General features: G+C 43.7%; 2 protein-coding genes across 3 annotated transcripts; both read right to left on the reverse strand.

Moving 5' to 3' along the window:
- Nucleotides 1-4960: 4960 nt before the first annotated feature.
- On the reverse strand, nt 4961-7294 carry LOC126177038 (cuticle protein 16.5-like). The gene is made up of 2 exons (XM_049924272.1): nt 7222-7294; nt 4961-5389 (listed from the first exon to the last, which is right to left on the reverse strand). Exons 1-2 carry the CDS (start codon nt 7231-7233, stop codon nt 4961-4963), a joined length of 441 nt encoding a protein of 146 aa, XP_049780229.1. The 5' UTR covers nt 7234-7294.
- Nucleotides 7295-28663: 21369 nt separating this feature from the next.
- Nucleotides 28664-50935, reverse strand: LOC126177032 (cuticle protein 38-like). 2 transcript variants are annotated; one of them, XM_049924264.1, is made up of 2 exons: nt 50869-50927; nt 28664-29228 (listed from the first exon to the last, which is right to left on the reverse strand). In XM_049924264.1, exons 1-2 carry the CDS (start codon nt 50878-50880, stop codon nt 28770-28772), a joined length of 471 nt encoding a protein of 156 aa, XP_049780221.1. In that variant the 5' UTR covers nt 50881-50927; the 3' UTR covers nt 28664-28769. The 2 variants fall into 2 exon arrangements, with proteins under 2 accessions (XP_049780221.1, XP_049780222.1); XM_049924265.1 differs by lacking the exon at nt 28664-29228 and adding an exon at nt 48657-49143 and having other exon boundaries at nt 50869-50935.
- Between the last annotated feature and the right edge of the window lie 21154 nt (nt 50936-72089).

A 72089-nucleotide genomic window follows, 5' to 3' on the forward strand; every position in this document is an offset into this window, starting at 1 on the left:
AATCAAGGCGGCTTGCGGAGTAACTCGTCAAGAAAGTATGTCCAGGCGCGTCGCCGTACCGAACTTCTCAAGTGTCGCTGAGCAACAGATCTCGGACGACAAGACGCTGTTCTTGACAGGTGTAATGGGGCACTTGATCCTTAGGGTGCAAGACACAATTAAAATCACCCCCAAGCAAGTAATGGTCGAAGCGTCCAAGAACCAAAGGGGCGATTTCTTTTCAATACAAGAGTGCCCTGTCACGTCTGCATGTGGAGCCTGACGGGGCGTATATGTTGACAATACGCGTACCATCACGGTGACGGCCATGCCTCTAGCGGTTGCAACGTATGTGATATCGGCCACTGGAATGCCTTCTCCCAGGTGGTCACCAGGAGAGGGATAAGTGTTATAATCCGTGACGTCTGAAAGTGTGGTCAAGTGTACTTCCTGTAGTAGTGCGATATTGACGTCCGACAGCCATATCATCTCTATCAGCAGTTGAAGTTTCACGGGTGAGCGAATGGTGTTATTGTTGATCGTCGCAACTCGATAGGTTTGGAACCGTACCCCGCCGTGGAGGGGAACTCCACCAGCAGAGGATGAAGAGGGGCGAGGCAACGACGATTCGTGCTGCACGCCACCTGACAGCATTATCAGCGGCGTAACGAAGTTTCCGTCTGGGGTAACTCTGTCTCCAGCGTGTGGCCCGTACCTTCGTCGACGACCTCACTCCACGCCATTGAAGGCGCTGTCGTTGTGATGATCGTGCGTTCCACTTCGGTCATGGGACGGAGGACGTCTCAGCTACCGTCGCAACCGTGGAGTCCATTGGTTCAGGAGCACCTGGGCGAGCCACCAGAGTAGGCCCGATGCAGCCAAAGTCGGCGTCATGTTGTCGTCATTCGTGTCGGCGTGCAGGTTCCCCGAGGTCTCGTCGGGTCGGACGGCCTCTGGAGCATCTCGTTCCGAGACCGTACGGCGCCTCCTCTTGCGCCTTTTAGGTGAACGTTGTTTGCGTGTTCGTCCCTCTGTGTCGCAAGGCGGAAGGGAGGAAGGCTATCACGGGAGCGTCAAGTGAAAGGCGTCCATATGATCGGGCTTGTGGGGATCGGAAGTCGTCGCTGTTGGTAGTGGCGCCGGAGTAGCGTCAGGCTGTGAGTGCGACGTTTCGACCCCGGTGATATGCGATGCACCAGGAAGGGTCACCGGTACATGGTCCGACTGGAGGCGTCTGGTGGGAGGAGAAAAGACCTCCGACGCCGTAGGTGATAGGTAAAACCGTCTTCAGAGCCGGAGGTGCCACGGTAGCGGCTGGCAATTGGGTAATTCGTCGCTTAAGGCACTCAGATCTGAGGTGGCCTTCTTTGCCGCATCCAGAACAGGTCTTGGGTTGGCCGTCGTACGTGACGACAGCGCGGTACCCGCTAATTTGCAGGTAAGATGGCACGTGGCGATGGAGATCGATGGTGATCTGTCGTACACCGTTAAGAGCGGGGTACGTTTGAAATTGCGCCCATCGTTCGGCAGTGTGACCGTGTACAGTGCCATAGGGGCGGAAAGCCGCGACAACGTCTTCCGCAGGGAGCTCGAAGGGGAGTTCGTAAACTCGTATGGTGCGCATTCCCAAGCCTTGGTAGTCGACAGTGACGGCACCAACATTTCAGTCGGCGTGGCAAAAGCGTAATCCGTGTTTGGTGTCACAAAGTACTCTTTCACACACCATGTCGTTGATGACTTTGACGTACAACGTACTTATTAATATGGACAAATGGATGCCCAAGATGTCGGAAGCTGGGATCTGAGTAACGTCATGTAGGAAGCATTCTACTTCCAAGGCTTTTGGTCGTGCGTAATCGTTGCAGAAGGTGTATCGTAGTGTGGATTTTCTAAAACGGTTGCCTGTGGTTCTAGTACACGTAAGAAATAAGTAAGTGACGGCCACTGAAATGCAAACAACAGCGAGCGCACGTGCTCCACAGACGGAAAACAAACAACACGTCTGCACTGCACGGTGGCAAATGCCGGACTGACTGAGCCATCCAGAGCACAGAGGATAGTGCGACTGCGGGGACTATCTCGCGGACGCCTCCCGTGAGACCCACATCCTCACCTTATATGTCCACACACTACATTCGTAGTGTCCCTACCCACCACACTCATTACTCGTGGAAGACATTCTTAACATGTCACGTAAGAGTCCCGGTAAAATGTGTGCATCCGCACATAAGAGGAAGGTCATGGTCATTATTTGCAGATATGTATACTTATATGGATATGGTGTCTCTTCTTTCGGACTTGTCCGAAGTCAACTTCCACTTTCGTCCACTTTAGTTAGTTCGTCAGGTCGTGACTTGTGTAGATAATTTCATTGTAATTAGGTACTGTGGTACCAGTGTGCTATGGAGAAGGGATGGACAAAATGCTCATCCCTCATTCAACCTCAAGTGCCCTCATTGTTTCAGCGATTATGTTTATGTGATTCACTTTTGTTTTCTTCTGATGGGTGGTTTGATGTTGAATGGCATGGAATGTTTCGCTTGCTCATATGTTAGTGAAAGCTTTCATAAAGCTGCCTGTGCAGTCCCAGGCTGTAGTTAACTTGAATTTTCTTCCATGGATAGTAAATCAGGAATGAGGGGTAACGATGTGTACAGTTGCACTGGTGTGGTAGGCCATGGTTGGTAGGAAATCCATTCCCCCGCCACTTACTGAAGGCGGACTGGTCGTTGGTGTCACTGTGTTTGCCATTGGGACGCTGGCATTCCAGATAGCTTTTGTATGTGCTCTACAAATTTTGCTGACAACGATGGTATTGGAGATGGAATATTTGGATTGAATCACGCACTAATACATTCCTCTCTAGGAAAGACGATGAGTAAATGAGGTTTTGGTAAGTTGGTTTTCTTTTGATTGCATTTACTTAGAAGTTTAAATTATTTACACTGTCGAGGGAGCGAAGACCTCAGTATACGACTAAAAGGGGTTTTAAACATTGTGACATACAGACAGCCAGAGATACAAACATATAGACAACATAGTGATCTTACAAGTGTTCCGTTTTTATTGACTGATGTACAAAACTCTAAGAGAGGTGTTTTATACCCGTAACCGAGTAATTGCAAAACTGCTCTTGGTGGAACAGGGTGAGGCGTAGCGCCGTATAACGTTCCTGCCTTGGAGGCGGTTATGTGGGAGATGTGTCTCAGAGCTGGATACCGACAAATGGTGTTGCGAGACTGGGCGCGCACGTAGTTTATGTATCAGCCGATAGAGGACAATATTGGGTAGGGGGACTGTGATTTTAGTTTAGACTGTGCCCACTACAGTGCACTAAAGTAATAGAATGTTTTTCATAAACTGTTCTAGTATTTTCATAAAGTGTTATTATGTCTTTTTGTGTATGTAAAATGTTATAAATGAGTTTTAGCACTATGAATGATGCGTGAGTGTGATTGAAGGTTAATATGAAGATAATTGTTTAACGAGTTGTGTAGTAGGACTTAGTGTGGGAACATTTCGAAGAAGTACGGATATGGACAAAGGGGATTTTTGTAAAATAGATTTGTAAAGTAAGTTTATGGAAAAGGGAAAGTTAATTTAGGTATAAATAACAATAGTAAATAACTTTATGCATAAGCAAAACTTCATCATGTTAGATAATTACGTCGGTGAAAAGTGCAGTCGTTAGGTTTACTATTTTGCGATTGGTTATTGATGAAAGGCGCGGATTGCAGCTGGAGAATGTTGTTTTGCTATTGGCTGTTAAGTAAACTGACGAATGGTAAAGCAGTATTCTTCGCGCGCCTTTCTCTGCTGATAGAGAAGACTTAGAGTATTCCAGAGAAGAGTGGGAGTCTAGCCATGAAACAGTTCGGACGTGTGTAGTAGTAGTTCCGATGGAAACGATAAGTTGCCCGATCTAGCAGTGTTTCATACATCAATAGTGTGGGAAAGTGACGGCATAATTATTCTAATGGACGTGTATAAATTTCGGAATTTTTGAGTGAAGTTTGTGACGAGGAAAGACATATATTCCGCGTAGCGTATTGAGCAGGTCGGTGGCTAAAAACTGTGACTTCATTTGGTACAGACAGACTTAATATTTGGCGAGCGTTCTCAATCAAAAACAATCAGTATTTTTGTAGCTATAACGTTACCTGGAAATGCAACACCATACACTTGCTAACGTGAGTGAAAGGGATTGTGAGTGACTGTGTTAAGACTAGCACGAGCTTGGCAGTAATACTTGTTCACCTAAGTTTCAGAATCTATTAATTAAGGACAAAATTCCCAACCTTGCATTTCGTGTGAGAACTTTCCTCCGAAACGTAGATTAGTGAGTTTAACTGCAGCCTGGTTCACGTCGAAGTACAGTAGGTTTCACTCGCCTTCCCTACTGATGATCTGCTGAGACAATGTTCACAGGTAGGTGCAGGTTCGTCGTAAAGGGACGGAAAGAACCGCACCGCCGCACGTGGTGCATCGGTTCCGGGAAACACTGAAGCCGTAGTATATAGTAGCCGCGGTCAAGAGAATGGTTAGGTTAAAATGTGATTCTGAACGGATGGTAAAAAGTAAACAAAATGTTTTTTGCTCTTCACTTACTTGGGTAGTCAGTGGGATCAGGGATTTCCCACAGTTCTCCCTCGTTAACCCTCGTAGGCAGCCTAGAGAGCAGCAAGAGCATCAGGAGCGGCCACCAAACCAGATGCGGCGAGGCAGCCTCAGTGGGGTAGGCGACCAGTGGGGAGACGGCGTTCAATTCACCGCCAGTAGTTTCATTTCGTGTGTATACTTGATTGGTAAATAAGGTATAAAACCGTGTATCGAAACAAGATAGTAGTAAATTTAATAAAAAAGGAGTTTATTTAGAAGAGATTTGTACAACAGGCAGCATTACAATAGCCTCTTGAGCAGCGAAGGTGTTGAACAACGGCACAGTCTGGCAGTTCTACAGAAAAGCCTTGGTTGTGACAGGTTAACCATGGTATGCAGCCTTGGCAGCCAGGAAGGCAGCCCCAGGTCCACCATAGACAGCTGGGGCGACAGCGGCGACTGCAGGGGCGGCCACCACGGCGGGGGCGGCGTAGGCGCCGTAGGCGGCGGCGGAGGCGGCGGCGAGGGCGGCGCCGTTGATGGCGGCGTCGCGCGCCCTCGTCTGGGCGACGGCGGCCAGGTGGGCGCCCCTGGCGGCGGCCACGTCAGGGGTGTCCAGGTTGTAGCCGCCAGGTCCGACGACGATGTTAGCCGGACCGTAGGCTGCGAGACCAGGGTGGATGCCGCCCACATAGACGGGAGCGGGCTGGACGGCGGCAGCGAGGCCTGCGGCGTAGGCGGGGGCGGCGACGCCCGCCCCCAGGAAGCCGGGCTTGGCCAGGGCCACGGCCACGACAGCACTCAGGACGATCTGAAATAGAAACATTATTGTTGTACAATGCAGAATCTACCAATTATTTTCATTCTACTTTAGATTTAAATCATCAGTTTATCCCTACTTGCAAGCTAAAAACTATACCTTCGCTAATAGCATAAAAACCAAAGTAAGTTACTATATGTTGTCACTTTTTACAAAAAGACGACATTTTTCTCAAACAGAGATGTCAGCAGTTTGCCCTAACTTGTTACGGTGCCGAGATTGCTCTGCTGATTCCTGCCATCCTGCTATGTGGTAACATTCTCATAAGTAGTGCAGTATTGGCATGTGAGAAGAGGTGTATAACTGCAGTGAGTGCTCAGTATTGTTTTCATAACTATTGTAACACTGCTACTATGTGTATAATTGCTGTAACTAGCCCAGGTGAGTGTTTCGAATATACTTTGTGTCTCCGCCCCCGTTAGCTGAGTGGTCAGCCACGCCAAGGTGCGCAAAGTTAAATATCTGGCCGGGGTACGAGATTTTCTCCGCTCAGGGACTGGGTGTTGTATTGTGTCACCATCATTTCATCCCCATATCCGACGCACAAGTCGCCCAATGTGGCGTCAAATGCCGTAAGTCTTTGGGCTCGGTGGCTGAACTATCCCGAGTGGGGGACTCCAGGCCCACAATGCCGTACGATCATTTCCATGCTTTTTGTAATCGTAAACGTTTTCTGCACAGTACACAGCTAATAAGTGTTATTTGCCAATTGTACATCACAGGAATAGCACACTATGAAAAGAGAGTAAGCAAATTTGATAAACTTGCGGTACCTATGTACAACATTTATCTCTTTACATTATCAATATCTTTATCACCTTTCGTCACAAGCTTTGTAAGAAAAGTGCAAACTGGAAGCAAGAAGGCTAGGTACTTTATATGCTGAATTGCTACTGATCCTATGTAAGATATCACTCCTTTGTGGAGTTTTATCCTAATATGCTTTCCCCCATTAATTTATCATACATTCCAATTTCATATTCTTCAATCTCCTACATTCTGAAAAATTCATGGTACTGGATATCCTTCAGCATCCTTGCTACAAGGTACTTGCAACTAAGACACTGACTCAAAAAACTGTATTCTTGCATTTAATGACAAATACTGTTCTAGTTGGACCATTTTGCAGAAAATCAGTCTCTGTACGTACAGCAACTATTCTGATAACACAAAACTTTTAAATAGTTTTTTTTTTTTTTACGAAGGTCTCTGTCAAACTGTGGTGGCCGAGCGGTTCTAGGCGCTAAAGTCTGGAACCGCGCGACCGCTACGGTCGCAGGTTTGTGATGTCCTTAGGTTAGTTAGCTTTAAGTAGTTCTAAGTTGTAGGGGACTGTTGACCTCAGACGTTTAGTCCCATAGTGCACAGAGCCATTTGAACCATTGTTTTCTCTGTCAAATTAGTTTCCCCGTTGCATTAGTAACATAACGACGCCTCTTTATTTACAGTAACATTGCAACTATTTCTGTTTCCTTTTGGATAACCTTATCGTCAAGGTTCTGGCTTTTCAGGGATGAAAAGTAAATGATCAGCCGTCTAAAGGTTTTATCATGTCAACCTTGGTGGGTTTAAATCACATAGACTCATGTAATTGCACGCAGTATCGATTCCATTGCGTTGTCAACGGTCTCTTCTGTAAATACTCTACATGATCCAGTGCAGCTGTACAGCTGATTACAGTACAAGACTACGTGAACTGCTAAAGCCGAGACTGTTTCGAAAATGTGGATTTATTTGTGAAAGTCAGGCAGGTCGTTAGCGCATTCCTCGACGCTGTTCTAGAAACTCCACTGTTACAATACACCACGGTGAACCGCACTCACCAGGCACTTCATGTTAGTTGTAGGGAGTTTCTAGGCTGCGTCTGCTGCTGTTGCTGCTGCTGCTGCTGCTGCTCCTGCTGGACTGTGCCGGCGTCTGCAGATGACCCGTATATATACCCAGGAGGTCGGCGGCAGAGGTTCGTGAAAGTAGTGCAGCCGACCTTCCGCTGCTCGGCCTGAACCACTGAATGACGCCCAAGCCGCTAGTTGCGTTATCGCATTCCTGGTGTGCCAGACAGCTTCATATACCGTACCTACGTTTATACCCGTATTCTCTACATATGAGAGACTCAGAAATATATTATGAAACCCCAAGAGTCTGACTTATCTTTGATATCAGTCGTTAATAGTAATCCAAGCATTTGGTGCAACACTTTCCGCCAGTATTCAGCTGCTAACAGTTTCAGCTATTGTACAGGACGAGCTAAGACGCTGCCAGATCGTGGGGTTCTGTTTCACATCCTGAGCATCCCCTGAAAAAATGGACTGACGTGCCAGTGATGAAGTACTAAATAAACGGGTGAGGGAAGACGTCTAACGAAGACCTATATCGGACGAAGGAGTACAATGGATAAAAAGGAAATTTCAAGACAAGGTGATGTCATTGACCAAGTACATAGTGAAAATGCTACAGACGTCGTTAGAACCATGGTAAGTGTAACACATTGTTGTTGGTGATTTTCTGAAGATTAAAAAACATACGAGAATTTCCTACATTAGGAAAAACTAGTTCGATTTACATTAAGAAAAAAAATATACGGAAAACATTTCTTGGAAATAAAATGAATCAAGTATCAGAAGTACCACTGCTACAGCTATATGAATAAAAAGAATGACCGTAAACAAACAGCAACTAGTATAGCAAAATACAAATTAGCTTTGGGGTCCAAGTGACCTGTACGGATAGTGACGTGTGTTAGGGTTCCGCTGCCGGATTCTTCACTAAGCCTGTTGAAATTATAAAGCCCAAACCAAATTTAACTATATAAATATTGCCAAATTACTATACCAGCCTTGCTTTTTATCAGTACTTCCAAATTTCCTACATGAACCTATTCACAAACTTTTAGCTTATCCTTGTTGTTTTAGTCTATCAGTAATTCATCCATTCATCATCTTCACCAAGATTTATGTCTCATTTGTGGGATATTTTCATATCCGGTTACATCTTCTTGATTCGTATTCTGGATAGTTCAGGTATTTAACGAGTTATTTTGACAGATGCAAAGGACAGAGGAAAAATAGGAAGCAGTGCAGAAAACTAAAGAAAGAAACAGCACTGCAACAGCTTAGGGTCGTATGCACACAACTGCACATATTCACTAAAGGGTAGTGAACCCCCTGGGGATTCCTTTCTCAAGAATGAACGCTTCTCTACTATGTCACCTGGTGATTATCACAATACTTAGTTCCTCCCGGCAGTAGTGAGCTTACCGTTTACCAATATCCATCACTCTGTTCGAGATATCCCATAGTCCCCCATATCAACCGATATCTCTTCTGATAATGCAAATTCTCTACCACCATTTAACCAACATTACTTCTTTTCCATATGATGTCTGTCTTTTATGATTTCCTAATCATTTCCTCACCATATTTATTCAAACTTTGCTTAAATCTCCTACCACAGTTTAGGTATGTCCGCCAAACTTTCATTATATCACTCTCTATCTATCGTTGAACCAGTACACATTCAGTAATTCTGTGGTAAGTTCTTTAAAATATTTGTACCTCTCTAGAGTATATGCCAATTTTAAGCTAAGACAACCTCTTCTAAACTTATTCTCTTTGAGCAGTCAAAAAATGGTTCAAATGGATCTGAGCACTACGGGACTCAACTTCTGAGGTCATCAGTCCCCTAGAACTTAGAACTACTTCAACCTAACTAACCTAAGGACATCACACACATCCATGCCCGAGGCAGAATTCGAACCTGCGACCGTAGCGGTCTCGCGGTTCCAGACTGTAGTGCCTAGAACCGCACGGCCACTCCGGCCGACTTGAGCAGACATATGTAACTGGACTCCTGACGGTATTTACAACAGAAGCTGAGATCAACAGCTATGTTGTCAGTGCTATTACCTTTCTGTCCCAACATAACTGAAGATTCTAAATTATTTGTGTCCCAAACCCTCTCTTGTTTTTCCAATTATATATTAATATCTTCAGCTGCTGACGGAGACAGATGAAAATGTGTGCCCTGGCAGGGAGTCTCCTGCTTAAATGCAGACGCTCTATCCATCTTTTTTTTTTACCAGGAACTGGATAAATCAACAAAATATCTTTATTGGTACAAGCTTAAATACAACAGAAATGCCATCCTTTCTGCGGAAGTAACAAGAGACATGACGCTCGAAGAAGGCGAGCAATTTGCTTTGATTAACAAGGTGTAGGGAAAATACAGTAATACTAATGTACAAAGGTGTGAAGCAATATACAGTAGAGTTAGGGGAATAACCAACGTGCTCTGGCATCGTGCATAAAAGAAAGGAGGCGCGTGTCGATGCGCCTACTCCACTACGGATAACGATATTGAAAGCAGCGGGGAGTGTCTCAGATGTCAGCAGGAGAGAGGAGGGGGGGGGGGGAGGGGCGGGAGTACTCTCGATGTGTGGCACCATCCAACTGAGCGGTGGTAACGTAAAGATCGCGTGTAGGTAATTGGCGAAAAAGGCACGGTGGCGCGGTCGGTGCTCAACTTCACTGTGGGCGGTTTGTAAGTACTGCCAGAAATTAAGGCGTGATTTTTCTCCATCATTATACATGTAGGTAATCATAAATCTCTTGACCCATGCAATAGCATGATTGTTGGTGGCAGGGAATTAAGTATCCTCAGGATGGATAAAAGTCCATAGGTCAATCGAATTCTGCGAAACGCGGAGGTAACACGCAACGAACTGTCGGCCAGGTTTCCAGACGTCGCTGGTGGCACCACAAGTCAGTTGGTGGGCATCGTCATCCATGAGGTGCCAAATGGAACAAAGAGGAGAGTCCGTCAGTCAGATGGCGTGAAGACAATATTTTGTGGCGAATTTTCCATTTGCGACGTGGTACCATGTTTCCCGGACGTTGGAGGGAAGAAAAGGTGGTGGATATGACGCCAAACAGTGGGTCACCTCTGGGACACATGTCCGAGTTCGATATTGTTGCTTGATATATAACGAAGGAGTGGGGTGTAAAAATCTTTAGGTCGTGGAGAATGCGTGGTCGGTAATTGTGTGTGACCATAACTGAAGTCGACGATGAAATCAGAAATGTGCGTCAGATGGTGCTTGATGTGTCCGACTGGTACTGGTGGCGTTCAGGCCGCGGGCACAAGAATTTCCAACAAGTTTCGCGTAAGGGAGGGGCCCCCGTGCCAGTGCTTGTGCATGGTGGACATGTACAAGGACGCCGCTTGGAGTCGAACATTGACAAGTCCGAGGCCTCCCGCTCGCGGGGGAAGGGTGAGCGTTTCGTAGCGGACCTTAAAGAGCGTAGCCTGAAGTCTTCGTCCAATAGTTGATGGCAGTGGGAGGACCTGTGAGGTGGACCATTCTGGACGCCACATGTTGATTGAGGTACTGGACACGTTGTAAAGAATCGAGTCGACGGAGGAGACTTTAACGCACTGCCGTGCGGATAATTTGGAGTGCACGCCGAAAATTGATGGCAGCGGATCGACGCACGGTGGAGGTGCAAATGATACCAAGGTGTCGTAGTTTTTGTACACGCGGGATAGGTGCTAAGTCGTCGTGTGAGAGGCCGCGCCCAATGGACATCGCCGTCGATTTAGCCACATTCATGTTACGGCCCCGTGCAGTTCCGTACGTTAATATCAAATCAAGCACCGTTTTCGTCTCCTTCCTTGAGCGGGCGGAGAGGAGGAGGTCGTCCGCATAGGCACGTCATCGAAAACTGTGCTGTCGCTAAGTGAGACCAGAAAGGTGGCTCGTCAGACCCCCGATGAGTAGATCGAGCTTTATGGCATAGAGTCGAAAAGAGGGCAACCTTGCCTTACGGGACCCCAGATCACCACTGGTCCCGCCTCACGGCCATTGACCTGAATCAGCGATTCTGCGGTGCCGTACAAGACATTGATAAAGGCTGGTGGAAAACCCACTCGACTCAATACAGGTAACAGTAAACGATGCTACAACTTATCGAATGCGCTGTCAAAATCAATGGCAACCATCCCGCCGCTGAGTATGCACGCCGCTGCCAGAGCAATTAAATCACGACATTCTCCTTTGGTGGTTTACATATTAACTGAGCCACCCGAAGTAGTCTGTTCCGGAGACAGAATGCTAGGCAGGACCTTGCGGCATCGCGTCGCCAGGAGGCATGTAAAAATTTTATAGTCTGCGTTAAGCAGAGTCAAGCAACGGTAATGGGCTGTCGTCACCACTGGTGTCGGTTTGTGGATGGGTATAATAATTCCCGTGACGGAGGACGGCGGTAAGGCGATCTCCATCGTCATAAGTTCATGAAACACCTTCGTCCACCGTGACGCCACTAGTGGGAGGAAAGATCGTTAAAATTCTATCGGCAATCCGTCGAAATCAGTTGACTTATTCAGAGCACCTTTGTTAATTGCATCGTTTACTTCGCCACGCGTAACTGGCTGTATCAACTCGTCCGCTTCGTCGCTGGCGGGGCTGTGAGTTACGTGTGGTAACACAGACTCCGCAGCGTGGTTGTTTTTAGTCTCCTCCTGGTACATCATGTGGTAGTGGTCTACAAAGGCATTGACGTTTTCGGCGTGGCAAGTGACTTGCTGCGCGTGACAGGTGTAGATCTCGGTGAAGAGTCGTTGTCGTCGATGTTTCCTATCGGATGCATGGTGAGATGTTCTGTTCCGCCGAATCTTGACATCGGGTTCACACCATCGCCCCCCTGCTGTCTATTGCGTGTCAACGTTACAATTTGCGCCTTAATCCTGCTGTGGGTGTCGGGGATAGGCGGTTGGGCATCCAGGCCGCGGAAACGGCGTAGAAATGGTCGGTAGTGTGCCGGGGCCACTTAGCTACTTCCTTGCCGTACGGAAACAAGGTAAGTCGAATGGCTGTTTTGGCACATTTCAGCCACAGGTCAAGGTCGTGTAGTACTTACATAAGCAACGTTCACAGGTGGCCCACGTCTCGATAACACGTTGAAGACATTCGGGACCATGAAGATGGGAGGTGTTTAGTTTCCACGGTGCACGACTACGCCAGACCACTTGCCGGGGGAGGAGAATGTTGCAGATGTGGGCACAGTGGTCCGAAAGGTTTTGCGCCTTAGATTGCAGGTGTAAGTTCGTGAGAGACGTAAATCCAATCAAGGTGGCTTGCGGAGTAACTCGTAAAGGAAGTATGTCCAGGTGCGTGGCCATGCCGAATGTCCCAAGTGTCGCGGAGCAACAGATCTCCGACGACAATACGCATTTCTTGACAGGTATTTTAGTGGGGCACTTGACCCTTAGGGTACAAGACACAATTAAAATCACCCCCAAGCAAGTAATGGTCGCAGCCTCCAAGAAACAATGGGGCGATTTCTTCTGAATAGAAGAGTGTCCTGTCGCGTCTGCGTGTGGAGCCTGACGGAGCGGATATGTTGACAATACGCGTACCCATGCCTCTAGCGGATGGAAGGTATGCGATATCGGCCGCTGGAATGCCTTCTCGGGCGTAGATGGCTACGCTGCGTCCAGGTATCACCAGGAGAAGGATAAGTGTTATATGCCACGACGTCTGAAAGTTTGGCCAAGTGTACTTCCTGTAGTAGTGCGATGTCGACGTCCGACACCCACATCATCTCTCGCAGCAGTTGAAGTTTCATGGGTGAGCTAATGGTGTTAGTGTTGATCGTCACTACTCGATAGGTTTGGAGCCGTACCCCGCCGTGGAGGGGAAATCCACCAGCGGAGGATGAAGAGGGGCGAGGCAACGACGATTCCTGCTGCACGCCACCTGACGGCATTATCAGCGGCGTAACGAAGCTTCCGTCTGGGGTAACTCTGTCTCCAGCGTGTGGTCCGGGCCTTCGTCGACGTCCTCACTCAACGCCATTGAAGGCGCTGTCGTTGTGATGGTCGTGCGTTCCACTTCGGTCGTGGGGGCGAAGGACGTCTGCCGCAGCAGTCGTAACACTGGAGGCCTTTTTTGGTTCAGGAGCACCTGGGCGAGCCACCAGAGTAGGCACCGACGCACCCAAAGTCGGCGTCATGTTGTCGTCATTCGTGTCGTCGTGCAGGTTCTCCGAGCCCTCGTCAGTTCGGACGGCCTCTGGAGCATCTCGTTCCTAGACCGTACGGCGCCTCCTCTTGCGCCTTTTAGGTGAACGTTGTTTGCGTGATCGTCCCTCTGTGTCGCAAGCAGGAAGGGAGTCGCGGCGCTTTGGGAGGAAGGCCGTGGCGGGAACGTCAAGTGCAGGGCGTCCATATGATCGGGTTTGTGGGGATCGGAGGTGGTCGCTGTTGGTAGTGGCGCAGGAGTAGCGTCAGGTTGTGAGCGCGACGTTTAGATCCCGGCGGCGGCGATATCCGTAGAAGCAGGAAGGGTCACTGGTACATGGTCCGACTGATGGCTGCCGGTGGGAGGAGAAGAGGGCTCCGATGCATGGGTGATCGATTAAACCATCGTCGAAGCCGGAGGTTGTAGTGGGACGCGAAATTGAAGCGTCACCCATCCACCAGTGTCAGCCCAGTTTGCAGGTGAATATAAGTTTAATTTTGTGTTTCTTCTTATGTATTTTTGTAATATTTGTAATGGTTGTGAATTGTCTAGAGTTTTGTATTTATTTTTTATGTTTCATGTACAGAGATGGCGGCGCATCGAACGGAGACAACATCTTCACTGCCGGGACCAGAGAGGAAATTGCTGGCCACTATACGTCGCGGGTCGACAGCTAAAGAGCAACAGAAGATCCTGAAACCGAGTTGTTGCGTCGTGCTTCTAAAAAATGGAAAAAAGTTAGAATTTGCAATTTTTGTACAACAATGACGTCATAGAAAGTTTAATCATATTGTAAATGTTCAGTCCTATCTTGTCAAGGCTCAGGTTCACGTCTATATGTAAGAAGGTAATAAACTAGTGGATACTGCTAAAGTTCAAATACGTGTTCCGAGAATTTATTTTTGAAGAATTATGTGAATGAATTATTAATTTATTTGAGAAGATTATTAATTGTGACAACGTTCATCGCGGGTTTGAATCTGGAAAGTTTATTCAATGTGGTTCTAATATCTGTTAAATCAGATAACTTGCATTAATATAATTTCTGAGAAGAAACAAACGACATCTCAATTGAAAAATGTTTCCGCAAACCAATTGGCCTGAGTGACGAAATGCTGCGCATACGTCTCAAATGATGATGTTTTAATTATAGTTTTGTTAAAGAACCATTCAAAGACAAATTTAAAAAAGGATTTAAATAATTTTGAAGTATGTTGTAACTGACGTAGGTGACGAAGTCTACACATGGTTATATGTCAAAAGAAAATCATTTATAAAAAAACTTACGTCCTTACACTACACCACGGCGACCTTAAAAACAGGACGTGTGTGCAACTAAGGCACACAGGTACGAAACAATTAAAACATCAAGAGACCTTCGGAAGTCAACACGAGTCTTCGTGGAGCCTTCACCAACCAGCGGCGACTTGGCGGGTGTGGGCAGCTGACGGAGCGCAGCCAAGCAGTACGGTCACGCAGTTATTCCACGAGAAGGCGCATCTGTTGGGCAGCAGCTGAACGCTGCAAACCCCGACAACCTTTTTCTCCCTAAACTAACAGGCCCAGTACGTCAGCTGGGGGGCGTTCCTCCGGCTGGTATTAGAGGTGTTGCTGAGGGCTTCGCCTGTCTACGGCGGTGCCGGGCGTGGTCGCAGCCAGTGACGTCTCCGGTGTTCGACTCGGCGTCCTGCCGGTTGCGGAAGCGGGGTTGCAGCATCTCAGCGGCTGCATAGACGGCTGTTACTTCTGCAGCCCATAGCAGCACACTGATCATCGAGAACTACAAACTAAAATACTAGTGTCCGGTGTGTCTGTTTTAAGTTGGAAGTGGAGTGTTGTACATAGGGAGGTTGCTTTAATAGGATTGTTGATTATCTTACAATAATGTCGGGAAGTGAAATGTCAGACGAAGAGCAATCTGTGTCCGATAGAAGCATGAGATCCCTTTTTAGGGCGATCGCTAAATTAAAACAATCTAACGGGGATTTTTTAGCTGAATTAAAACAGTCTAACGAAGAATCTACTGCTAGATTGAAAGAGGAACTAAAACAGGAATTAAAACAGTCTAACGAAGAATCTACTGCTAGATTAAAACAGTCTAACGAAGAATCTACGGCTAGATTAAAAGAGGAACTTAAAGGGGAGCTAACAAAATCGACAGACAGGTTACAGGAACAACTTAATGAAACCAGTCGAGAATTAAGTGATAAAATAGAGGCTTCAAAAGTTGAAACGCATGAAAAACTAGTAGGACTTAGTAAAAAGATTGCTGATAATTGTAAAAGGTTAGAAGAACATATCCAGGAATCGCGTGAGGAAGAAGCTCGCATGCGAAATGATATTACTGACTTAACCAAGAGACTAGATAATGTCAATGTCTTAGTTGTAAATGAAATAGAGAAAAATAACGATAAGTTACGAGATGAATTTTCTATGCAAACAGAAACTGTTCATAGAGAATTATTAGAATCTATTAAAGAGGTTTCTACCAAACCTGTAGAGATTTCTTCAAGAGATAATGTAGAATTAGAGATATTAACTCATTGAGTAGAAAAAGATCATACTGAAATAGAAAACATGAAATTTTTAATTACCGAAATATGCAGTAACCTTGAGACTTCCAAAGATAACAACATTGATGAAGGTGCAGAGCGTTCACATCGTGAACACAGTGAAGAATCGATATTAGCTAATCGCGTATCCGATACAGAAATGCGAATACAGGAAATTACTAAACGGTTATCGGAATTAGATAATAATGAAAACATATCAGGTAGTAGAAGTAATAACGTAATTAAAGACAAAAGTCGCATCGTGTTTGCTAACTCGGACGACAACAACACAAATAAAGAAATCACGGCAAGCAAATCCGACGCAACTCCGTATCTGCCATCTAAACAAAATCCAACTATGTCTCTCGCAGAATGTTGGGATGATATAACGACAAATTCCAATGTAGCAAGTCGATTTCCTGTATTCAAACCAGGAGGCGAACTTCACACTATAATCTTTATAAAAGCTTTTGAAACTTCATTATCTCCTAAATGGAGTAATGGAAAACGGATTCAATCTGTAATAGATTTAGAAGCAGAAGCTGCGGAATGGGCAGTACTGCATAGAACTGAATTTAGGGACTGGGATGATTTTGTTAAGCAGTTTAAACAAAATTATTGGTCAAGAGGAAAACAACAACACTTAACTTCAGAGTTGTTAGACCCTCCTCCATATTCTAAACGGTGGGGAGGTTATAGGAATTATTTCGAATGGCATTTAAACCGTGCTAAATTAATTGAAGAACCAAATATTGAAAGTCACCTAATACGAGTCCTAATTAGTAGGTTACCGTATTATATAAAGGAAAGAATGATAGAAAGGGAATGGTCACAACCTTGTGAATTATTAGGATATTTAGAACAGTTAGATATACTTAATACAGAACGGGAAGACGAGAAATATAGATTTGGTAGAAATGACAATCCTCTAAATAATAATAATTCAGAACCACGAAAATTTAACAACAACAATCATAGCCGGTTTTGTTATATAAAACGGCAATCTAAAGATAAAGAGAGCCAACAAAATCGTGGTAATAACTCTAAAATGCGAAGATTACACAATAACGATAATGAAATAAATCATCCTCAAGTAATTAATGAAGGTCAAGTTGTAGGTGACGTTATCATAGAAAGTTCGGAAAACTAGTAAAGTCCTTTAGTACGGGTCAACTAAAGGGAACTGTTAGTCAAAATTATACAAGACCCAATTGCAATTTATCATTAAGCTGCCAAATGGAAGGTGATTGGCAACAAGATTTACTTCAGGAAGACAATCAGGGAGAAAATAACTTATAAACCCGTTATTAAAGGTTATATTAAAGATACCGAAGTAAATATTATAATCGATTCGGGTAGCGAAGTAAGTATTTTATCTAAAGGATTATTTCAGCTTAAAAGAAAATATTGGAATTTCCCAACCTTACCTGTAACTGGGGTGAAAATTATAGGAGTTACTGGTAAAAGAAGTCAATATATTACTGAGGAAGTTTATTTAACTTTTGAAATTGCTAAACAATTAATTGCTCACTATGTACTTGTCGTAGCAAAGTTAAATGTGGCCATAATTTTAGGTACAGATTGGCTATGTAAATATAAAGCTATATTAGATTTTAAAGACTTTTCCTTAACCATCCATAAGGAGGCATGTGCTTTTAAAGTGAGGTTTTCTAATAATCAAGTACCTGAAAATTGCTACGAATCCTTACAGATTAAGTACAGACAGACCATAAACCTATTAACAGATTTTAGTGATCTTGAATATGAAGTATACCAATGTGAGGCTAGTAATAGTATCGAAACCGAAGTGAAAGAAAAATGTTATTCTACGAATTGTCTATCCGAACAAGAAAAGGAAGAGTTGGAATCTTTGTTGTTAGAATTTAGAGCAGTCTTCTCAGATGAACCGGGGAGAATTAAAGATTACGTTTGTAAACTTAAGATTAATGATCAAAAACCATTCTTTAAGAAACCTTATCCTGTTCCAGTACAATTCAAAGAACCGGTTAGTAGAGAAATAAGTAAGATGCTAGAACAAAATATTATCGAACGATCATGTAGTGCTTTTAACAGTCCTTTGTGGGTAGTTAAGAAAGCTACTGGTGGGGTACGACTGGTTCTGGATGCTCGTGAATTAAACAAAATTATAGAGCTGGAAAGAGACAGACCTATTCCTATGGAGGACGTACTTCTTAAGATTGCTGGTTCTCGTTATATGAGTACAATGGATTTAACTGCTGGCTACCATCAAGTAATATTACACCCGGATTCACGGCAATATACGGCTTTTCTTTTTGAAGGCAGATCATATCAGTTCCAAGTTTTACCTTTTGGACTTAATATATCAGTGTCAACTTTCATTAGGGCATTAGATTCTGCTTTGGGTCAGCAATTATTACAAAAGATTATTTTATATGTAGATGATATTTTTGTAGCCACTAAAACGTGGGAAGAACACGTAACGATATTACGGGAATTGTTTAACCATTTAATTGACAGAGGAATTATTTTAAAATTATCTAAGTCTTACTTCGGAAAGGAGGAAGTGAGATTTTTGGGGCATATAGTGGACAGTAAAGGTATTAGGCCAGACCCAGCGCGTATTGAAGCTATTGCTCGATGCCCGAGTCCTAGAAATCGGAAACAACTGAAATCATTCTTAGGAATGATAGGATTTCTGAGAAGATTTCTTCCAGGGCAGGATGTTGTTAATCCTAAATTACTGGATTTATTAAAAGAGAAATCAGTATGGCTATGGGAAAAAGAGGAAGAAGAAGTTTTTAATAAGATAAAAGGAGCGTTAACAGAAGCCAAAATGTTATACCATCCAGATTTCGATCAGGACTTTTGTATGTGTACGGATGCCTCTGATTATGGTGTGTCTTGCGTAATATTCCAAGGTGATCTGACCAATGAAAATGGATTATATCGGGCTATTGGATTCGCTAGTAGAACTTTAAATAAACATGAAAGAAATTATTTTGTAACCGAGAAGGAAGCTCTCGCAGTGGTATGGGGTTTTCAACGATTTAGAGGATTATTAATGGGAAGAAAAACAATTGCATATACTGATCATCAGGCTTTAACCTTTTTGAACAATTGTCGGTTACTTCACAGTAGATTGTTGCGTTGGGTATTATGCTTGCAAGAATTTCAGTATGAAATTGGGTATATAAAAGGAACTCAAAATGTAGTTTCGGATGCTTTGTCGAGACTTCCAGTAGGAATGGAAAATATTAACATTGCAGAAGAACCAGGAACAAATTACCATGTTTATTTCCTTTTAACTCAGGAGAACGAACGTAAGGTTAAACGGATAGTAACTGCTATTAGATGCAATCAAAGAAATGACGATCAATATAAGGACCTTATACAAAACCTTAATAATGGGGACGAAACAGTTAACACCCGGGGTGTGTGGTTATATTTCAACGACTTGTTGTATTGGAAAGCACAGAGGGAACACCAGAGATGGAAAATCTGCATTCCGAAAACTGTTGTGTACGATTTAATTACTTATATTCATGATGGTTACGGGCATTTTGGAATTCATAAATGTATTAAACATCTATTGAAGTATTATTATTTCAAAAATATGTCCCGTATTGTGAGAAGTATTATTAGGGCTTGTGAAACCTGTCAAAAGGTTAAAGTTAATAACAAATCTAAGCGTTATAAATTATATGCTGTAACTCCTCGAGGTCTGTGGGATCTACTGTCATTATATTATTTCGGCTCTCTGCCTCGTAGTTCAGGAGGATTTACTTATGTGTTTGCTGTAATGGAATGTTGTTCCAAACATGTGAAGCTATATACTTTGAAACGAGCGAATACAGCGAGCGTTATACGCTGTCTCACCCGAAATTACTTTGTTAACTGGGGCATTCCTGAACGACTTATGTCTGACAACGGTAGTGCCTTTATTAGTCAAAAGTTTAAAGATATGATAAAACAATGTGGAATCAAACATATCTTAATTTCGAAATATCACCCTCAAAGTAATTTAGTAGAAAGGGTCATGAAAGAATTAGGACGATTATGTAGAACTTATTGTGCACATAAACATACTCGGTGGGCCAAACTAATGCCTGAATTCGAAAAGATATTAAATGAATTGCCTCACCTAACGACGGGATTATCACCTATAGAAATTCTAGGCAAACGAATTATAGGTGAGCCTTTACTAGCTGCTCTACCTTGGCCACCAGTAAATGAGATCCAACAATGCATCCCAGACGAAAAAGTTTGCGGACAGATTGTTAAAAATGCTGAACAGAGAATTTAAAGTTATAATCAACAGGCTATAGAACCCTCATTTCAGGTAGGAGATCTTGTATTAGTACGATCTCATCCTAAAAGTTCGAAGATCAATAAGGAATGTAGAAAATTCTTCTTTATCTTTGAAGGTCCATATGTTGTACATAAGATTGTACATCCCAAAGCGTTACTTCTTATGGAACCTTCATCAGGTGTAATTAAAGGATTATATAGTGTCGATCAAATGAAACCCTCCATTCCTAAATAAGTTAATATTTAGTATATGTTACATACGGAAGAGCGTTCATAGTTTATTCATGTGAAGTTTTCGGGCTAGTTACGTGTTATTTCAAAGAAATAACAGAAAGCTTAAATAAGTTTTCTACAATAATCTACCGGTACTTCAAAAAGAGAAAGATAACCAAAAGGAGATTTATATAGAGGAAATCTTGTTATTAGGTCAGAAGGAATTTTGTATATTTTATATTTACTCGGAAAGTAGGAGCCAAAGGAAATGGTTAATAATTTTAGGGACCATGGGCGTCCAGAGCTATATGGCTCACGAGAACATAGCAGAGTGCCTTTAATAGAGATTTGTAATAGTGTTAATATAGAACACACCAAACGGGGCTCTCTCGCTTGTTTCTCCTAAATAAATTGCCATTACCCAACAAAGTGTCCGAAGGTAAAGAAAGCCGTGCCGAGATTCTAAAGAAAGGTTTACTTGATTTCTTCTTGACCTCAGGCATAAATAAAGCATTAGGGAAAAGAACGACGTAAAGTAAATAGTACTATTAGTTATTGTGAGAAACTTATTATTAATATACATTTTGGAAAGAATAACTCTAGTAAATGAATAAAACTGAAACCAACCTATCACAATTTGGACGCTCTGTCCTAATGTAACAACGTTAAAGAACGTACCAAATTATTATTTACTAGCAACTATTAAATGAAAAGGAGTAATCTCCATATATTCGGTTGTGAATTACCATAATAGTCACAACAATATTGTCATAAAAGGATTAAATCTATCTAAGAGCAAGGACTTTAGATTACGGAAAATGTGAGATAAATGTACAATATTAACAGTTAAATATTGTATATAGAAGAAGTTTTATTTTCGGTTAAAACCTGAAAAACTGAGCTTGGGGGTGGGGTATGTAGTGGGACGCGAAATTGAAGCGTCACCCATCCACAAGTGTCAGCCCACTTTGTAGGTGAATATAAGTTTAATTTTGTGTTTTTTCTTATGTATTTTTTGTAATATTTGTAAAGGTTGTGAATTGTTTAAGGTTTTGTATTTATTTTTTGTGTTTCATGTACGGAGAGGGCGGCGCAACGAACGGAGACAGCATCTTCACTGCCGGGACCAGAGGGAAAATTGCTGGCCACTATACGTCGCGGGTCGACAGCCAAAGAGCAACAGAAGATCCTGAAACCGAGTTGTTGCATCGTGCTTCTAAAAATTGGAAAAAAATAAGAATTTGTAATGTTTGTACAACAATGACGTCATAGAAAGTTTAATCATATTGTAAATGTTCAGTCCTATCTTGTCAAGGTTCAGGTTCACGTCTATATGTAAGAAGGTAATAAACTAGTGGATACTGCTAAAGTTCAAATACGTGTTCCGAGAATTTATTTATGAAGAATTATGTGAATGAATTATTAATTTATTTGAGAAGATTATTAATTGTGACAACGTTCATCGCGAGTTTGAATCTGGAAAGTGTATTCAATGTGGTTCTAATATTTGTTAAATCAGATAACTTGCATTAATATAATTTCTGAGAAGAAATAAAAGGACATCTCAATTGAAAAATGTTTGCGCAAACCAATTGGCCTGAGTGACGAAATGGTGCGCATACGACTCAAATGATGATGTTTTAATTACAGTTTCGTTCAAGAACCATTCAAAGACAAATTTTAAAAAAGGATTTAAATAATTTTGATGTGTGTTGTAATTGACGTAGATGACGATGTCTACATATGGTCATATGTCAAAAGGAAATCATTTATAAAAAAACTTACGTCGTTACTCTACAACGTGCCACGGGAGCGGCTGGCAATTGGGTGATTCGTCATTGAAGACACTCAGACCTGGGGTGGCCTTCTTTGCCGCACCCGGAACAGGTCTTGGGTTGGCCGTCGTATGTGACGACCGATCGGCACCCGCTGATTTGCAGGTAAGATGGCACGTGGCGATGGAGATCGATGATGATCTGTCGTACACCGTTAAGAACGGGGTACGTTTCGAATTGCACCCAGCGTTCGGCAGTGTGACCGTGTACAGTGCCATAGGGGCGGAAAGCCGCAATAACGTCTTCCGCCGGGAGCTCGAACGGGAGTTCGAAAACTCGGATGGTGCGCATTCCCAGGCCTGCATGGTCGACAGTGACGGCACCGACATTTCAGTCGGCATGGCAAAAGCTTAGTCCGTGTTTCGTGTCACGAAGTATATTCTTCCACACTCCGCGTCATTGACGACGTTGACGTACACCGTACTGCTTAATATGGACAAATGGATGCCCAAGAAGTCGGCAGCTCGGATCTTAGCAATGTCACAGAGAAGTGTTCCACTTCCAAGGCTTTTGGTCGTGCATAATCGTTGCAGAAGGTGAATCGTAGTATTGATTTTCTAAAACGGTTGGCCTTGGTTCTAGTACATGTAAGCGACACGTAGGTGACGGCCGCTAAAATCTAAACAACAGCGAGCGCGCGTGCTCCGCAGGCGGAAAACAAACAACACGTCCGCACTGCAGGGCGGAGAAAGCCGGACTGACTGAGCCATCCAGAGCACAGAGGAGAGCGCGACTGCAGGGAATATCTCGCGCACGCCTTCCGCGAGACACACATTCTCACCTTATATTTCTGCACACTACATTCGTAGTGTCCCTACCCGACACACTCATTATTCGTTGAAGACGTTCTTACCACGCCCCTAAGAGTTTGGTAATATGTGTGCATCCCCACAGAAGAGGAAAGTCATGGCCGGTACTGCCATAACTATATACTTATATGGATATGGTGTCTGTTCTTTCGGATATGTGAGAAGTCCCGTTTTCGTCCACTTTAGATAGATCGTCAGGTCGTGACTTGTGTACATAATTTCGTTGTAATTCGGTACTGTGGTACCAGTGTGCTATGGAGATGGCATTGACAGACTGTGTTATTTTATTTTCAATGCTCATCCCTCACCGAACTTCAAGTGCCCTCATTAATCCAGCGATTATGCTTATGTGATTCACTTTTGTCTTCTTCTGATGTGAGGTTCGATGTTGAATGGCATGGAATGTGTCGCCTACTCATATGTTAGCGAAAGCATTCATAAAGCTGCCTGTGCAGTCCCAGGCTATAGTTAACTTGAATTTTCTTCCATGGATAGTAAATCAGGAATGAGGGGTAACGATGTGTACAGTTGTACGGGTGTGGTAGGCCATGGTTGGTAGGAAATCCATTCCCCCGCCACTTACTGAAGGCGGACTGGTCGTTGGTGTCACTGTGTTTGGCATTGGGACGCTGGTATTCCAGTTGGCATTAGTATGTGCTGTACAAATTTTGTTGACGACGATGGTATTTCAGATGGAATATTTGAATTGAATTAAGCACTAATTCATTCCTTTTTAGGAAAGACTATGAGTAAATGAGGTTTTGGTAAGTGAGTTTCAAGTTTCAGAAGCTGCCCATTTTTTGATTCCATTTACTTAGAAGTTTAAATTCTTTACACTGTCGAGGGAGCCAAGACCTCAGTATACGACAAAAAGGGGTTTTAAACACTGGGGGCCGCGCGGCATTAGCCGAGCGGTCTGAGGCGCTGCAGTCATGGACTTTGAGGCTGGTACCGGCGGAGGTTCGAATCCTCCCTCGGGCATGGGTGTGTGTGTTCGTCCTTAGGATAATTTAGGCTAAGTAGTGTGTAAGCGTAGGGACTGATGACCATAACAGTTAAGTCCATAAGATTTCACACACATTTGAACATTTTTTTAAACACTGGGACATACAGACAGACAGAGAGACGGACAGATAGACAACATAGTGATCTTATAAGGGTTCCGTTTTTATTGAGTGATGTACACAACCCTAAGAGTGCTGTATTACACCCGTAAACGAGTAACCGCAAAACTGCTCTCAGTCGAACAGGGCTTATGTATGAAGACGGTGTTAAGCAATAAGATCCCTATGTCCTGTCCACGAAATGGAGCGCTAGGTCGTTTTCAAAGGGATGCAGGAATATAACAGTACGGTTCTCTTTGAGGAAAGCTCCCTGTATTTGCTTTAAGTAATTTAGGGAATAAATGTCGATGTGTGAGCTGCGACGATATGGAGTTGCGCACAAAATGTAAACATCGTACACATGGACCTGTTGTCACATGATAAATGGGACTCAGTTGCAGCCGTATTGGTGTCAAAAAGTGAACAAACCGAGTCGATTTTCCTTGGCTTTTCGAAGTTACTGCAAGCAAAGCACGGGATGATTCCCATCATAAAGCCATGGTCTCATACCTTTCAAACACCTGTAACCATTTTAATACCTACATTTTTTCCTATATTTTTGTAACACTTCATATTCATTATCTCTACAAAAGTGATCGACGGCCGAATAAAACTACTGCTGCAACTTGTATACCCAAATCGGAGACCACGGTCGTAGCCATTGTACAACATCACTAAGAGCTCTCTGACAGCTCTGCAAACATCCGCATTCCGGTATCCTGGCCTGGCTGTTCACTCCATGCAATGAGATCTTTCACAAAGAATAACCGTGATTACTAGATGTCTCACTTTCTCGTTTGACTCAAATGAAATGAGCAACACTTGTTTACTTAAGACAGTTTCGTGCGGAACTACCGTGGTTAAAATGCACTCATCAAAACGATGTCATTTGCCTTATGTTTTCCTGAGCAGTTTTTGTTTCGATATATTTCCATAATTTTTTGGAAACCAAAGCAGGGGGACTGTTGTCCCTGGAAGACATCGTGTCTGGATACATAAGATATTTCCTGGTCGGTATTTCGATCTAGTGACTGATTTTAGAACCATACGAAGGAACGTGCTCTAGAGACAGCCTTAAGTAGACATCGCAATATTACGTGCAATGCACTTGATATGTTAAGTGCTGCACAATACACTAAAGCTATTCGGACAAAAATGTTAATTATTCCGTTACAGAGTTTTATGGTGAGTAAAATCCTGCATGTTTCTAAAACTAGTTATGTAGCCTTGTGGACTGTTAAACCATAGTTCGTCTTTCGCGCAGGACCTTGTACCTTGAAACGGAAGAAGATCTGTTACCACGGAACACGTGAAATTTGCAAATGAACTGAGTTTCTTTACTATCTTAACGATTTTCACTCCCTAAAAATAGATTTTTTGTTCGTTGTCAGCAACTAGAATTTAAATTTTTATTTTTATTTTGATTGTTTCTTGATAATACGGTAGAAAGCCTGTACTGCTGCCCGATATACCACGGATACGGACACGATGGAGAGTAAAGTAAGTGCTCCTAAATAAAATATAATTTGTGAATGTTTTGCGCTCTCAGCACATTTTATAAACTTGAAAAAATCTTATTACAGTCTGCATGTAGCCTTTCTGCAGTAAAATTGATTCTGCAACAACCAAGCCATTTAAACAATAACCGAAATAGATGGACGTAATTAAACTCAACCTTTGGTTTGTCTCAAAAGCATACCAGAATAGCGGCTGGATAGAAAATTTGAATACAGATCTCATTATAACACTGTGACGCAGTCAACAAAGTGATTATGCAACACTATTTGGCAATAACTGAAATGAGTACAACCATTATGTAACTCATAAATTATTCATTAAACAATGAAATTAACTTATACATTCATTGTATAGATTTCTGCGTGATGGTTATGATGTCACTGAAACAGAAGGCAAATTCTGTGACTGATAAACTAAAGAAGGAAAACTCAGAGCATGGGTAAAAGAAGAAAATCAATTTAAAAGTTTTGTAAACAGAATTGAAAGTGAAGTTGGAATGGACACAAAAAGGTCTAAAGTAGGAAAAGGTATTGAACTCCACGAATGCTTTCATAGACGGTTTTTAAGAAAGTGTAGTGAAACTGTGTCACTTTCCGGGTCAGTTATTAAAGCCCAATTCGAATAATTTCGGTTTGATTTATATTCCAAAAACATTTTATAGCACCTGACTAATGGTTTTCCAGATGTAAATGTTGCTATGAAATTCGTCAAAAGACCTATGAAGGAGGACCAGGTTCTTGCGAGAGTGAATTTGCTTCACAGTTTGCTAAAATCTAAACAAGGTAATGGTAGATGAAAATTTAAATGATCATCAAGTATACAACTGTGATGAAACGATGCTTTATTAATGATTGCATCAAACCAGAACTCTCGATACAGAAAGTAAGCAGATAAGAAGGCTTTTGAAATGAAAAAAGACAGATATTTGTCCACATTGCCACATATAAATCTTGCCGCCTTGTGTAGGTAAAAGTCCGAAATGTTCCAATCATATAAACATGTCATCATTACAGTTCACTTACAGGCATTAAAAGAATGCTTGACATGTGACATTTTCACCAGTTGGTTTCCAGAAGAGTTTGTTCCGTCACTTAAGCTTCCACCGTCAAAACAAATTTTAGTACGACTTGTGGTTACGAGGTGCATGGCTGTTTTTTCTATATCTTTTTCCGACTGATAATTGCATTTCAGTAACTTGAAGGACGTGTGCGTGTGAGAAGAGATTTATTCGCAGTAGCATCGCACTATGGTGCGGCAGTCCATAATCTGTTGATCACAGAAATTTGCTACCATTCCATGAACGAGAACCTTATTAGCAGTCAACAGTGTCAGTCCACATACATGGTGCTGGAAGGAACTGTAATGTTATTTTGCTATATTGCTTGATATGTTCACGTACCATAGATTTTTAAAAAATCTTCCACTGTCAAAGATACTGTATATGATTAACAGTTCTCTTATTCATGTGCCTTGTCATCAACAGATATATTTCGTAGTACTAAGAAGAGATACAGTTTTTAGCACCGTCACAGACATCTATAGCTGCAGTATTTCATTACAAAGTAACAGGTATGGAAAAGGTTTTTGTTAAAAGACATCTTGCTGTACACCATGAGCTGCACGTGAAATATTTAATTACGAGATCAGACATCGAACCAACCCTTGGAGACGTCTTATACGGACGACAAACGAATAAACTTATATATACAAGTATTGATATTTACAGCATAATAACATTTTGTATACAAAACAGGAGAAACACAAAGATACATATTACGCATGGTCATATCACAAGATGTGTGTCAAATTACAAAAACGTCAAAACTAATGGCAATAGCAGACTTATAACCCCATTGCTATTTAAAACCTAATAATAACCACCTCTGTGTTACCACGATAGAATCCAACACCTGTCTCACCTCTGCAGAAAAAAGTCATGAGCATAGGTGACAGCTGCCAAACGCTAAACGGCCACATGTCATGTTCACAGTGGACGTTACTGTCATGGAATGAAAATGTAGAACTGTTGATTGGGGCACAGAGTCTATACTACAATTCTCTTCTCATCTTTGATGTCATATTCAGAACTAGGGGTCAGGTGCACTCACTATATAAGTTGTCGGGGCCAAGAGACTATATTACACGTCGTTTGTTATGGTTCAAATGGCTCTGAGCACTATGGGACTTAACATCTGAGGTCATCAGTCCCCGAGAACTTAGAACTCTTAAACCTAACTAACCTAAGGACATCACACACATCCATGCCCGAGGCAGGATTCGAACCTACGACCGTAGCTGCCGCGCGGTTCCAGACTGAAGCGCATAGAACCGCTCGGCCACAGCGGCCGGTATTTATTATGTCTAATGTGATTTCCAGAACCGTCTATGACATGCACTTACTGCATGACGAAGTATTATCGGTTAGCGTTTGACAGCTATAACATGTATGCAAATGACGTGTATACAGCAGAGGTGGTACAGATGTTGGATCCTGTTGTGCTCACAAAGACATGGTTACATAATTCTGTTTTCTGGATCCCCTTCAATTTCGACATCACAGACATTTTATAACTGATACAGATGCACACAGTTTGTATGTACCCTTATATTTGCATGTTATGTATGCAAAATGATATTATGTTGCGGTATACACTTGTTTCTTTGTTCTCTGTGTCAGATACCACTGATAATGCCACTATACCAAAGTAGCAGTCTGGCAGCTAAGTATTTTACATGCAACACACGGTGTACTAAAATACGTCATTTAGAAAAGAACACACTTCTAAGCTCTGGAACATCAAACGCACAAAATGTTCATGCTGGAAAGGCATTTGCATTGGAAGAATGAAGTCTTTAGGAGGCCTTACTGTAGCTAGTTTATGGTGTGAGTCTCAATGGACGGTAAAAATGAACAAAATGTTTTCGTGCAAAAAATAATTTACTGCTCTTCACATTTTTGTACAGATGTCACAGACTGTGAGGTGTCAACATAGTGAGTGGGATCAGGTGAACCATGTCCCTCTGCCCTGCCTCGTTAGCCGTGGTAGGCGGCCTTGAGAGCAGCGAGAGCTCCAGGACCGGCCAGCAGGCCAGGGGCGGCGACAGCCGCGGGGGCAGCGTAGGCAGGGGCGACGGCAGCCACAGCGGGGGCGGCGACAACAGCGGGGGCGGCGTAGGCGCCGTAGGCTGCGGCGGAGGCGGCGGCGAGGGCGGCGCCGTTGATGGCGGCGTCGCGGGCCCTCGTCTGGGCGACGGCTGTCAGGTGGGCGGCTCTGGCGGCGGCGACGTCAGGGGCGTTGAGGTTGTAGCCGCCGGGCCCGACGACGATGTTGGCCGGGCCGTAGGCGGCGAGGCCGGGGTGGATGCCGCCCACATAGACGGGAGCGGGCTGGACGGCGGCAGCGAGGCCTGCGGCGTAGGCGGGGGCGGCGACGCCCGCCCCCAGGAAGCCGGGCTTGGCCAGGGCCACGGCCACGACAGCACTCAGGACGATCTGAAACCGAAAGACTGGTGCTGTAGAACTCTAATTCTCTCAGTGTTTTCATTCTTGGTGACCTTCATATCAATACTTTAAGCCCAACTCTCACGCTAAAAGCTGTTCAAATGGTTCAAATGGCTCTGAGCACTATGGGACTTAACTGCTGAGGTCATCAGTCCCCTAGAACTTCGAACTACTTAAACCTAACTAACCTAAGGACATCACACACATCCATGCCCGAGGCAGGATTCGAACCTGCGACCGTAGCGGCCGCCGGGTTCCAGACTGTAGCGCCTAGAACCGCTCGGTCACTCCAGCCAGCTGTTCCGCGGATAACAACGCAAGATAGAAATCTATGTGAGCATAAGTTGATTCCTTTTACAGAGGAATAAAATTGAGTTGAAAATCCTGATGGCAGCTTATTAAAGTGGGGAATGTGCTCTTGTGTGGTGCATGTTGCTGAGTTCCGGGTTTGCGATGAATAAAGTTATAAGTGGTATGAGACTGTCGTATGAGGTGAGGGCTGTAGCTATTGTGAATGATGAATACTGTTCACGTAACTAGTATAATATTTTTATAAGGCAATTCTGTAACTAGTTCAAGTGAACGATGTCGATCGTGCTCTGCGTAGTCGTAAATTATTAGCAAACAAGACGCTTCCAGAATGAAATTTTCCCTCTGCAGCGGAGTGTGCGATGGCATGAAACGTCCTGGCAGATTAAAACAGTGTGCCGGACCGAGACTCGAACTCGGGACCTTTGCCTTTGGTGGGCAAGTGCTCTACCAACTGAGCTACCCAAGCACGACTCATGCCACGTCCTCACAGCTGTATTTCCGCCAGTACCTCGTCTCCTACCTACCAAACTTTACTGAAGCTCTCGTGTGAATCCTGGAGAACTAGCACTCCTGGAAGAAAGGATATTGCGGAGACATGGCTTAGCCACAACCTAGGGGATGTTTCCAGAATAAGATTTTCACTCTGCAGCGCAGTGTGCGCCGGTATGAAACTTCCTGGAAGATTAATACTGTGTACCAGACCGATGCTCGAACTCGGGACGTTAGCCTTTCGCGGGCAAATGCTCTACCAACAGAGATACCCAAGCACTTGTCCGCAAAAGGCAAAGGTCCCGAGTTCGAGTCTCGGTCGGGCACACAGTTGTAATCTGCCAGGAAGTTTCATATCAGCGCACACTCCGCTGCAGAGTGAAAACCTCATTCTGGAAACATCCCCCAGGCTGTGGCTAAGCCATGTCTCCGCAGTATCCTTTCTTTCAGGAGTGCTAGTTCTGCAGGGCTCGTAGGAGAGCTTCTATAAAGTTTGGAAGGTAGGAAACGAGATACTGGAAGAAGTAAAGCTGTGAGGACCGGGCGTTAGTCGTGCTTCGGTAGCTCAGATGGTAGAGCACTTGCCCGCGAAAGGCAAAGGTCCCGAGTTCGAGTCTCGGTCGGGCGCACAGGTTTAATCTGCCAGGAAGTTTCATGGATTCTGTTATTTGAACCTAGGCGGATTTACATCACAAAGAGTCACTTAATAGGACGCAGTATCGATTCCATTCCGTTGTCAACTCTCTCTTTTCTCAGTGCCCTGCACGATCGAATACAGCTGTACGCAGAATAACAGTGCAAGATCACTGGGCCCGTGAATGCAGATTTTTTTCTGAAAAATCGTTCAGGTTTTGAGCGTATTCCTAGACGCTGCCTAGTGAAGACCACTGTTTTACTACCACACGGTGAATCGCACTCACCAGGAATTTCATGTTGGTGGTAGAGGTTCCTGGACTGGGTCTGCTGCTGTTGCTGCTGCTGCTGCTGCCGCTGGACTGTGCCGAAGTCTGCATATGACCCGTATATATACGCAGGAGGTCGCCGGCAGAGGTTCGTGAAAGTAGTGCAGCCGACCTTCTGCTGCTCGGCCTGGACCACTGAATGACACCCAGCAGGTAATTGCGCTAGCGCACTCCTGGTGTGCAAGGCAGCTTCCTATACCGTACCGACGTTTATCTGTAACAACCCCTATGGGAGGCTTAAAAATATGTCATGAAACCCCAAGCGTCTCACTTAGGTTTTATATCAGTCACTACCAGGAATTCAAGTACATTGTGTTCCACTTTCGGCGAGTATTCAGCTGCCAACAGTTTCTATTATTGTACGTTACTGTTCGACGGTGCGGTTCTGTTTCATGCACTCTATCTCTAACTGCACGAGCAGGCGTTCTTACCTGCGAAAAGAATCGAAACGTTTAATTCGACGAAGTGCCAATCGATGAAGAACAAAATAACAGACGAGGAAAGGAATATGTTTAAGACCCTTACCACATGAAGGGACTGGCTGGATGAAGTGTAAATTGCAACACCGGCTGTTAGCATTAACCAATGACGTAGTGAGCATTCTGAAAACTTCGGAAACAAAGAGACAACTATAATTAAATAGTATTGGTGATTTTTTAAAACAAAAGTCAGGCTGACAAACTGCCTATTGGCTTCTGTCTCGGGTTCTTCGACCGACGTTCATCTGATGACTTTAGTGACGTTTCGCCAGCATGAGAGGCTGGCCTTGTCAAAGCTGCACCCTCCATTGCCGGTGGTGAATTGGATCCGAGCTCGCGGCCTTAACAATTTTGTAAAAGTCAGGCTGATTTGATTAGGAGAATTTCCTACTTTGAGAAAAACTAGTTCTGGTAAGATGAGTAATATGATAATACCCTTACCGTATATGAGAAATATGTATCGCAAATAAAATAAATCGAGTATTGTAAAAGCTATTTACACAGCAATAACAAACATCAAGGGACGTATCATGAATCAAAAAAACAAAACAAAAATATCGTGCTTAAACAGCAACTAGTATCGATAAATACCCTTGAGCTATGTGACTCAAGTGACCAACCTGGAAAACTGCTTGTGGTAGCATGCCACTTCCGCGATTAGGGGAGGCGCGCCGGCCCCAGACCGAATCCGCTCGGCGGATTAAGGGCGAGGGCCGTACCGGCAAGCAAGCCTAGATGTGATCGTTAGGCTGTTTCCCACATTCGAGTAAGTGAATACCGGGCTGGTTCCGACGTTCGACCACAGTTACAGTATTCGCAGTCATTTTAAATTTTAACACTGCACGTAGTATGCCGGGAAACAGATTTTGTCCCGCATTGGAAAGGGTGGCGACACGAAAGTCATAGGGCCACCCTCTGTTTCTAATATAGCCCTATCCAATAATTAACATGACGATCGTTTGAAGATACGGGATAAAAGAGGGTAACAACATGTATTAAGAGCAGGATACCATATACAGTATACTTGTAAAGTGTATGTTTTGTACAAATATACAGTTTTTAAAATGGAGATTGACATTAACATTCTAAAAAGTAGGGCAAATTAGAATGGCTGTTTTTCGTTGCGGGATTCTACCGCGAATAGTGTAAGAAATATCGTATTTTGGAAAGTTCTCATACCGACAGTTCTTTGTACCATTCAGTCTGCGTATCGCTAAGTACAGGGCTGTGTGTGGTTTGAGTGCATCACGACTTGTTAGTCAGAGCACTGACAGCCGCCTAACAGACCATCTTACACGGGTGCTAGAAGACGTTCCTCTCCACACTAGGAGGAACCTGTAGTGCCAACATGATGCAGTCCATAGTGAACGAAGTACTACAGCAAGTCTTCACGATTCGTCTGCAAATCGTTGAACTGGACGCCGACGACCTGTACCGACTTGCTCCGTTCCTCGGATTTGATGCCTGTAGACTTTTTTCTGTGGGGAAAGCTGATTCAAATGGTTCAAATGGTTCTGAGCACTATGGGACTCAACTGCCGAGGTCATCAGTCCCCTAGAACTTAGAACTACTTCAACCTAACTAACCTAAGGACATCACAAACATCCATGCCCGAGGCAGGATTCGAACCTGCGACCGTAGCGGTCTTGCGGTTCCAGACTGCAGCGCCTTTAACCGCACGGCCACTTCGGCCGGCCGGGAAAGCTGAAAGACACTGTCTAGAAGGACTTATCAACTACAACCGATGATGTGCAACAACGTGTTACTGCAGCCTGCTCAGATATCTCTACTGAAATGCTAGCACGTGTGCAGCAGTCGTTCCACACAAGACTTTCCTTCTGCGAAAATATCTTCACAAAAGTGAAAGCCGGTAATTTGCAGTTACCAAAGCATAAACACAAAACAAAGAACAACACAACAACCTCAAAAGTAGAAGTATTAGGACCTGGTTGCTGTAAGGTGAAGGAGCATGTCACACTTGAATCTCAAGATGATTTTAGAATCAGGTGAAGGAATTTGCACTAGAAACCGCCATAAGTGGACACCCCCAAAATATAAGTTTCTATTACGTGCATTGTGCTGCCACCTACTGCCAGGTACTCCATATCAGGGTCCTCAGTAGTGATTAGACATCGTGAGAGAGCAGAATGCGGCACTCCGCGGAACTCACGAGCTTCGAACGTGGTCAGCTGACATGGTGTCACTAGTGTTATACGTCTGTACGCGAGATTTACAGACTCCTAAACATACCTAGGTCCACAGTTTCCGATGTGGTAGTGAAGTGGAAAAGTGAAGGGACACGTAAAGTACAAAAGCGTACAGGCCAACCTCGTCTGCTGACTGACAGAGAGCGCCGACAGTTGAAGAGAGTCGTAATGTGTAACAGGCAGACATCTATCCAGACCATCACACAGGAATTCCAAACTGCATCAGGAGCCACTGCAAGTGGCAGACACTTGGGCAGGAGGTGAGAAAACTTAGACTTCATGGTCAAGCGGCTGCTCATAAGCCACACATCACGCCGGTAAAGGCCAAACGATGCCTCGCTTGGTGTATGGAGCGTAAACGTTGGACAATTTAACAGTGGTAAAACGTTGTGTGGAGTGACGAATCACGGTACACAATGTGGCGATCCGTTGGCAGGTTGTGGTATGGCGAATCCACGGTGAACGTCATGTGCAAGCGTATGTTGTGGCAACAGCAAAATTCGGAGGCGGTGGTGTTACGGATTTGTCGTGTTTTCATGGAGGAGGCTTGCACCTATTGTTGTTTGGCGTGGCACTATCACAGCACAGGCTTACATTGATATTTTACTCACCTTCTTGCTTCCCACTGTTGAAGAGCAATTCTGGGATGGCGATTGCGTCTTTCAACAAGATCGAGCACCTGTTCATAATGCACCGCCTGTGGCGGAGTGGTTACATGACAATAACATCCCTGTAATGGACTGGCCTGCACAGAGTCCTGATCTGAATCCTATTGAATAGGTTTGGGACGTTTTGGAACGCGGACTTCGTGTCAGGCATCACCGACCGACGTCGATACCTCTCTACAGTGCACCACTCCATGCATAATGGGCTGCCATTCCCGAAGAAACCTTCCAGCACCAGATTGAACGTATGCCTGCGAGAGTGGAAGCTGTCATCAAGGCTAAGAGTGGGCCAACAACATATTGAATTCCAGCACTACCGTAGTCATTTTCAGCCAGGTGTTCGGATACTTTTGATCTCATCAAGTATGTTCTGCTGTGCTATTTTTGTTGTTGCTAGACATCAGGTTGTGTTTTTTGCCGCATGGGTAAAAATTTCGTGTTCTGCATACTTAAGTGTTGTACCAAATATTGAAGCTATTCGTTATACCCACAGCAAAAAAGTTCTGCATCACCGCGGTTCCCAGAACTCCTGAAGATAGACTTGACTGTGGATATTGTATCACAGACACAGTCCCTTCGACTGTTCAAAGATGTCACTAAACCCGCACAAAGATGTAAACAATCATGCATGAGCAGCGCCTATAAGACGCAGGTGTTCCGACAGCCGATCAGTTCCACTCATTCCATCTGGAAGGAGGTACACGGCTCGTGATTTCTGCACTTCAACCATGCCTAGACGGTCATTACCGCGGTTCGATCGCGTCCGCATTGTTACTTTGTGGCAGGAAGGGCTCTCAACAAGTGAAATGTCCAGGCGTCTCGGAGTGAACAAAAGCGATTTAGCTCTGACATGGAGGAGATACAGAGGGACAGGAACTGTGAATGACATGCCTCGATGAGGCCACCAAAGGGCTACTACTGCAGTGGATGATCGCTACCTACGGATTATGGCTCGGAGGAGCCCTGACAGCAAAGCCACCATGTTGAACAATGCTTTTCGAGCAGGACAGGACGTCGTGTTACTACTCAAACTGTGCGCAATAGGCTGTACGATGATCAACTTCACTCCCAACGTCCATGGCGAGGTTCATGTTTGCAACCACGACACCATGCAGCGCGGTACAGAGGGGCCCAACAACATGCCGAATGGACCGCGTAGGATTGGCGTCACGTTCTCTTCAACGATGAGTGTCGCATATGCCTTCAACCAGATAACTGTCGGAGACGTGTTTGGAGGCAACCGGGTCAGGCTGAGAGCCTTAGACACACTGTACAGCCAGTGCTGCAAGGTGTAGGTTCCCTGATGTTTTGGGGTGGCGTCATGTGGGGCAGACGTACGCCCCTGGTGGTAATGGAAAGCTCCATAACGATGTACGATACATGAATGCCATCCTCCGACCGACAGTGCAACCTTATCCGCCGCATATTGGCGAGGCATTGGTCTTCATTGGCGACAGTTCGCGCCCCCATCGTGTACATCTTGTGAATGACTTTCTTAAGGATAACGACATCTCTCGAGTAGAGTGGCCTATCGAACATGCCTGGGATATATAGAAAGGGGTTGTTTGTGGACGACATGACCCACTCTGAGGGATTTAAACTGAATCGCTGAATCTCTGCTGAGGAGTGGGACAATCTGGACCAACAATGCATTGATTAACTTGTGACTAGTATGCCACGACGAATACAGGCATGCATCAGTGCAAGAGGACGTGCTACTTGGTATTATAGGTACCGGAGTGTACAGCAGTTTGGACCACCACCTCTGAAGTTCTCGCTGTGTGGTAGTACAACATGCCACGCGTGGTTTTCATGAGCAATAAAAAGGCGGGAAATGATGGTTATGTTGATCTCTATTGCAAATTTCTGTGTTCCGTAACTCTAGGATTCGAGGTGATTCAAAACATTTTTTGATGTGTGTTTATTGTTAATACTTCAGTTACAGAATAAAAGTCTACCTATTGTTGCGACTAGTTATATGAATTTTGGCTATCTAAGACACATTTCATCTGTCCTGCACCATCTCATACTGTTAAACAGAAGGAGATCATTTACCAGGCAACATGTGATGTTTTGAAATTAACAGAGTTTCGTTAATGTGTAACAAATTTACTTGGCTTGCAAATGGAAATTTGTTTTAGTCCCATATACCTTCAGTTCAAGAATACTTTTAAGATCTAACTGGTTTTTGACAATACTTCCACTTAATTTCATTTCACTTACTGATTATCGGCATTTAGGAGAGTACTATGTAACAGACAGACGGCTGCGAAGAGACCGGCAAGATTTGTCGGCTGCTGCGCTTTTAAATTTGAATAGAATATATGTTCCTATTAACATGCCCATGTTGTACCTTGTGATACGTCTTCAAATTTAGAAAAGAACTTAATTTTCCGGAGCAATTTCTATAATTTCAGACAGCGGCACATAAAAGTGAATTTCGTCATTTAAAATGGAATAAGAAAATATATTAATTTTATGTTATAGGGCTCGCTAGAGGTGAAAGTCTGAAACGTGTCCCATTGTACAAGCCTCTTCCCTACTGGATACAAACTTGAGAACGAAAATTGGCCTTACCGTTGTTAGTACGACGTACCGTGAATGAATGAAACAAGTTTGTTTCCAAGCAATAGGCACAGTGCTTACAATCAACAAAGCTAATTGGTGCAAGAACCAAAATGAAATGAAATAACTCTGTAACGAACCGCCCAAGACCGTGGGCCTCTGGCACCAAAATACGCAACAGGTTTTTCTGAACAACCTCTTAACGTTTGTCGGTGGAATACTGGTTTACCCTCAGTATCGTAGAAAATTTGAAACAGGTATCGAATAATAGGCTTTAGCTATGTATCTCAAGTGGAGACTGTGCTACACTGCTTCCAATATGTGTATGTATATGCAGCAACACACATAAAGAAAACGAACTGAGTACCGAAAAAAAAGCTCCACAGCTATAGTAGGTATCACGATATATAAAGAAATCGAAGCTAATATCGAAAAATATTCTTTTGCTATACAACTCAAATTAGTATTGCGATGCACAATGACTAATAAATATGAGTGTCTCGTGAGTAAATCGCAACTCTTATCATCAAAAGAGTTCAGTTGCTTGTAGGAAAGAAAATGAACTTGGTATACTAAGCACATGCGTTAAAGCTGGTGTGGGAACCATAAGAAACCATACGAATTTTAAAAACAAGTTTATTGTAAACAAAAAAGGAATGCTAAATCGACTAAATATTATTATTCCTCTTAAACAGAGGAGACAGTATTTTGGTTTTCGAACGCAGTAGAGATTATAACTACACTTCTCTCGAAACCAATGCAAATATGATAACAATCAGAGCTGTAGAAATACTTTCCAACCACGGTCAGACGTTAGACAGTATTGGTCACTCGTCAGAGTTGAATGTTAGTAGCGGAAATTGCTCTTGACCGATATTTGCTGTGGAATCCAGGGTTAATTAACCTGGCAGTGGAAGGTACAGGAAAAAGAACAAATATTAGGATGAGGGCAAGACTAGGATTAGCCAAAGGTGGCATTATATGTTGGGAGTAATAGGTAGAGATGAAAAGATTAATACAAGATGAGATGTACGACGATATCAAAACAGTCGAACGCCTGGCGACTAAAAAAGAAGAAAAAAAAGAGGAAAAAGAAAAAAAAGAAAAAAATTGATATAAATATAAAAAATTGCTTGATGGGATGTCTGTCCAGGGACATGATATCGTCATCAAAGACGTTTCAGTCAGGCCTCAGATGTTCGGCCTCTTGCATATTTTATCCAACTGATGACTGTACCGAATCCTCCATACCATGTGTTCCCCAAGCTGTACTGGATGGAAGAGCTTACACATGAGTTTTAGTTCAAAACCTATTTTCCCGGGTACTTGAGCGCGAACTTCAGTATTGCACTACTGTATCAGGGTCCTGTACACCTGAGTTTGTTCTTTCAGACAGTCTGTGTGACTTGAGAGGTTAACCGAGGCCGAAGAACATCATTCACAAATATAATGCTTGCCCATACTTCTGGCACTAAGCATCGTCTGTAGTAACTGCTCTGAAGCAGTTAAACATTCTGATATTTTCACATGATTGGTTTTCAACTACTGGTGCTTAGGCCGGTTGGATCTCCTTTACGCAAGAGATACTCGTTCATCAGTTCACATTACAGTACACGTCAGTGTGCCTGTAGTGTGCGTCGAGTTGAAGACAGTGCTTTTAGCATGTGCAGTTGTCTTCTGCATTGTTACTTGAAAGGTTTGTATTGTATTGTATTGCATGTTAACTGGGGACCTAGAAACGATGGAGAGGCTCCGTCCCCGCCGCAGCCGCAGTGGTCCACAACACCACGACGACTACCGCAGTCCACTTCACCCCTCCGCCGCCTCACACCGAACCCAGGGTTATTGTGCGGTTCGGCCCCCCTTGGACCCCCAGGGAACGTCTCACACCAGACGAGCGTGACCCCTATGTTTGTGTGGTAGAGTAATGGTGGTGTACGCGTGCGTGGAGAACTTGTTTGCGCAGCAATCGCCGACATAGTGTAACTGAGGGGTAATAAGGGGAACCAACCTGCATTCGCTGAGGCAGATGGAAAACCGCCTAAAAACCATCCACAGACTGGCCAGGTCACCGGACCCCGACACAAATCCGCTGGGTGGATTCGTGCCGGGGACCAGGCGGTCCTTCCCGCCCAGAAAGTCGTGCGTTAGACCACACGGCCAACCGGGCGGGCTACTTGAAAGATTTAATAACATACTTTGTGGTTTTGAAATCCGTTTATCTCTACCACATTAGTGCATAACCTTCTTTGTGCCATGATGTGTGTCAGCGACCGACTATTAATTTGTCAGAAAGCAACCTAATAGTCGGTCGCTGACATGTTTCTCTTCGTTACATTGTTTCTACCCACCAATTCTACAAATTTCCTGTAAATGTTACATTTAAATTTTTCTGGTTCTGGAAAGTATGCAGAAATTGCAAATGCTGTACTTCCGAGATAATCATGTCACATGCAGGTACAGGAAGCAAGCCAGATGAATGTGTGAATTAGTTAATTATACTGATATGTAGAAATATGAAGTACACATACCAAGGACCCTATATTATAGGAGGGTCGTTCAGTAAGTACTGCAACACTCTGGCTTTCTCCGCCAGTTTCGGTTGAAAAACCACAAAATTTGTTGTGAGACATTGTGGAATATTCTCGCTTTAGACCCTACAATTTGGCCTTACTCATAGCCTTCAAAATGGCGTCTGTAATGGAAGTGCGTTTCAAGCAGAGAGCTGTCATTGTGTTTCTTTTGGTGGAAAACTGGAGCATCGCAGGTATTCATATGCGCTTGCAGAATGTCTACTAGGACCTGGCAGTGAACGGTGGGTCGCTGGGCGAGGTTGTCTGTTATAATTGCAACAAGGTCGCGCAAAACTGTCCCGATCACAGGGGCGATGTGATAAAATCGTGTAGCGGTCATAAAAACTAACCACTGTGTCATCTGGTATCTCACTGAAAGTACTTTAAATCCAGAATGTATTTTCAAGTAAACCAAAATATTGCATTAAAATCTCTTTAGCAGTACCAGTATATATTCTAAGTATGTAATCCTTATAGTCGTTACGTAATCATGCAACTAACAAGCAAGAATGTGCACACACAATAACACTGTGACGTCTGTTCACTATAACAATGCATTCGTAATTTCTGTTTAAATAAGTTCTCTTGGTTCTTGATTGGATATTTAACTTCAAACATTGTTGCATGTTAACAGATTCTAAGTCTGACAAAGCATACTAGCAATGTAAAGTGAAAAGTTATATGGCAAAGACAAAATTAAAAAGCAGATTATCTATCAATAAACGGTTTTACATGTGAAATGTGGTGTAACACTTTGCTCTTCCTACTACGCAGAGTTTCAACTGTAAAGCAATTATCATGTGGTGTACATCGGTAAAGGATACTGGAATTTTTCTCAAGGTTAGCGTCTATGTTATTTTTCCCTGAGCCAGCGGGCGCACGCGGCTGCCTGTGGTGCGAGTCATTGTCTGTTTCTTTGTTGGCGCGCATCGTTACTGTGATTAGGAGACCTAACTTCTACAAATTTACCTTGCCCAGAGGGCCCAGCCCTGTTTAAATCCCGCCAGTTCTGATGAAATTCAGGTCTGTCGTTACGTCGGTAGTTGAAATAGTTTCTTGTTTGTCGGTCATGTGGTGGAGAATTTCTCCCAGAATCGTAACTGCGTGGTGGACCGTTGCGTCTGAAGTTATTCTGTCTGCCTTGATAATAATTATTTTGGTTCCCATATTGTCTGTTTCTATGGTTGTCTCTGTCACATTCATTACTATGGAAAAGCGATCTTACTCTGTAACTATTATTCTGCCAACGGTTGTCATACGGATGGTGTCTGTTTTGGTCACGATTTTTGTTGTGAGAATAGCCTTGTTGTGTCCTGTTATTATTTCTTTCATCGTGGAATTGTGATGGATGTGATCTGTGATTGTCGTGTTCCTGCTTTCGCGTCCCACGATTGTCAGTGTCAATTTCCAATTCTTGTAACAGTCCCTGAAAAGCTTCAATGTCATCTTTGTAACGTCCTGCCAAAATAATATGTCGTAAATGTTCAGGTAATTTGATTAAGCAAATGCGGATGAGTTCTGAGGGGCTGTATGGGTTTGACAGGTACTGATTCTTGAACAACATGTCTTCAAAATATTTCACAAGACTGGAAAATTCAGATTGTTCGAAATGTTTCATCATTATGATGCTATGTCTTACTCAGCCTTGTGTAGCTTGAGACCAATATGCTGAGAGGAAGGCATGATAAAATTCTCCTTCACTGTGGCAATCGTGAATGACCGATCGCATTCTCTCAGCTGGTTCATTCTCTAAGTAGCCACACATAAATTCTAATCTGTGCTCTAATGACCAGTTGTGAGGACAACAATGAGACAATTGATGGAGCCACGGTTTTGGATGCATGTCGTTGCCAGAATTCTTAAATGTTTTAAATTTACGTGTAGTAATGAACAGCTTATAGTCAAAATCATCATGTCGGCGAGTCGCATATCGGTCATTGTTGCGTCGTTTCGGTGGTTCCATTTCAAAATTCGGTGCGCCTTGCCAATTTCTTTCATAATTTCCGAAGTGTCCTGTGTTATTATTTTGTGGTTGTTCCGTATTTCTAAGTCCCTCTTCACGTGTTGGAGCGCGAGTGTCCTCTGAAATATGTAATTTTTGTATTACCTGTGTCAGCTGATCTTGTACTTCCCGCATTTCTCTTTGGTGTTGCGTATTAATTTCATTCTGATTTTGTTTGAATTTCCTACTTTGTTCGCACTCTTCTGTGTCATTAAAGACTACCGGTTTTGTGTCATTCAGATTATCATCTACCTTCGTAGATAAATTATTTAGCTGATCCGTAAGTTCAACTACTTTCTCTGATAATGAACTTATATCCTCCATGTGTCTTTCTGAACCAATTTTCAGAGTATCTACTGTGTCCTTTAAGTTTTCCTGAGTTTTTGCAAGTTGCGTAACCGAATCGGTAGATGCAACTGAGTCAATTTTAGCTTGCAAGGTCTCATGATTTTCATGAACAATAGTTTCCAGTTCTTTTATGGCTGCTTCGTGATTCTGTAATGCATTTTCATGCCGCGAAAAAATAGGTTGAAATTGTTCACAAATTTGTGTTTTTACGTCATTGCAGACTTTTTGACATTTCGATTCAATGTTCTGTAACTCAGTAGTTAAATCTTCACGTGTTTGTTCAAGCTTATGATCCACTGAGTCTAACTTTTGAAGCTTTTGTTCCATTGCGTCTAACTGTTGCTGTGTTTGCCTCTGGTGTTGTTCCATTGTGTCTAACTTTTGAAGATTTTCTTCCATCGTATCTAACTTTTGAAGATTTTGTTACATTGTGTCTAACTTTCGATTGTTCCATTGTGTCTAACTGTTCCTGTGTTTGTCTCTGATTTTGTTTCATTTGCTGCATTAATTGCAGTAATAATGTATTAGTGTCTGGAATCTGTTCCTCTATGTATTTCGGCAGTGCATTTGCACCGGCAGCATTCACATTTTGACAAGCAGAAAATGTGTTTTGACTTATTTGAGAAAACGGTGAGGCCCAAAAACCTGAATCTACAGTATTTGCCAGATTGTGTGCTGTCATTTCGGATTCCTGAGGCAAGCTGTTGCCGACCGATCGATCGATAATGCTTCCCTGTTCACTAATTGTTTCACTGCCTACACCATTATTTGCAGCCCGCTCCATTTCCTAATGCACAATTACTAAATTAAGAGTTTGAATATTAGTTAATTCATTATACGGTGGCGCTAACACACAGCTTTCGTCTTCACTGTCATTTCTCAGTTTACTTTGGAGCCTAGTATTACGTTTTTCACACGCCATTATTGTCACAATATTTCACACGACAACACAGAAAAGCACAATTTGAAGAGCAAAATAAGAAAACACATTAACATAGCACTGAAAGTAATATCTCGTTAATTGGAAGCGCAGCTGCGAAATACTTGGTGCAAATCTACATGCATGCCACAAGTGTTTTACTGTACAACAATGAAAAACTACAACTACAAAGGAAATTCTCTCTACAATTACGCGCTAGCAATAAACAAAGGGTGCACAAACTACAAGAAAAAATCAGAAGATTCCAGGGAGGTATCCTCGGCTAAGTGTTGACATATGAAACGTCCCCTTTTGAAAACTATACATGACTATGTTGGCCAACTCTTGCAGGATGAACTAGGATCAGAATACCAGGTCACCAATTTTTTTAAACCTAGTGCTGGTCTGGAGCAGGTGACAGAGGATTTAGGATCACTTTGCAAAGATTTCACTAAGGAAGACACCGTGGTTATAGTGGGTGGGGCAGGTAACAGTATTGACAGAGATCCTGGGTACAGTATAGAGTGTGACCTGGCGAAGATTGCATCAGCATCGAAGCATACTAGTGTTGAGTTTGTATCTGTTCTTGGGCGCCATGACCGACCTCATTTGAACTCTTCTGTCAAGAGAGTTAATTTGGAGCTGGAACGGCTGCTCATGTCGGGTGCGGGGTCACACATTGGTGTGGTTCATGTTGATTCTCTCAGTAGGTGGGATTATACTAGGCATGGCCTTCACCTCAACAGGAAGGGGAAGGGTAAATTGGCTGGGGAAATAGCAGGAAAGTTAAAGGGGGGAGGCACTATCATGAGTGGTAAAATACCAGTGGTTATAGGATTCAGAAAAGACCCTTTTTTAGGGTAGGGAGGACAGAAAGAAAGCAAATTTTAAGAGAGGTTAGGACTGAGACAAACCTTCAGTTTGAGAAAGAAATCAAAAAACATAATTCCAGCTTATTACATCAGCATAAACAGCCATTGGTTAAGAATTTTCAACTGTCAGCAGATATTTTAACTCTACCCAATTTTAACTCAGTCAATGTGAAATGTCAGCTATCTTTATTGCATCAAAATATTTGAGGACTGAGAAATAAAATTAATGAATTAACTATCTGCATAGATGAATTAGAGTCTTCAAACCCAGCTGACATAATCTGCCTCTCTGAACATCATGTGACCACTGGTATAGAACTTGTAAGTGTTACAGGGTTTAGGTTAGGATCTCACTTTTGTAGATCAGAAATGGAGAAAGGAGGAGTTGCCACATTCATCAGGAACTGTCATAAATTTTGCCTAGAACAGCATATGGAAGCATGTGCAACAGAATTATAATTTCACAAAAAATCCTTCATAATATTAAGTGAATATCGAGCACCTGCAGGTAACTTTAATCTGTTTGTAAACCACCTTGAAGCTTTACTGGTCCATTTAACAACCAAAAACAAAGAAATAGTGGTTGCTGGTGATTTCAATGTAGATTTCCTTAAAGACTCTCCCAATAAGAACTTATTTGAGTTAGTAACACTATCATTCAACTTAATTCCCACAGTAAAGTTCCCCACTAGAATAGCCACTTGCTCACAAACAGCCATTGATAATATCTTTATAGAAAAGTCCAATGAACAAAATTATATTACAAAACCAATAGTCAATGGCCTCTCAGACCATGACATGCAGTTCCTTCTGTTAAATGTTAATACTGCACAGGATATAAAATCTGTTAAATCTGAGCTCAAGAGGGTAATCAGTAAGCCAAAAATTGATTATTTTAGGACACTCCTCAGGGACATTCACTGGACTGATGTTTACAGTGCTCATGGCATGAATGAAAAATATAACATTTTTGCTAATGAAGTGCTTACCTTATTTGAACACTGCTTTCCCCCAAAACTTACCAAGGTTAGAGGAAAATCTACAAAGAAGCCATGGATTACTCGAGGAATAGGGGTATCTTGTAAAACAAAAAGAAAACTGTATCTGTCAATCCGAAACATTTCCAATGTTGATGCTATAGCACATTATAAGAAATACTGCAAAATATTAAAGACTGTAATACGGATGTCAAAGCAAATATATTACAAGGAAAAGATAGTCATATCAGATAACAAAATAAAGACAATATGGGATATAGTGAAGGAGGAGATCGGTAGAACCAGACATGAAGAGGAACAAATAGCATTAAGAGTAAATGATACATTGGTGACAGATGTGTATAGTGTTGCAGAACTTTTTAACAAACATTTTATAACTGTTACTGAAAAGATGGGGTTGTCAGGTTCGGTAGATGCTGCTATGGATTACCTAAGACCAGACATTTCAAGTAACTTCCATAATATGAATTTAACCCTCACTACCCCAACAGAAATAATGTCCATCATAAAATCTTTAAAATCAAAAACATCTAGTGGGTATGATGAAATATCAACAAAGTTAATTAAAGAATGTGATTCTGAGCTAAGTAACATATTAAGCTATCTGTGTAACCAGTCGTTTATCAGTGGAATATTTCCTGAATGGCTAAAATATGCTGAAGTTAAGCCACTGTTTAAGAAGGGAGATAAAGTAATAGCATCAAATTTCCGTCCAATTTCACTGTTACCAGCATTCTCAAAAATTTTCGAAAAAGTAATGTACAGTCGTCTTTATAACCATCTTATCTCAAATAACATATTGTCAAAGTCACAGTTTGGATTTCTAAAAGGTTCTGATATTGAGAAGGCTATCTTCACTTACAGTGAAAATGTGCTTAATTCATTAGACAAAAAATTGCAGGCAACTGGTATATTTTGTGATCTGTCAAAGGCATTTGACTGTGTAAATCACAATATCCTTTTAAGGAAACTAGAATATTACAGTGTAACAGGAAATGCTGCAAAATGGTTCAAATCTTATATCTCTGGCAGGAAACAAAGGGTGTTATTAGGAAAGAGACATGTATCAAGCTATCAGGCATCATCCAACTGGGAACTAATTACATGTGGGGTCCCACAAGGTTCCATTTTGGGGCCCTTACTTTTTCTTGTGTATATCAATGACCTTTCATCAGTAACATTACCAGATGCCAAGTTTGTTTTGTTTGCCGATGATACAAACATTGCAATAAATAGCAAATCAAGTGTAGTCTTAGAAAGATCAGCCAATAAAATATTTGTGGACATTAATCACTGGTTCCTAGCCAATTCTTTGTCACTAAACTTTGAAAAAACACACTACATGCAGTTCAGAACTTGTAAGGGGTGTCCCAAGAGTATATGTCTAACATACGATGACAAGAAGATAGAAGAAGTGGACAGTGTTAAATTCTTGGGATTACAGCTTGATAATAAATTCAATTGGGAGGAGCACACCACAGAACTGCTGAAGCGTCTTAACAAATCTCTGTTTGCAATGCGAATTTTGTCAGACGTAGGGGATATAAAAATGAAAAAGCTGGCATACTATGCTTACTTTCATTCCATAATGTCATATGGGATTATTTTTTGGGGTAATTCATCAAGCCAAGCTAAAGTTTTCCGGGCACAAAAACGTGCAGTAAGAATTATATGTGGTGTGAACTCAAGAACATCCTGCAGAAGCCTGTTTAGGGAACTAGGGATACTAACTACAGCTTCCCAATATATTTATTCCTTAATGAAATTTGTCATTAAAAATATATCATTTTTTCAAACCAACAGCTCAATTCATGGAATCAATACTAGAAATAAGAATAATCTTCACAAGGATTTAAAGTCACTTAGTCTTGTACAAAAAGGTGTGCATTATTCAGGAACACACATTTTCAATAACTTGCCAGCAGCCATAAAATGCTTAACAACCAATGAAATTCAGTTTAAGAGAAGCCTAAAGGATTTATTGGTGGCCAACTCCTTCTACTCCATTGATGAATTTCTTAGTAAAACCAACTGATTTGTATATAAGTACAACATAACTTCTGCACAATTTCAGTGCAGTAACGTGTTCACTGAAAATTTGTGTGTGTGTGTGTGTGTGTGTGTGTGTGAGTATAATCTAACTTCTGCACCATTTCAGTGCAGTAATGTGTTCATTGTAAATAAGTATTACAGTAGTTGTATTACATGTTTATTACCTTATAAATAAAAAAAAACTTTTTTGTTTTAAATTCAGTGCATTAGTATTTGTAAAATGACTCTTAGTGTTCATTAAAAATGACGATCATTCCACTTGGGACCTGTGGAATGGTACATTAGCTTGTTTGTTTTAGTTGTAAATATTTGTCATGTATTGTTGTTTTTCTGACATGTTCCACATCCAGGAGGACCTCCTCACTACGGATCAATTGGAATGAAAGTAAGTCTAATCTAATCTAAAAACTGTGCTTAAACTGGCACACAATATTTTTAGCGCAACGCAGTCTGACTTTCAATAATCCCTACAAAAGAATGGCCCTGTCTAACATTAACCTATACCTTTCACAAAGCACTTACCTCACAAAAATCTTCGTTACTCGTACTACTGCAATACAGCGAGCGCCACTACCGCCAGCTAAATAAAAGATTCAAACTACGGAAGGCACTAACTACTGATAGGCATAGTTAGCAAATGAAAGATTTTAATAGAGAACAAACAATGTATTTACCTTAATAGTCATAATATATATAACAGTTCATGACAACCATTCGTACAAATGTACTGTTTCTGATGGACACACCTCCAGATTATCCATTCTCAAAAATCCACCATCTCACTTCCCCACATCCACCACTGCTGGCGGCTCGCCTCCAACTGCGCAACGCTACGCGCTGTTAACAACCAACTGCCCAACACTACAATGGCAGACAACAATGCAAACTAGCCACAGACTGCACACAGCACAGCCAGTGATTTCCATACAGAGCACTATGTGGCGTTACCAAATATAAAAACCTAAACAGTCAACTTAGAAGGTATGGAAGAGGTTTTGGTTAAAAGACATCTTGCTGTACACCATGAGCTGCACGTGAAATATTTAATTACGGTATCAGACATCGAACCAACCGTTGGAGACGTCTCATCCGGACGACATACGAATAAACTTATATATACAAGTTTGTTATGGTTCAAATGGCTCTGAGCACTATGGGACTTAACATCTGAGGTCATCAGTCCCCGAGAACTTAGAACTCTTAAACCTAACTAACCTAAGGACATCATACACATCCATGCCCGAGACAGGATTCGAACCTACGACCGTAGCTGCCGCGCGGTTCCAGACTGAAACGCCTAGAACCGCTCGGCCACAACGGCCGGTATTTGTTATGTCTAATGTCATTTCCAGAACCGTCTATGACATGCACTTACTGCATGACGAAGTATTATCGGTTAGAGTTTGACAGATATAACATGTATGCAAATGACGTGTACACAGAAGAGGTGGTACAGATGTTGGATCCTGTTGTGCTCACAAAGACATGGTTACATAATTCTGTTTTCTGGATCCCCTTCAATTTCAACATCACAGACATTTTATAACTGATACAGATGCACACAGTTTGTATGTACCCTTATATTTGCATGTTATGTATGCAAAATGATATTATGTTGTTGTATACACTTGTTTGTTTGTTCTCTGTGTCAGATACCAGTGACAATGCCACTATACCAAAGCAGCAGTCTGGCAGCTGAGTATTTTACATGCAACACATGGTGTACTAAAATACGTCATTTAGAAAATAACCCACTTCTAAGCTTTGGAACATCAAACGCACAAAATTTTCATACTGCAAAGGCATTTGCATTGGAAGAATGGAATCTTTAGGAGGCCCTACTGTAGCTAGTTTCTGGTGTGAGCCTCAATGGACGGTAAAAGACAACAAAATGTTTTCGTGCAAAAAATAATTTACTGCTCTTCACATTTTTGTACAGATGTCACAGACTGTGAGGTGTCAGTGAGTGGGATCAGGTGAACCATGTCCCACTGCCCTGCCTTGTTAGCCGTGGTAGGCGGCCTTGAGAGCAGCGAGAGCTCCAGGACCGGCCAGCAGGCCAGGGGCGGCGACAGCCGCGGGGGCAGCGTAAGCAGGGGCGACGGCAGCCACAGCGGGGGCGGCGACAACAGCGGGGGCGGCGTAGGCGCCGTAGGCTGCGGCGGAGGCGGCGGCGAGGGCGGCGCCGTTGATGGCGGCGTCGCGGGCCCTCGTCTGGGCGACGGCTGTCAGGTGGGCGGCTCTGGCGGCGGCCACGTCAGGGGCGTTGAGGTTGTAGCCGCCGGGCCCGACGACGATGTTGGCCGGGCCGTAGGCGGCGAGGCCGGGGTGGATGCCGCCCACCAGGACAGGGGCGGGCTGCACGGCGGCAGCGAGGCCTGCGGCGTAAGCCGGGGCGGCGACGCCCGCCCCCAGGAAGCCGGGCTTGGCCAGGACCACGGCCACGACAGCACTCAGAACGATCTGAAACCGAAATACTGGTGCTGTAGAACACTAATTCTCTCAGTGGTTTCATTCTTGGTGACCTTCATATCAATACTTTAAGCCCAACTCTCACGCTAAAAGCTGTTCAAATGGTTCAAATGGCTCTGAGCACTATGGGACTTAACTGCTGAGGTCATCAGTCCCCTAGAACTTCGAACTACTTAAACCTAACTAACCTAAGGACATCACACACATCCATGCCCGAGGCAGGATTCGAACCTGCGACCGTAGCGGCCGCCGGGTTCCAGACTGTAGCGCCGCTCGGCTACTCCGGCCGGATAAAAGCTGTTCCGTGGATAACAACGCAAGATAGAAATCTATGTGAGCATAAGTTGTTTCCTTTTACAGAAGGATAAAATTGAGTTGAAAAACCTGATGGCAGCATATTAAAGTGGGGAATGTGCTATTGGGTGGTGCATCTTGCTGAGTTCCGGGTTTGCGATGAATAAAGTTATCGTAAGTGGTATGAGACTGTCGTATGAGGTGAGGGCTGTAGCTACTGTGAATGATGAATATTGTTCACGTAGCTAGTATAATATTTTTATAAGGCAATATCTGTAACTAGCTCAAGTGAACGATGTCGATCGTGCTCTGCGTAGTCGTAAATTATTAGCAAACAAGACGCTTCCAGAATGAAATTTTCACTCTGCAGCGGAGTGTGCGATGACATGAAACGTCCTGGCAGATTAAAACAGTGTGCCGGACCGAGACTCGAACTCGAGACCTTTGCCTTTGGCGGGCAAGTGCTCTACTAACAGAGCTACCCAAGCACGACTCATGCCCCGTCCTCACAGCTGTATTTCCGCCAGTACCTCGTCTCTTACCTACCAGACTTTACAGAAGCTCTCGTGTGAACCTTGCAGAACTAGCACTCCTGGAAGAAAGGATATTGCGGAGACATGGCTTAGCCACAACCTAGGGGATGTTTCCAGAATGAGATTTTCACTCTGCAGCGCAGTCGGCGCCGATATGAAACTTCCTGGAAGATTACCAGACCGATGCTCGAACTAGGGACGTTTGCCTTTCGCGGGCAAATGCTCTACCAACAGAAATACCCAAGCACTTGTCCGCAAAAGGCAAAGGTCCCGAGTTCGAGTCTCGGTCGGGCACACAGTTGTAATCTGCCAGGAAGTTTCATATCAGCGCACACTCCGCTGCAGAGTGAAAATCTCATTCTGGAAACATCCCCCAGGCTGTGGCTAAGCCATGTCTCCGCAGTATACTTTCTTTCAGGAGTGCTAGTTCTGCAGGGTTCGTAGGAGAGCTTCTATATAGTTTGGAAGGTAGGAAACGAGATACTGGCAGAAGTAAAGCTGTGAGGACCGGGCGTTAGTCGTGCTTCGGTAGCTCAGATGGTAGAGCACTTGCCCGCGAAAGGCAAAGGTCCCGAGTTCGAGTCTCGGTCGCGAACACAGGTTTAATCTGCCAGGAAGTTTCATGGATTCTTTTATTTGAACCTAGGCGGATTTACATCACAAAGAGTCACATAATAGGACGCAGTATCGATTCAATTCCGCTGTCAACTCTCACTTTTCTCAGTGCCCTGCACGATCGAGTGCAGCTGTACGCAGAATAACAGTGCAAGATCACTGAACCCGTGAATGCAGATTTTTTTTGTGAAAAATCGTTCATGTCTTGAGCGTATTCCTAGACGCTGCCCAGTGAAGACCACTGTTGTACTACCCCACGGTGAATCGCACTCACCAGGAATTTCATGTTGGTGGTAGAGTTTTCTGGACTGGGTCTGCTGCTGTTGCTGCTGCTGCTGCTGCCGCTGGACTGTGCCGAAGTCTGCATATGACCCGTATATATACGCAGGAGGTCGGCGGCAGAGGTTCGTGAAAGTAGTACAGCCGACCTTCTGCTACTCGGCCTGGACCACTGAATGACACCCAGCAGGTAATTGCGCTAGCGCACTCCTGGTGTGCAAGGCAGCTTCCTATACCGTACCGACGTTTATCTGTAACAACCCCTATGGGAGGCTTAAAAATATGTCATGAAACCCCAAGCGTCTCGCTTAGGTTTTATATCAGTCACTACCAGCAATTCAAGTACATTGTGTTCCACTTTCGGCGAGTACTCAGCTGCCAACAGTTTCTATTATTGTACGTTACTGTTCGACGGTGGGGTTCTGTTTCATGCACTCTATCTCTAACTGCACGAGCAGGCGTTCTTACCTGCGAAAAGAATCGAAACGTTTAATTCGACGAAGTGCCAATCGATGAAGAACAAAATAAACAGACGAGGAAAGGAATATGTTTAAGACCATTACCACATGAAGGGACTGGCTGGATGAAGTGGAAATTGCAACACTGGCTGTTAGCATTAACCAATGACGTAGTGAGCATGCTGAAAACTTCGGAAACAAAGAGACAACTATAATTAAATAGTAGTGGTGATTTTTTAAAACAAAAGTCAGGCTGACAAACTGCCTATTGACTTCTGTCTCGGGTTCTTCGGCCGACGTTCATCTGATGACTTTACTGACGTTTCACCAGCACGAGAGGCTGGCCTTGTCAAAGCTGCACCCTCCATTGCCGATGGTGAACTGGATCCGAGCACGCGGCCTTAACAATTTTGTAAAAGTCAGGCTGGTTTGATTAGGAGAATTTCCTACTTTGAGAAAAACTAGTTCTGGCAAGATGAGGAATATGATAATACCCTTACCGTATCTGAGAAATATTTATCGCAAATAAAATAAATCTAGTATTGTAAAAGCTATTTACACAGCAATAACAAACATCAAGGGACGTATCATGAACCAAAAAAACATAACAAAAATATCGTGCTTAAACAGCAACTAGTATCGATAAATACCCTTGAGCTATGTGACTCAAGTGACCAACCTGGAAAACTGCTTGTGGTAGCATGCCACTTCCGCGATTAGGGGAGGCGCGCCGGCCCCAGACCGAATCCGCTCGGCAGATTAAGGGCGAGGCCCGTACCGGCAAGCAAGCCTAGATGTGGCCTTTAGGCCGTTTCCCACATTCGAGTAAGTGAATACCGGGCTGGTTCCGACGTTCGACCACAGTTACAGTATTCGCAGTCATTTTAAATTTTAACACTGCACGTAGTATGCCGGGAAACAGATTTTGTCCCGCATTGGAAAGGGCGGCGACACGAAAGTCATAGGGCCACCCTCTGTTTCTAATATAGCCCTATCCAATAATTAACATGACGACCGTTGGAAGATACGGGATAAAAGAGGGTAACAACATGTATTAAGAGCAGGATACCATATACAGTATACTTGTAAAGTGTATGTTTTGTACAAATATACAGTTTTTAAAATGGAGATTGACATTAACATTCTAAAAAGTAGGGCAAATTAGAATGGCTGTTTTTTGTTGCAGGATTCTACCGCGAATAGTGTGAGAAATATCGTATTTTGGAAAGTTCTCATACCGACAGTTCTTTGTACCATTCAGTCTGCGTATCGCTAAGTACGGGGTTGTGTGTGGTTTGAGTACACCACGACTTGTTAGTCAGAGCACTGACAGCCGCCTAACAGGCCATCTTACACGGGTGCTAGAAGACGTTCCTCTCCACACTAGGAGGAACCTGTAGCGCCAACATGATGCAGTCCATAGTGAACGAAGTACTGCAGCAAGTGTTCACGATTCGTCTGCAAATCGTTGAACTGGACACCGACGACCTGTACCGACCTGCTCCGTTCCTCGGATTTGATGCCTGTAGACTTTTTTCTGTGGGGAAAGCTGAAAGACACTGTCTAGAAGGACTTATAAACTACAACCGATGATGTGCAACAACGTATTACTGCAGCCTGCTCAGATATCTCTACTGAAATGCTAGCACGTGTGCAGCAGTCGTTCCACACAAGACTTTCCTTCTGCGAAAATATCTTCACAAAAGTGAAAGCCGGTAATTTGCAGTTACCAAAGCATAAACACAAAACAAAGAACAACACAACAACCTCAAAAGTAGAAGTATTATGATCTGGTTGCTGTAAGGTGAAGGAGCATGTCACACTTGAATCTCAAGATGATTTTAGAATCAGGTGAAGGAATTTGCACTAGAAACCGCCATAAGTGGACACCCCCAAAATATAAGTTTCTATTACGTGCATTGTGCTGCCACCTACTGCCAGGTACTCCATATCAGGGTCCTCAGTAGTGATTAGACATCGTGAGAGAGCAGAATGCGGCACTCCGCGGAACTCACGAGCTTCGAACGTGGTCAGCTGACATGGTGTCACTAGTGTTATACGTCTGTACGCGAGATTTACAGACTCCTAAACATACCTCGGTCCACAGTTTCCGATGTGGTAGTGAAGTGGAAAAGTGAAGGGACACGTAAAGTACAAAAGCGTACAGGCCAACCTCGTCTGCTGACTGACAGAGAGCGCCGACAGTTGAAGAGAGTCGCAATGTGTAACAGGCAGACATCTATCCAGACCATCACACAGGAATTCCAAACTGCATCAGGAGCCACTGCAAGTGGCAGACACTTGGGCAGGAGGTGAGATAACTTAGACTTCATGGTCAAGCGGCTGCTCATAAGCCACACATCACGACGGTGAAGGCCAAACGATGCCTCGCTTGGTGTAACGAGCGTAAGCATTGGACAATTTAACAGTGGTAAAACGTTGTGTGGAGTGACGAATCACGGTACACAATGTGGCGATCCGTTGGCAGGTTGTGGTATGGCGAATCCTCGGTGAACGTCATCTGTAATCGAGTGTTGTGGCAACAGCAAAATTCGGAGGCGGTAGTGTTATGGATTTGTCGTGTTTTCATGGAGGAGGCTTGCACCTATTGTTGTTTGGCGTGGCACTATCACAGCACAGGCTTACATTGATATTTTACTCACCTTCTTGCTTCCCACTGTTGAAGAGCAATTCTGGGATGGCGATTGAGTCTTTCAACAAGATCGAGCACCTGTTCCTAATGCACCGCCTGTGGCGGAGTGATTACATGACAATAACATCCCTGTAATGGACTGGCCTGCACAGAGTCCTGATCTGAATCCTATTGAATAGGTTTGAGATGTTTTGGAACGCGGACTTCGTGTCAGGCTTCACCGACCGACGTCGATACCTCTCTTCAGTGCCCCACTCCCTGCATAATGGGCTGCCATTCCCGAAGAAACCTTCCAGCACCTGATTGAACGTATGCCTGCGAGAGCGGAAGCTGTCATCAAGGCTAAGAGTGGGCCAACAACATATTGAATTCCAGACTACCGTAGGAAGACGTCTCGAACTTATAAGTCACTTTTAGCCAGGTGTCCGGATACTTTTGATCTCATAAACTATGTTCTGCTGTGCTATTTTTGTTGTTGCTAGACATCAGGTTGTGTTTTTTGCCGCATGGGTAAAAATTTCGAGTTCTGCATACTTAAGTGTTGTACCAAATATTGAAGCTATTCGTTATACACACAGCAAAAAAAGTTCTGCATCATCGTGATTCCCAGAACTCCTGAAGATAGACTTGACTGTTGATATTGTATGACAGACACAGTCCCTTTGACTGTTCAGAGATGTCACTAAACCCGCACAAAGATGTAAACAATCATGCATGAGCAGCGCCTATAAGACGCAGGGGTTCCGACAGCCGATCAGTTCCACTCATTCCATCTGGAAGGAGGTACACGGCTCGTGCTTTCTGTACTTCAACCATACCTAGACTGTCAATACCGCGGTTCGATCGCGTCCGCATTGTTACTTTGTGGCAGGAAGGGCTCTCAACAAGTGAAATGTCCAGGCGTCTCGGAGTGAACAAAAGCGATTTAGCTCTGACATGGAGTAGATACAGAGGGACAGGAACTGTGAATGACATGCCTCGATGAGGCCACCAAAGGGCTACTACTGCAGTGGATGATCGCTACCTACGGATTATGGCTCGGAGGAGCCCTGACAGCAAAGCCACCACGTTGAACAATGTTTTTCGAGTAGGACAGGACGTCGTGTTACTACTCAAACTGTGCGCAATAGGCTGCATGATGATCAACTTCACTCCCAACGTCCATGGCGAGGTTCATGTTTGCAACCACGACACCATGCAGCGCGGTACAGAGGGGCCCAACAACATGCCGAATGGACCGCGTAGGATTGGAGTCACGTTCTCTTCACCGATGAGTGTCGCATATGCCTTCAACCAGACAACTGTCGGAGACGTGTTTGGAGGCAACCGGGTCAGGCTGAGCGCCTTAGACACACTGTACAGCCAGTGCTGCAAGGTGTAGGTTCCCTGATGTTTTGGGGTGGCGTCATGTGGGGCAGACGTACGCCCCTGGTGGTAATGGAAGGCTCCATAACGATGTACGATACATGAATGCCATCCTCCGACCAACAGTGCAATCTTATCCGCCGCATATTGGCGAGGCATTGGTCTTCATTGGCGACAGTTCGCGCCCCCATCGTGTACATCTTGCGAATGACTTTCTTCAGGATAACGACATCTCTCGAGTAGAGTGGCCTGTCGAACATGCCTGGGATATATAGAAAAGTGTTGTTTGTGGACGGCATGACCCACTCTGAGGGATTTAAGCTGAATCTCTGAATCTCTGCTGAGCAGTGGGACAATCTGGACCAACAATGCATTGATGAACTTGTGACTAGTATGCGACGACGAATACAGGCATGCATCAGTGCAAGAGGACGTGCTACTTGGTATTATAGGTACCGGAGTGTACAGCAGTTTGGACCACCACCTCTGAAGTTCTCGCTGTGTGGTAGTACAACATGCCACGCGTGGTTTTCATGAGCAATAAAAAGGCGGGAAATGATGGTTATGTTGATCTCTATTGCAAATTTCTGTGTTCCGTAACTCTAGGATTCGAGGTGATTCAAAACATTTTTTGATGTGTGTTTATTGTTAATACTTCAGTTACAGAATAAAAGTCTACCTATTGTTGCGACTAGTTATATGAATTTTGGCTATCTAAGACACATTTCATCTGTCCTGCACCATCTCATACTATTAAACAGAAGGAGATCATTGACCAGGCAACATGTGATGTTTTGAAATTAACAGAGTTTCGTTAATGTGTAACAAATTTACTTGGCTTGAAAATGGAAATTTGTGTTAGTCTCATATACCTTCTGTTCAAGAATACTTTTAAGATGGTTCAATTGGCTCTGAGCACTATGGGACTTAACTTCTGTGGTCATCAGTCCCCTAGAACTTAGAACTACTTAAACCTAACTAACCTAAGGACAGCACACAACACCCAGCCATCACGAGGCAGAGAAAATCCCTGACCCCGCCGGGAATCGAACCCGGGAACCCGGGCGTGAGAAGCGAGAACGCTACCGCACGACCACGAGATGCGGGCAACTCAAATTAGTATTGCGATGCACAATAACTAATAAATATGAGTGTCTCGTGAGTAAATCGCAACTCTTATCATCAAAAGAGTTCAGTTGCTTGTAGGAAAGAAAATGAACTTGGTATACTAAGCACATGCGTTAAAGCTGGGGTGGGGACCATAAGAAACAATACGAATTTTAAAAACAAGTTTATTGTAAACAAAAAAGGAATGTTAAATCGACTAAATATTATTATTCCTCTTAAACAGAGGATACAGTATTTTGGTTTTCGAACGCAGTAGAGATTATAACTATACTTCTCTCGAAACCAATCCAAATGTGATAACAATCAGAGCTGTAGAAATACTTTCCAACCACGGTCAGACGTTAGACAGTATTGGTCACTCGTCAGAGTTGAATGTTAGTAGCGCAAATTGCTCTTGACCGATATTTGCTGTGGCATCCAGGGTTAGTTAACCTGGCAGTGGAAGGTACAGGAGAGAGAACAAATAGTAGGATGAGGGCAAGACTAGGATAAGCCAAAGGTGGCAGTATATGTTGGGAGTAATAGGTAGAGATGAAAAGATTAAAACAAGATGAGATGTACGACGACATCAAAACAGTCGAACGACTGGCGACTAAAAAAGAAGAAAAAAAGAGAAAAAAGAAAAAAAGAGAAAACCAAGAAAAAATTGATATAAATATAAAAAATTGCTTGATGGGATGTCTGTCCAAGGACATGATATCGTCATTAAAGACGTTTCAGTCAGGCCTCAGATGTTCGGCCTCTTGCATATTTTATCCAACTGATGACTGTACCGAATCCTCCATACCATGTGTTCCCCAAGCTGTACTGGATGGAAGAGGTTACACATGAGTTTTAATTCAAAACCTATTTTCCCGGGTACTTGAGCGCGAACTTCAGTATTGTACTACTGTATCAGGGTCCTGTACACCTGAGTTCGTTCTTTCAGACAGTCTGTGTGACTTGAGAGGTTAACCGATGCCGAAGAACATCATTCACAAATATAATGCTTGCCCATACTTCTGGCACTAAGCATCGTCTGTAGTAACTGCTCTGAAGCAGTTAAACATTCTGATATTTTCATACGATTGCTTTTCAACTACTGGTGCTTACGCCGGTTGGATCTCTGTTACTCAAGAGATACTCGTTCATCAGTTCACATTACAGTACACGTCAGCGGGCCTGTAGTGTGCATCGAGTTGAAGACAATGCTTTTAGCATGTACAGTTGTCTTCTGCATTGTTACTTGAAAGGTTTGTATTGTATTGTATTGCATGTTAACCGGGGACCTAGAAACGACGGAGAGGCTCCGTCCCCGCCGCAGCCGCAGTGGTCCACAACACCACGACGACTACCGCAGTCCACTTCACCCCTCCGCCGCCCCACATCGAACCCATAGTTATTGTGCGGTTCGGCCCCCCTTGGACCCCCAGGGAACGTCTCACACCAGACGAGCGTGACCCCTATGTTTGTGTGGTAGAGTAATGGTGGTGTACGCGTGCGTGGAGAACTTGTTTGCGCAGCAATCGCCGACATCGTGAAACTAGGGCGTAATAAGGGGAACCAACCTGCATTCGCCGAGGCAGATGGAAAACCGCCTAAAAACCATCCACAGACTGGCCGGGTCACCGGACCTCGACACAAATCCGCCGGGTGGATTCGTGCCGGGGACCAGGCGGTCCTTCCCGCCCGGAAAGCCGTGCGTTAGACCGCACGGCCAACCGGGCGGGCTACTTGAAAGGTTTAATAACATACTTTGTGGTTTTGAAATCCGTTTATCTCTACCACATTAGTGAATAACGTTCTTTGTGCCATGATGTCTGTCAGCGACCGACTATTAATTTGCCCGAAAGCAACCTAATAGTCGGTCGCTGTCATGTATCTCTTCGTTATATTGTTTTTACCCACCAATTCAGCAAATTTCCTGTAAATGTTACATTTAAATTTTTCTGGTTCAGGACAGTATGCAGAAATTGCAAATGCTGTACTTCCGAGATAATCATGTCACATGCAGGTACAGGAAGCAAGCCAGGTGAATGTGAGTGCATTAGTTAATTATATTGATATGTAGAAATATGAAGTACACATACCAAGGACCCTATATTATAGGAGGGTCGTTCAGTAAGTACTGCAACACTCTGGCTTTCTCCGCCAGTTTCGGTTGAAAAACCACAAAATTTGTTGTGAGACATCGTGGTATATTCTCGCTTTAGACCCTACAATTTGGCGTTATTCATAGCCTTTAAAATGGCGTCTGTAATGGAAATGCGTTCCAAGCAGAGAGCTGTCATTATGTTTCTTTTGGTGGAAAACTGGAGCATCGCAGGTATTCATATGCGCTTGCAGAATGTCTACTGAGACCTGGCAGTGAACGGTGGGTCGCTGGGCGAGGTTGTCTGTTCTAATCGCAACAAGGTCGCGCAAACCTGTCCCGATCTCAGGGGCGCCGGCCGGCCTAACACACCTGTGATTCCTGGAATGTTGAAATACACTCCTGGAAATTGAAATAAGAACACCGTGAATTCATTGTCCCAGGAAGGGGAAACTTTATTGACACATTCCTGGGGTCAGATTCATCACATGATCACACTGACAGAACCACAGGCACATAGATACAGGCAACAGAGCATGCACAATGTCGGCACTAGTACAGTGTATATCCACCTTTCGCAACCACATGATCACACTGACAGAACCACAGGCACATAGATACAGGCAACAGAGCATGCACAATGTCGGCACTAGTACAGTGTATATCCACCTTTCGCAACAATGCAGGCTGCTATTCTCCCATGGAGACGATCGTAGAGATGCTGGATGTAGTCCTGTGGAACGGCTTGCCATGCCATTTCCACCTGGCGCCTCAGTTGGACCAGCGTTCGTGCTGGACGTGCAGACCGCGTGAGACGACGCTTCATCCAGTCCCAAACATGCTCAATGGGGGACAGATCCGGAGATCTTGCTGGCCAGGGTAGTTGACTTACACCTTCTAGAGCACGTTGGGTGGCACGGGATACATGCGGACGTGCATTGTCCTGTTGGAACAGCAAGTTCCCTTGCCGGTCTAGGAATGGTAGAACGATGGGTTCGATGACGGTTTGGATGTACCGTGCACTATTCAGTGTCCCCTCGACGATCACCAGTGGTGTACGGCCAGTGTAGGAGATCGCTCCCCACACCATGATGCCGGCTGTTGGCCCTATGTGCCTCGGTCGTATGCAGTCCTGATTGTGGCGCTCACCTGCCCGGCGCCAAACACGCATACGACCATCATTGGCACCAAGGCAGAAGCGACTCTCATCGCTGAAGACGACACGTCTCCATTCGTCCCTCCATTCACGCCTGTCGCGACACCACTGGAGGCGGGCTGCACGATGTTGGGGCGTGAGCGGAAGACGGCCTAACGGTGTGCGGGACCGTAGCCCAGCTTCATGGAGACGGTTGCGAATGGTCCTCGCCGATACCCCAGGAGCAACAGTGTCCCTAATTTGCTGGTAAGTGGCGGTGCGGTCCCCTACGGCACTGCGTAGGATCCTACGGTCTTGGCGTGCATCCGTGCGTCGCTGCGGTCCGGTCCCAGGTCGACGGGCACGTGCACCTTCCGCCGACCACTGGCGACAACATCGATGTACTGTGGAGACCTCACGCCCCACGTGTTGAGCAATTCGGCGGTACGTCCACCCGGCCTCCCGCATGCCCACTATACGCCCTCGCTCAAAGTCCGTCAACTGCACATACGGTTCACGTCCACGCTGTCGCGGCATGCTACCAGTGTTAAAGACTGCGATGGAGCTCCGTATGCCACGGCAAACTGACTGACACTGACGGCGGCGGTGCACAAATGCTGCGCAGCTAGCGCCATTCGACGGCCAACACCGCGGTTCCTGGTGTGTCCGCTGTGCCGTGCGTGTGATCATTGCTTGTACAGCCCTCTCGCAGTGTCCGGAGCAAGTATGGTGGGTCTGACACACCGGAGTCAATGTGTTCTTTTTTCCATTTCCAGGAGTGTATGTGGACACTCTCTTTCGAAGTGATCGACGGGTGACAATCAAACATCCCGCTGCCCAACTGGATCTTTGGTGGTAGTGCTTCACACTCGTCCACCAGTTGGTTTACTCGCCCCAACAGAAGACCATGGAGAGCAACAAAGGACCATCTTCGACGAGTTGCATGCGCGTTTTGTGGCTGGACGTTACAGTTTCTTTTCTGTCGAAAATCGTCTCAGATGGTGAAACATGGGTTCATCATTTCGAACCGGAAACTAAAGCGCAATTCATGGAGTGGTGCCCACACCAGCTCTCCTCCGAAGATAAACATTCAAGCCTCACCTTCAACCGCTAAAGTCACGGCGGGAATCTTCTGGCACGCTGTAAGAGCTGTTCTGTTTGAAACCCTCCTTTATGCTGCAACTGTCAATTGTGAAGTGTATTGTGCACCCTCAGGAAGTCGAAGAAACGACATCATCCTGTTCATCGTGCGAGCTAACACCCCAAAGGTGTTCGGGCTCACATGCGTTTCCTCTTCGTCGAAATGTCTTGGCTCAAGCTCGTCTGTGGGTGAACCGCACATGTTGCATTACACGCCATAAATTATACACTTGTGACCCTTTGATTAAATTGTGTCGCTGATGGAAAGTTTGCGAAATACAAAGTTAACATAACACGTAATAACAGTAATAATAATATCGGGAACTAAATTAACGGCCCATAAATGATGTAGCCCACACAGCTCCGATTTGGTTCATCTACATCTACATTTATACTCTGCAAGCCACCCAACGGTGTGTGGCGGAGGCACTTTACATGCCACTGTCATTACCTCCCTTTCCTGTTCCAGTCGCGTATGGTTCGCGGGAAGAACGACTGTCTGAAAGCCTCCGTGCGCGCTCTAATCTCTCTAATTTTACATTCGTGATCTCCTCGGTAGGTATAAGTAGGGGGAAGCAACATATTCGATACCTCGACCAGAAACGCACCCTCTCGAAAACTGGACAGCAAGCTACACCGCGATGCAGAGCGCCTCTCTTGCAGAGTCTGCCACTTGAGTTTGCTAAACATCTCCGTAACGCTATCACGCTTACCAAATAACCTTGTGACGAAACGCGCCGCTCTTCTTTGGATCTTCTCTATCTCCTCCGTCAACCAGATCTGGTACGGATCCCACACTGATGAGCAATACTCAAGTATAGGTCGAACGAATGTTTTGTAAGCCACCTCCTTTGTTGATGGACTACATTTTCTATCTACTCTCCCAATGAATCTCAACCTGGCACCCGCCATACCAACAATTAATTTTATATGATCATTCCACTTCAAATCGTTCTGCACGCATACTCCCAGATATTTTATAGAAGTAACTGCTACCAGTGCTTGTTCTGCTATCATATAATCATACAATAAAGGATCCTTCTTTCTATGTATTCGCAATACATTACATTTGTCTATGTTAAGGGTCAGTTGCCACTGCCTGCACCAAGTGCCTATCCGCTGCAGATCTTCCTGCATTTCGCTACAATTTTCTAATGCTGCAACTTCTCTGTATACTACAGCATCATCCGCGAAAAGCCGCATGGTACTTCCGACACTATCTACTAGGTCATTTATATACACTCCTGGAAATGGAAAAAAGAACACATTGACACCGGTGTGTCAGACCCACCATACTTGCTCCGGACACTGCGAGAGGGCTGTACAAGCAATGATCACACGCACGGCACAGCGGACACACCAGGAACCGCGGTGTTGGCCGTCGAATGGCGCTAGCTGCGCAGCATTTGTGCACCGCCGCCGTCAGTGTCAGCCAGTTTGCCGTGGCATACGGAGCTCCATCGCAGTCTTTAACACTGGTAGCATGCCGCGACAGCGTGGACGTGAACCGTATGTGCAGTTGACGGACTTTGAGCGAGGGCGTATAGTGGGCATGCGGGAGGCCGGGTGGACGTACCGCCGAATTGCTCAACACGTGGGGCGTGAGGTCTCCACAGTACATCGATGTTGTCGCCAGTGGTCGGCGGAAGGTGCACGTGCCCGTCGACCTGGGACCGGACCGCAGCGACGCACGGATGCACGCCAAGACCGTAGGATCCTACGCAGTGCCGTAGGGGACCGCACCGCCACTTACCAGCAAATTAGGGACACTGTTGCTCCTGGGGTATCGGCGAGGACCATTCGCAACCGTCTCCATGAAGCTGGGCTACGGTCCCGCACACCGTTAGGCCGTCTTCCGCTCACGCCCCAACATCGTGCAGCCCGCCTCCAGTGGTGTCGCGACAGGCGTGAATGGAGGGACGAATGGAGACGTGTCGTCTTCAGCGATGAGAGTCGCTTCTGCCTTGGTGCCAATGATGGTCGTATGCGTGTTTGGCGCCGTGCAGGTGAGCGCCACAATCAGGACTACATACGACCGAGGCACACAGGGCCAACACCCGGCATCATGGTGTGGGGAGCGATCTCCTACACTGGCCGTACACCACTGGTGATCGTCGAGGGGACACTGAATAGTGCACGGTACATCCAAACCGTCATCGAACCCATCGTTCTACCATTCCTAGACCGGCAAGGGAACTTGCTGTTCCAACAGGACAATGCACGTCCGCATGTATCCCGTGCCACCCAACGTGCCCTAAAAGGTGTAAGTCAACTACCCTGGCCAGCAAGATCTCCGGATCTGTCCCCCATTGAGCATGTTTGGGACTGGATGAAGCGTCGTCTCACGCGGTCTGCACGTCCAGCACGAACGCTGGTCCAACTGAGGCGCCAGGTGTAAATGGCATGGCAAGCCGTTCTACAGGACTACATCCAGCATCTCTACGATCGTCTCCATGGGAGAATAGCAGCCTGCATTGCTGCGAAAGGTGGATATACACTGTACTAGTGCCGACATTGTGCATGCTCTGTTGCCTGTGTCTATGTGCCTGTGGTTCTGTCAGTGTGATCATGTGATGTATCTGACCCCAGGAATGTGTCAATAAAGTTTCCCCTTCGTGGGACAATGAATTCACGGTGTTCTTATTTCAATTTCCAGGAGTGTATATTGTGAAAAGCAATGGTCCCATAACACTCCCCTGTGGCACGCCAGAGTTTGCTTTAACGTCTGTACACGTCTCTCCATTGATAACAACATGCTGTGTTCTGTTTGCTAAAAACTCTTCAATCCAGCCACACAGCTGGTCTGATATTCCGTAGGCTCTTACTTTGTTTATCAGGCGACAGTGCGGAACTGTATCGAACGCCTTCCGGAAGTCAAGAAAAATAGCATCTACCTGGGAGCCTGTATCTAATATTTTCTGGGTCTCATGAACAAATAGAGCGAGTTGGGTCTCACAAGATCGCTGTTTCCGGAATCCATGTTGATTCCTACATAGTAGATTCTGGGTTTCCAAAAACGACATGATACTCGAGCAAAAAACATGTCCAAAAATTCTACAACAGATCGACGTCAGAGATATAGGTCTATAGTTTTGCGCATCTGCTCGACGACCCTTCTTGAAGACTGGGACTACCTGTGCTCTTTTCCAATCTTTTGGTTCCTGTAGAGACTTGCGGTACACGGCTGTTAGAAGGGGGGCAAGTTCTTTCGCGTACTCTGTGTAGAATCGAATTGGTATCCCGTTAGGTCCAGTGGACTTACCTAATGTTTATTCAGAAACCAAACTAATAGCGAAAGGGGTTGTATTTACAGCCACTGTTACCCTCAAGTGCATATCCATTTGACACAGATCGATCATTCACAATGTCATCGCGAAATACAACTTATCTACGCGAAAAGTCAGAGTTCACACCAGCCGCGCAGCTGCTCATCCCTCAGAGATTAAGTCTCGCGATAACAGACAACGCAAAATTCTCTGAGTCATTTCACTTCCTAGCTGCCTAAAAGGCAACTGTCCGCTTTCGTGTCTCAATCCGAACTGCACACTTTGGTGTCTCCAGCCAAACTCCCCGCTTTCGCCTCTGCTCCTGCACTGTCCCTCTGCCCTTCCCCAGCCACGTTGCCCGTTCGCCGAATATCCTCGCTCGACTAACTATGGCAGTCCCCTTTCATGAAGCCGTCTGATTAAAAAATTTACCTATTTGATTCTCATCTCTCACTAATTTCATTCCAAAATTCTGACGCCTTTCTGCCGATTTATTAACACCTATCACATTCCCGTTTACTCGCGTGCTATTCACCGGCGGTTTATTTTGCCATCTCCGGACCTGAGATGCGGCGAAACTTAGTTTCCCGATCCCTCATTACGCTGGTTAACTTCACCAGGTGCTGGTACCTCAAATATACGTTCTTGGTGTCGGTCCCTGACACGAAAGTATCCGCTCCCATTACCCCTTTGAAATTTATAATTGGATGTGTTCCTGTTACCGTTTCCCTTATCAATACTGTTGTCTGCGTTCCGTTGATTCCCGGATGTTTTTCATACTAGTTACTCAGACTGTAGTTATGATTTCCACTCTGAAAACTATTTGTCTGCTTACGTTGCGGTTTAAATTTTAACGACCATTCTAATTTTTCTACAAAGTCCTAAAATTTATCTATTGAGTTGGTAGGAGTGTGCACTAGACCCCACGGCAATTTTTCCGGTAACCGCCTTTTCAACGTCGTAATTTCTGTAAGCACTCCGAATGGACGTTTACATGCATTAATCTCTCAAGTTCACATTTACAAAATTCTCGCATCGAGCCGTTCCCGTATTTAAACGTTACGCCCTTCAGAAACTAATTTTGGAGTCGCGTTTGCTTCGCTTCACTCCAGAACTTGTTCAGGAAACTGCTTTCAGATATTTCGTAGGTAGTGGACGTATTATTGTGTATATCTGCCCACAATTTGGGCTCACCTTTAAAATGTCTTTTCACGTATTTTATCTTCGCCTCGTCCCTGCATGCTGCTAGAAAATTTATTCGGTGATATTTCCCGTAGTCTCCAAATCATTTTTGCCGGCCGCGGTGGTCTCGCGGTTCTAGGCGCTCAGTTCATCTTTAAATTATGGAACTTAGTCCCTGATATCTTAACACATATCCGGCCATATTATCCCGTCTTCTTGTCAGGTTTTTCCATAATTGCTTTCTTCGCTAACTCTGCAGAGAACCTCCTCATTCTTTATCAGCCCACCTAATTTTCAACATAATTCTACAGCACCACATCTCAAACGTCTTGATTCTCTTCCGGTGCACCCACAGTCTATGATTCACTACCATACAATGCTGTGCTGGAACGATCTTTTACAGAAATTTCATCTTTAAATTATTTATTTTAGTGTGGTATATCGATCGCTAAGACCGATTTGCATTTCTGAGCGTGTTATGTATGGTCTACTACAGAAATTACATATCTCTATGAAGTGCGAGGGGCTGAGTACTTTTTATTATTCTCACTTGAACGATTTCATTCAGTTTCATCCACGAATGGAGAGTGAAGTTATTTATTCCTTATACGTACTGCATGAGCTGTTACTTTTACTGTACGGAATGTACAAATAATGCATACGATCTATCGCCATCTTATTTTATAGAATCTGGTATCTAAGTGTATTTAGCCAATTAGAACAGGAAGTGTTGTGTAAGAAACATAATTTAAATAATTTTGCAGTGGTTCCTATAAACACTGAATCGCAGGTTCGAATCCTGTCTCGGGCATGGATGTGTCTGGTGTCCTTAGGTTAGTTAGGTTTAAGTAGTTCTAAGTTCTAGGGGACTGATGACCATACATGTTAAGCCCCATAGTGCTCAGAGCCATTTGAACCATTTGAACCATCCAAATCATTTGACCGTTACCGAGTTCATCTACGGAACACTGATCACTGTAGCGGTTTGATGTGCTGCTAAAGAATTCAACTCGTTTTTTATTTCATTAATTTGCTTTTTAACTTCATCAGTTTCAATTTTAATGCCAGATTCTACTTGCTCCTTTATTTTATCTACTTCTTTCTCCGCTTTCCCTATTCGAACGGATAAGTTACTAATAGCGTCTGTCGTCTCAGGCATTAGATGCGATCAGGTTCAAGACACATTAGGAAAATCATTTTATATAATTGGAGATAATGTAGAACATTATAGGATACTGTTGCTGTTACCAATGTTTTCGAACATTTTTCAGAAGGTCACGTGGAAGAGAGTGGTAATGCACTACAGTACACATAATTTGTTATCATACACTCAATCTGAATTCACAAAAAAAGAAGAAGAGCAGAAAAAGAAAGTTTTGCTATCTGTCACATAAGGCCCCCTGCTGATTAAACGGCTCCTAATATGTTTTCTACATGTATTATTATCGGCAACCATACAAATACATTTTTCCTCAGCATCTTTCTTAATATCTTATGCCATTCCATAGCTTCATCTGTACTTTCTCACTTCTTGGAATACAGAAAATTACTTCCTTAGTCCATCAACGAACCATTCGTGTTGCTGTACGTCCTACCAACGTCAATTTCCCTTTTATTACAGTGACAATCGTGTCTTCAACTGTAAGCGCTCCCCTCATGATACGAACAATTTTCTTTTCAGCATGTTCATTGTGCCATACTTGAATCTCACTATAATCGATTATCAGGCCCAACTAGAAACCGCCTCTGCTAATTGCTTCCAGGAACTCTTGGATCCTCTACAAGTGTTTTTAAAGATCTAGTTGCAAACGTGTTGCCAGAGTAAGGTAGACTGCAAGTCATCTATCATCACAACAATGATCGTACATAGCACTTTTACAGTGGCAGAATTCAGGGATCTAAAGTACGAATTCTTGGAAGGACCACACTGTTCATAAGAGGTGACTGCCACATAATTCTAAAGTTAATTAACAAATAGAGACTTCCACAATGGTTGCTTCGTAAAGAACTCAGCAGGATCTTTTCCCATACCTCTCCCAATCCGAGCATAAGCTCTGTCTCTGATGACTCTCATGTCGACGAGACGTTAATCCCCAAGTTTCCTTCCTTCCTAAAACTAATGAAATATTTTGGCTAAAAAACGTTTTTTGCCTGATGATATGGTTATGGTGACAGAAGAAGGTTAATTCTCAGATCTTCCAGCATCTCACTTCAAGAACATCAACTCGCTTGTCATTTTTCAGCGGTCTGATGCAGCCCGCCACGAATTGCTCTCCTGCACTAATCTATCTAAGAGTATCACTTGCACCAATATTCTTAATTATTTGTAAGGTGTATTCCGGTCTCTGTCGTCTGAAGCAGCTTTTACTGTCTCCAGCTCACTCTAGAACAATGGAACTTAGTCCCTGATATCTTAACACATATCCGGCCATATTATCCCGTCTTCTTGTCAGGTTTTTCCATAATTGCTTTCTTCGCTAACTCTGCAGAGAACCTCCTCATTCCTTATCAGCCCACCTAATTTTCAACATAATTCTATAGCACCACATCTCAAACGTCTTGATTCTCTTCCGGTGCACCCACAGTCTATGATTCACTACCATACAATGCTGTGCTGGAACGATCTTTTACAGAAATTTCATCTTTAAATTATTTATTTTAGTGTGGTATATCGATCGCTAAGACCGATTTGCATTTCTGAGCGTGTTATGTATGGTCTACTACAGAAATTACATATCTCTATGAAGTGCGAGGGGCTGAGTACTTTTTATTATTCTCACTTGAACGATTTCATTCAGTTTCATCCACGAATGGAGAGTGAAGTTATTTATTCCTTATACGTACTGCATGAGCTGTTACTTTTACTGTACGGAATGTACAAATAATGCATACGATCTATCGCCATCTTATTTTATAGAATCTGGTATCTAAGTGTATTTAGCCAATTAGAACAGGAAGTGTTGTGTAAGAAACATAATTTAATAATTTTGCAGTGGTTCCTATAAACACTGATTACTTCACAACGTTTGGCAATGTGAAACTAGACTGTTATCAGTCTTGTAGAAATATTGCTGATCTGCATTAGATCTGGTCATTGGACGGCAGAGACAAGTGAAGGTGGAACATTCAGGATCCTCTCCTGTCACCTATGCATGCCGACAATACTTCGCTCTTCTTTTATCCAAGGTATGGTCAAGAAAACTTAGTTCAATCTTTGTCCACGGTACACAGCCATCCCAAGCATCAGACCAGTATAAGCCATCAGAGGTCGGACTTTAAATTAAGGACCTGGACTTGTTGCAATTTATTAACAGTTTCGAATCTTTGTGGCGAATTCTTTCTATGTATTTTTATTCAGTAGTTGTTATTAAAGAACTTCAAGAATCGGCCGTCCTTTACTGTCTCATTAAATTGAACGTTGCGAAGAAAGCGTAGAGACCCTTGCGAGTGTCGGTGGTTCTAATTACACCCTTCTCTTCTGCGTCTGCATTCTTCCTATCAGTCCTGCGCCGCCTTTGCGGTATGCGCTGTGTCTCTGGCTGCCTACACTGCCCCTGCGAGTCCTAAGCTGCTTGCTTGAGCTGCTGCCCATGAGTAAAGTGTACAGGTACATTCGACGCCAAAGTAGCAAGACTGTTCACCTTACTAAGAAACTATTCCTTCCGACATGTTAGTATGCGTCTGTTTCCTGCTTTTGAACTATGTCCGTAGGCTGTAACTAGCGTCGTGAAATGAAAATGTTCTCGCGCTCTGCCAGAGGGTTTGTGCTCCAGCGCTGAAGACCATCACCACCAATTAAACAAACTTGGCAAACTCAGGGATTCCCATCCTCAAGCTCGTTTCTTTTGTGTCGTACTTCTTAGACGTCATTTTCCGACGGGGAACAACATCACGTCTGTACTCGATTATTCGTCTACTGTCGCTGAACTGTTCGATTATGGCGAGCCATTGTGACAGCATAAAGATGCAGTTGAAATTAGGAAAACTAATGTGGCCTAATATATAAGCACAAATGGTTTTTTCTTTAATCCAGACAGTCTTTTTTGTGGGTTTGTATAGATTAACTGGCTGTTGGGAGAAGTTGAGGTAAGGATTATAGAGACAGACAGAAACTGAATTATCAAAGATATTGGCAGTAGTGCATATGAAGAGCCATGACAATTAACACAAAATTGAAATACGGAAGAAATTTCTTTGAGGGGCACAGCATTCTATGCCAGTGAAACTTGGACTGTGAGAAAACCGGAGCAGGTACAACAGACGAATGTTGAAAATTATATGGAGAGATAAGGTAAGGAATGAGGAGGTTCTCCCCAGAATCGGCGAGAGAAGAAACATATGTAAAATACCGACAAGAAGAAGGGACAGGATGCTAGTACACCGTTAAGCAGTCAGAAAATACTTTCATGGTACTATAGGGAACTGTAGAGGATTAAAACTGTAGGGGAAGACAGAGATTCGGATACATGCAGCAAATAATTGAGAACGTAGGTAGCAAGTACTACTCTTAAATGAAACGTTGGCACGGTAATGGGATTGGTGGTGGGTAGCATCACTAGTGAGAAGAGTAATGACTAAAAATATGGAATGATATGGAGACAGATTAAAATAGAAGGGTAATCTCATTCAATAATAAGGCCACTCAAGCTATACCTGATAAAGCTGCTGTCATAAGTAAGTAGCTTAATGTTGCTGTAATTATAAGACATTTTGAAAATGTATATTCAGTTCCATATGTCAGCATGTAGTAGTATGCATATCAAAAATAAAAATCCTTTGATAGTAATATTCAAAGGGCCAAGAATTAATGGTGTAATATACAGTAGCTAGCAACGGTTAGTAGCCTGCAGCTCTTTAATTATTTACTGATTACTTTGAACATGTGCGCTTTTACAGTTCCTAAGTCATTCCTACGTAAAATAAGTACTGAATTCGCTACCTCTTGAGGCTTTGCTCCCGTCAATTAATATTAATCCGGGAGTACTAGACTCCAGAATGTCAACACCAACTGTAGTATTCAACGCTCAAGTACGTAATAACACTCTCATCATTAGAAGGATATGGTAAATGTGGGTAGCATAATTCGACTCACGGGACACCGACAAAAATTGGAACAACCGTGCATCCAGCATTAGAAAGTCCACTCAGACTGTCAAATATTGCGTCTTCATGAGAAAGAGTCATAGTGAGTCCAGAGGCATTAAATTTATACCAGTATCGCTAAAACTGCTGTTGCATGACGTCATCTACTGAAAAAATCTATGTATTAAAAGATATGTGTGAGTATGTATGTTTACATCTCCTTTTAAACCACCGACTTCAACCAAATTGGTACATGTATTATTTAAACTCTGGAAAGGAGCATTGTGTAAGTAAAAGCCACATACCTTCTGAAGAGTGGGGGTGCAGAGCGAAAATTAGTTGATGCGGAAGCATAACTCAAGAGTACCTGGAGCAATTTTAAGCAAATTAACGCAGGAATCAGACATCTCTACCACTTCGGGATGGGAACAGGGATGTATAACCGGTTGGTATTTCTTTCCTATATATACCGGACTGGGATACTTTAAAAGTTGGACGCGCAATTTGTCTCTCATCTGTGCTACCGAGTGTGTCAAGTAGATCACGAGAATAAGCACTGTAATGAGCCACCAGTTTTGTCAACCAGATTCGGGACGTAAGTTCATGTCACACATCTGAATATCCACAGGTAAATTTTATATCCTCTCTGGCGTTGTGTCGTGTAAAACAGCACAGAATCAGACGTATATGTGAATAGGCGTTCGCAGGTAAAGGTGTGAGTAAAAAGCTAATAATATACAATGTATAGGAGGAAAACAATGTAAAGTGGTCTTTCTTACAACAGAAATTGAGAAATGACAAACCATAGTGTAATACCACATGGTTAATGGACGAAGATAAGGTAATAAATTATGCAGCTAATCGAGTTTGTGAAGCGTCATTTTTCAATTATTGCAGAGAAATTGTAATAAAAAATACCAAAGACATACATAACTCTTGTAAATAATTATGCACTATATTAGAGTGATGTTACTATCGACTTATTAGCACGTAGTTAAAAATTCTGCAGAAAAACTAAAAAAATAAAACATCACTCGGCTGGATGAAGCACCTAAGATAGGATACAGATCATACATCCTTCCTTAAGAAGCACAATACATCGCATCAGGGAAATTTCTGTTGTATTCCAAACACTTAAGTGTTGTACATCTGCTAAAGAAAGGTAATGCAGAAGTCATAGGAAGCTACAGGCTCAATTCCTTGCAGTCACTTCTCTCAAGAGTAGTAGAATCAATTGGGCCTATAAAAGAAAGTTTATTGAATTACGAATTGGGTGCAATTTGTCTTCCAAAACGGGAAAGTTTACGTAGACTCACTTATAGTGGAAAAAGTCTAATAGTTGGTGCTCTTCACAAGGAAGAGTGTGTCACATAAACTTTCATAGATCAGCTTAAGGCATCTGATAATACATAAGCTAGTATCATTACAAAAGAACTTGTAGGAAATGAATGGTTCCAGTTTTATCTAGCACACAGGGTAAATGAGTAAAACTAATACAAGGCTAAATGTTTCGTGAAAACTTACGGGAACCAAAATAGATTAATGTTGGGGCTCTCTCAGGCAGCACATTGCAAACCAGTAGTGTTACAACAGTGGTAGTCGTAGGAAAATGATTTTTTTCTGGTGACAGCAATGATGAAGTCAGTGTTAAAATCAGACAACTCCTTCAAGAGAAAGCAAATTAAATCCTCGGCTGTTCTATATGCAATAAATTATTACAAAACATAGGGAAAGCA

The sequence above is a fragment of the Schistocerca cancellata genome, chromosome 3 (assembly GCF_023864275.1).
Source record: "Schistocerca cancellata isolate TAMUIC-IGC-003103 chromosome 3, iqSchCanc2.1, whole genome shotgun sequence".
In the NCBI taxonomy this organism is placed as follows: Eukaryota; Metazoa; Arthropoda; class Insecta; order Orthoptera; family Acrididae; genus Schistocerca; species Schistocerca cancellata.